Here is a 72,089-nt window from a genome sequence, read left to right as displayed (position 1 = left end):
TCATCTCAGATGCTAAAAAAGTTTTGGACAAAATCCAATACCCCTTCATGTTAAAAGTGTTGGAGAGATAAGGAATTCAATACCCTAACCTAAACATAATAAAAACAATATATAGCAAACCAAGAGCCAATGTCAAATTAAATGGAGAGAAACTTGAAGCAATCCCACTAAAATCAGAAACAAGACAAGGATGCCCACTTCTTATCTATTCAACATAGTACTCGAAGTTCTAGCTAGAGCAATAAGGCAACAAAAGGCAATCAGAGGGATGCAAATTGGAAAAGAAGAAATCAAGATATCACTATTTGTGGATGATATGACAATATACATAAGTGACCCCAAAAATTCTACCAGAGAACTTCTACAGCTAATAAACAACTTCAGCAAAGTTGTGGAATATAAAACTAACTCAAACAAATCAGTAACCTTCCTTTATACAAGTGATAAACTAGCTGAGAAATAAATTAGGAAAACAACACCCTTTACAATAGTCACAAATAATAAAAAATAACTTGGTGTAACTCTGACCAAACCAGGGACAGATCTGTATGACAAGAACTTCAAGTCTCTGAAGAAATCAAAAAAGACCTCAGAAGATGAAAAGATCTCAAATGCTCATGGATTGGTAGGATTAACAGTAAAAATGGCCATCCTATCAAAAGCAACCTACAAATTCAATGCAATCCCCATCAAAATTTCAACACAATTCTTCACAGACATGGAAAGAGCAATTCTCAACTTCATATGGGATAATCAGAAAGCCCAGGATAGCAAAAACAATTCTCAACAATACAAGAACTTCTGGGGGAATCACCATCCCTGACCTCAAGCTGCACTACAGAGCAATAGTGATAAAAAAAAAAAATTGCATGGTATTGATACAGAGACAGACAGGTCCATGGATGGAATAAAATTGAAGACCCAGAAATAAACCCACAGAACTATGGAAAGTTGATCTTTGACAAAGAAGCCAAAAACATACAGTGGAAAAAAGAAAGCGTCTTCAATAAATGGTGCTGGTCTTACTGGTGGTCTGTATGTAGAAAGATGAAAATAGATCTATATTTATCACCTTGTGCAAAGCTCAAGTCCAAGTGGATCAAGGACTTCAACCAGATACACTGATTCGAATAGAAGAGAAAGTGGGAAAGAGCCTGGAATTCATTGGCCCAGGGAGAAATATCCTGAACAAAACTCCAATGGCTCAGGCTCTAAAATCAGCAATTGATAAATGGGACTTCATGAAACTGACAAGCTTCTGTAAGGCAAAGGACATAGGTAATAGGACAAGTCAGCAGACTACAGATTGAGGGGAAAATCTTCACTAACCAAACATCTAGTAGAAGGCTAATATGCAAAATATGTAAGAACTCAAGAGGCTAACCTCCAAAAAAAAAAAACAAACAAACAAACAAACAACCCAATTCAAAGTGGGGTACAGAGTTAAACAGAGAATTCACAACAGAAGAATCTCGAATGAGAGAGAAGCATTTAAAGAAATGTTCAAAGTCCTTAGTCATCAGGGAAACGCAAATCAAAACAACCCTGAGGTTCCACATCACACCAGTCAGAATGGATCAAAAACTCAGGTGATAGCAGACGCAGCTGAGGATGTGGAGAAAGAGGAACACTCCTCCATTGCTGGTGGGATTGCAAGATGGTGCAACCCCTCTGGAAATCAATCTGGTGGTTCCTCAGATATTAGAAATATTTCTACCTGAAGGCCCAGCAATACCACTCCTGGGCATATACCCAAAAGATGCCCCACCATACCACAAGGACATGTGCTCCACCATGCTCATAGCAGCCTTATTAGTAATAGCCAGAAGCTGAAAACAACCCAGATGCCCCTCAACTGAAGGATGGATACAGAAAATGTGGTTCATTTACAGAATAGAATACCATTCAGTTACTATGAGTGAAGACATCATGAATCTGGCAGGCAAATGGATGGAACTAGAAAATATCATACTGAGTGAGGTAACCCAGACCTAACAGCACATACGTGCTATGTACTTACTGATAAGTGGATATTAACCAAAAGTACAGAATACCTAGGATACAACCCACAGACTGTAAGAAGTTTAACAAGCAGGAAGGCCCAAGTGAGGATCCTTCAGTCCCACTTAGAAGGGGGAAGGAAATAAGCACAGGAGGCAGAGGGAAGGAGGAACCTGGGTGGGAGGGGGGGGGAGGGAAAGGGGACCAGGCTCAGATATGGCGGTGGGGGGCTGGGGGACAGGAGAGAAGCCCAGAGAGCCAACAGCATGAATGGAAATATGCAGCCTCTGGGAATGGGAGGAGAAGAGACCCTCTAGAAAGTACCAGAGACCTGGGAGGTGAGAAACTGTCAGGACTCAATGGGGGTAACCTTGGCCAAAATGCCCAACAATTGGGAGAGGGAACTTGAAGAGTCTGCCTCCAGTAGACAGACAGGACCTCAAGTGGAGGGACAGGGTCACCAACTCACAGTCAGAATTTCTGACCCAGAAGTGTTCCTGTCTAAAAGAAGTGCAGGGATAAAAACGGAGAAGAGACTGAAGGAAGATGGTTCAATGACCAACCCATCTTGGAATCATCTTCTGGGGATGACAAGGCCTGACACTGTAACTGATGCTATGACGTGCTTACAGATGGGAGTCTGGCATGGCTGTCCTCTGAGAGGCCCTACCAGCAGCCGACTGAGACAGAAGCAGATACTTAAACACCCAACCATTGGACTGAAGTCGGAGACCCCTATGGTTGAATTAGGAGGAGGATTGAAGAAGCTAAAGGGGAGAGAGACAAAATTGGAAGACTAACAGTCTCAACTAACCTGGATCCCTGGGAGCTCTTAGACACTGAGCCACCAACTCAGCAGCATACACAAGCTGGTCTGAGGCCCCCAGCACATATATAGCAGAGGACTGCCTGGTCTGGCCTCAGTGGGAGATGTACCTAATCCTTAAGAGACTTGAGACCCCAGGGAAGGTGGAGGCCTGGTGGAGGAGGCGCATCCTCTCGGAGGCAAGGTGGAGGAGGAATGGGATGAGGAACTGTGAGAAGGGGGACTCGGGCCAGTGGCTGGATAGTAAATAAATAAAATCATTTAAAAAAGAAAAAACATAGAGAACTGTTGCTAACTTCCAAATATGTCTCTGAAAATGTCCAGAACCAGCCTTCCAAATGAAGACTGTTATTTCCAATATTGGATGGATTTCCTGACCTTAGTACTTGCATGTAATTAAAATGGTATAAAATCAAAAAAGGAGGAGGGGGGATGGGATAGGAGGTTTCTAGGGCAGGGAAATGGAGAAAGGGGATGGCATCTGAAATGTAAATAAATAAAATATCCAATAAAAAAAGAAAAAAAACATAAGCTATTGAAAGAAGTGCAGAGAGTAAGGACATCGTAAATTGCTGTTTCATTAACAGGGCATGTGGGAAAACTACACTTTTGTGTGAAACACCTACTGCAGTGTGGGCACCTATAAGGGACCCAAGAGACTCAGGTTATTACTATTGTGCCTTTTGTCATTGTTCAAATTATGGAGGTGTGTATATGTGTTCTGCGCGCCTCCCGTGTCCCTTTTCGCCCGCGAATAAGGACGCGTGAGGCAATATTCGGGTAATCACTACAGCAGACTTTACTTGTACGAGCAGAAGCGGAAAGACAGAAAGACAGGGAAAGGCACAGCTTAAATACACCCTAGAGTGACGTGTTCACTTCTGATTGGCTGTTCACTCATCACCCAATATTACGCCTCGGGATTGGCCAGTGACTTTGGCGGGCTTTCTGCCTTTGCACCTGCGCAGTTAATTGTTTACTAGTGGGAGGACATGATGTCCGCGCCATCTTGGAATGGTGGATACTGACATGCTCACTGCGGCTCCCAACATCTATGAATTGCAAAGACATCTCCAGTCATTGTGAACCTCGCCCAGACCGCTCAGACGGCTTACAACTGACCTCATGGCCCACAGACAAGCTGAGCTCTACAAAGCAGCTCTGTCTGTGTTAAGGATTTACAGGCTGGTGACCCTAAGTGTAGACTATTACGGTAGTGGAGGGCTGACATTTGTAGACCATCTTTTATCATCATCGTAGGCCACAGTGTGCCCTTCAGTGGTCAGTTACCTTCGAGATTGTATTTCACTGATATTGCTGTAACTACTAGCTAGATAAAGCTTCTCAGGCAGCAGACATCCCTCTTTTAGCCACCACAAAGCCAGGCGTGTTTTGCCATCTGACAGATACAGAACAAACTTCCCCACCTTGCTGTAGCCCTGACAATCGGACAGTGTAATTGGGAAGCATACTGATTTATTACTTCTGGTTTTCTGTGCAGGCTCATATAACCTCTTCCACACACAGTGAGGTGTCATTCAGGGCAATTTGAATCCATGTTCCTGGGTCATAATTGCTCTCGATTGGTTTTGATAAAATGACTTTGTTTTTTCTTAGTACTGTATTTTATATTGCTGCATATATGGAAAGTGGAATATTCATTATGTCCAATTATAGCTAATGCCATGCCCTCAAAGGAATATTACGATTATCTAAAATTAATTGGAACTTCACATTCCTGAATGTGGTTTTTTTTTTTACTTTTTATTGATTCTTTGTGAATTTCACATCACGTACCCCAATCCCACTCACCTCCCTGTCTCTTCTTAGCCACCCTCTGCCCTTACAACTTCCCTCAAAAGAAAACAAAAATATAAATAAATAGATATTAAAAAATAAACAACAAAAGTCTCATCATGAAACCTGTGGTGTGTCACAGTGTGTCACACGGTATTTACATTTTCGAACAGGCAGCTTTACTTGCAAATGTTCAGTGCAATGAGGCACTGGTCTGGTTCAAGGCCTCTGGCTTCTGTTACACTATCAATAACAGAACCCCACCAGGCCTCCTCTCCATTATCCTGCTGTTGCCCTGTGTCATGGAGGTCCTGCAGCTTTGGATCTTCAAGACCGGCCCTTTCATGTGCTCCAGCAGCCAATAGATGGGGTAGATGTTGGGTGGGCCAACCCAGGGTCCTGAATCTGGCCCTGAGTAGAAGGTGAGTTAGTCAGCCTGACAGCTCTCTTATACTGCAACAAATTGGGACAGCTCGTCCACCTTACCCAGACCAAGGGCCGCCCAGATCTTTTGTTCTCGTGTCCTATGGACTGGCTCTTTCGTGCCCCCATCACCAGGGTCAGCTCTACTGCGCTGCCCAGGTGAGGCAGTGGCTGCTCTCCTGTTCTGGTGCGTGATGTAGCCAGTGAGGAGTGGGGCCAGCTCTCCCACCTGCAGCAGGCAGTGAGGAGCAGGAAGGAGGAATTGAGGGAACATCTCTCCCGTGGCTATGCTTCCTCACTGTAAGAGGTGTAGGACCAGTTTTCTCATACTCATGTTTCTGGGCTGCCACGTGTGGGACAGCAAGTGTACAAGGGCTTGTCTCCCATACTGTATGCCTGATGAGGGATGGAACCCCGCTCAGCACAGTTCTAAGGCATCAACTAGGCCTCTGGCAACAGCCCAGACCAGAGACGTATCTGCATGGCCTTTGGGGGTAGCACAGGCCTCAAACATCAACACAGACCCTGGATGTGATAGGACCACAGACGCAGGCATGAGCTCCAGGGGCACCATGAGCCCAGATGTTGCCACAGCCTCAGATGGCAGCACAGGCCACTCAGATCACTTTGGACCCCAGCAGTAGCACCGTCCTCAGACATCCACATGGCCTCAAATGGCAACCAAGACCATTGACATCCAGGACATCCAGATGGCCTTTGGTGACAGCACATTAGCACAGACCTCAGCTGTGGTAGAGCCACAGATCCAGATATGGCCCTTGGCAGAAGCTTGGGCCAGGTAACACCATGGCCTTGGGAGATTGTGTAGGTTCATCTTATCAGCCTATTCTGCAACACTGTGGCGTCTCCAGTTCCGACTCCTTCCACAGTGCAGGAACCACTTGGCTTCGCTTTCTCTCTCACCTCTCCACTGTACTTCCGTCTTTCCCATCTCTCCATCACATGTTCGCCTCTCCTAGTGGTGCCCGCTGGGAGGTTGGGTGTCTTTCCTCCAGCTACCTTGGGCCCCTCCCTGAATGTACTTTTTAATTGTAGGAATTTCTTGTTGTAAATGTCTCTGACCTAGAGGATACCAGAATATACCTCCTCCCACCCCCGAATATGTCTCTTTTTGTTGTTGTTTATTTTTGAAAGACAGAGAGAAAGAGTGTGTAGTTGTGTGGGTAGAAAAGTGGGGACGATCAGGGAAGAGTTGGGAGAACAAAAAGGTGTGATGAGAATATATTGCCTGATTTTGTTCTCAGTTAAAATCATCGTTGTCATCATCATCATTGTCGTCGTCATCATCGTCGTCTCCATTGCAGATTTAGTGCCAGTGAGAAATCTTCATTCTTGCACCAGGAAAAAATAGCTGAACCTACAGAACTTCTTTTTTCTCTCTCTCTTTCTTTCTGTTTCTTCCATACAATACATCCTGACCGCAGCCTCTGCTCTCCCCTCTACCCAAGATCCACTGCTCTTCAATTTCCCTTCAGAAAAGAGCAGAGCTCCCAGAGGCATCAACCAGACTCGGTGCAAAAAGACACAGTAACTTCTTACAGATGGAAGAGGTTCCAATGTAAAATATAACTCACCTTTGCATTCTGATTCTGTGGAGAATTACAGCTAAGCATGAGTTCAAGGCCACATCTTTGAATTTCTGTGCGTATCCTCTTGCATACATAAGGTATTTTGTTGCTATGATACTAATATGCTGGCAGGCCAATATTATATTAAAGGTATACCCATATGCTATTAAGTTTCTGTGGTTTTCTGTGTCTTTTGTTTCAGGGATCTGACCAAGTCAAACACTCAAGTATAAAGGGGCACTTGGGGTTTTTACCTACACATTCCAACAACAAAATGTATCTGTTAATTTCCATCTTATTTACCATTGCATGAATATCAGATATACTGGGATTCTTTTGGGAAGAAAAGTACACTGAAAATATGAACGAGGAGGAACCGGCTCATCCGGCAGATGGTCTGTTGTACAAACATTCGGATTTGCCTGAGTTTAGATGGCAGCACCCACGTAGAAACGTGGGTCTGTCCACTTGCAGACGTGGAACCCCTGTCTTGCAGACATGGAACCCCTGTGCTGGGTTGAGGATTGCTGATGGCTGCTGACCGCCCTCCTAGCTTCTGGTTCAGTAAGAGACACTGTTCAGGAAGTTATGCAGAGAGTGATGGAGCAGATTGACTGATACCACGTGCACACTTGCACACGTGCATGCTTGCACACACACACACATGCATGCTTGCACGCGCACACACATGCACACATGCACACACACAAAGAAAATGGTTCTGTAGGTTCAAAACCAACTTGGTTTACACAGTGAGATGCTATCTCAGAAAAAAAGAAAAGTAAAAGATTTTCAAATTTACCAAATAATCAGTATGGGCTATGTAAAATTATTTACTCCTATGAGGATATTTGCAATCCTTTAAATATACAAATTGGGGGTGGAGAGACAGCTCAGTAGTTGCAGCCACAGTTCCTCTTCAAAAGAACCTGGATTAAATTCCTATCACCCACCTGGTGCCTCACAACTGACTGTGACTCTAGTTACAGGGAATTTGATGCCCTCTCTTGGCCTCTGCCACTACCAGGCACACAAGTAGCATATAGATACCCGTGAAGATGATGCACTCACTAACAAAAACTAAATAGAAATGTTTAAAAATTAAAAATAAACATATAAACAAATTAGGTAATTTGATTATAATGTAAACAATTTCTGTGTATAAATAAATACTGACATTTCACATCAGGAATACCCAAACTGTAGCCTGCAGGCCACATGTGTCCCAGGATAGATATGAATGTGGTCCAACAATTAGATGGCAACGTTATATCATAATGTCAGACTGGCAAGGTTCACTTGAGAAACATATTTCCTTTCTCTCCAAGGCTAAAGCATCCTCCTCCTTCCAAAGCCGTTGTGAAGTCACTATCAGAGATTCTGTCAGTTGGAGATGAGTGACTAAGGCTGTGGGGTAAAGAGCTATACCCTGCCATTGCTAAGAGCATTTTCTACACAAGTAAAGTAATAGGTACATTTCTAAGTGTCTGGGGGGGGGGGGGGGATAGGTGAGCCATGAGACCGCCTTGGAAAGGGGATTCAGAGGCTAGACTCCATCTAAAGGAAGCCAGTAACATCAGCCTGTCAATCACACAAGATTATTCAAAACAAAGCTCTATATTGTGAAAGCAAAAATAATAAAAGTCCATTTTGTTTCAAACATTACCATTACAGTTGCATTTTTTAAAACCACAGAAAAAGGAGTGATCCAGCAACTTTTCCCTAGGGAACAAGTTGCTAAAATGTTGAGCCTTTGTTTTTAAATTTAAATCTTATGTAATTGCATAACTTAACATTTTATAGCCATAATGTCATTCTAGTTATGGAATGTTTTATATGGCTGAAATAATTATACAGGAAGAACTTAATTAGCCCATTGATGTCAGTTATAACAAGAATTAAAACACATGTCTTTAAATGTGTGGTATTTCCGCCAAGAAAGACACCAACTTATAATTTTTTATGACTAGCTGATGATCCTAAATGACCATTATTTAGTGGCATAATTAGTGATTCTGGGAAATGTTGAATAGGAAGAAAACGATATTCTGTCGGCACATTCTGTGGAACACTTGATCAAAGATGGTGGAAATCTTTTGATAGTTAATTAGGATATAATATCATGTCTATTTTAATTCGTTATTAATTATAGATTATCAATGATTTAGTTGATTGTTAATATATTAATATTTCCTTTAAAATGCTTTTAAAAAATTGTGTGTGTGTGTATGTGTGTGTGTAAGAGAGAGAGAGAGACTTGTGTGCCTGACTTGTGTGTACGGATGCCTTTGTTGCTGGTGTTATAGAGATCCACAAGGCATCTGATATGAGCGCTGGGAACCAAACTCAGACCATCTAGGAGAGCAGCACGAATTCTTACCGTTGAGCCATCTCTCCTATCTGATATTTACTTACAAGTATCTTTCATACCGTGCCTGTTGCTAAGGTGATCAGAGAGTGAGATAATCCAGTCAACACTCCCCAGACATCTCCTTCCTACAAAGCCATCCTCTGTGGCTCTACACATCCTTCTTTCTGTTCCCAGTCTATCTGCCACAGTTCTCAATAAATGACATTATCTGAGACTACAAAAAAAAAAAAAAAAAAAAAACTGTAACATTTTGGGAGCAATGTAGATGTGTGGTCAAGCCATATTTGGATTCTAAAATAACTAATTGCAGTATTATAAATGCTTATTTTGAGGTATTATAAATAATTAATTCAAGACCACGAGTCTCAACAGGAAGTGCATTAAAAGGGTTATTGTGTTACCTTATAATGTATATATAATGGCATTATAATATTGTTGTGAAAGCCCAAAGTAAGACCATATTGACATCTGGGATATAATAAATGATCAATGAAGGTTATTTAACCATTTCCTGCCCTTTGAATCATCAGTGAACTTTTGTAATTATTGCATTATATTTTCTGTATACTTTTCACTGTGCGTGGCACGTGTTGTGTAAGGGTTCCACACAAGCATCCAGTGTGAGCGCATGCCTCATCATTATATATTTACTATAAAATGGGTAGGAGTGAAGTGCTGAGTCTCCTGACAGTTCAGCTCACTCACACTGTCACATCTTCATTGATTAAGCAGCCATTAGAATTCACTGTTTCCTCAACTTTGCTGTCTTGACACCAGTGTTTAAAAACACACACACACACACACACACACATACACACACACACAAAACATTGAGCAATTTATGAAGCTTGCAAAATGTTCCTGGTCTTTCCTGTTCGCTGTTTACAAAGACAGACTAATGTTCAAGCATAATTAGGTAAGGATAAACTATTTGCCCCGGGAGAAGGATCCCGTTCTGCCTGTCCATGAAGGGCAGGAAAGGGGCGGGGGCAGTTGTGTTCAGCCAGTCTCTGAACATGCTGTTCTGGGTGCTTGTCACACAGGGGTTTTTCTCCCAGAACTACCCTTCCTTACATTTCATCCTGGGATCTTTGCAAGTCTGTCTTTAGTGAGTCACCAACTTTCACCATTATCCCATCCTTCCCTGTAAAATAAATAAACAAATAAATAAATAAATAAAAGAACAGAAGTAATGTCTTACAGCCCATCTCCTTCCCTTTAGGAATGGTAAAAATATAGGTGGTGTGAATTCTAATAAACTGTAAATAATGTGTATAATGAGTCTGTCTCAAATGTTCCACGAGACAGTATGTACTTACTCAAATTTAACTTTAATTTGGCACTCTGTATTTTTATTTGCACAATCTAGCCTTGCTGTTGCCCTTCGCTGTGGCATGGTATTAGGCAATTTGTCTTGTGTGGCTTCATCCTTTGTAAATATTGTCGTACTGCGGGTGTCTCTGAGGCCAGGAACAGTGAGTGTCCAACTCTTATTTCGTCATTGCTTCTGTCTCACCCACCAAATTCTCACAATGCTGACTTCAGTGTTGTCGGGACCACAGGAATGGGATCTCATTCATCCTCTCACTCCTTCGAGTTGAGAAATATCTGCTGAAGTCTGACTGGCTGCCAGGCACTGGGTTGGTTCTGAAGATAAAACAAGACTGAGCGCTGCCGACAAGTTGCTCCCAGCTCGGTCAGGAATGCAGATAGGTCAGAGGGCTTCCATCACGGTATGAGCTTCTACACTTGATCTTAGCCAAAAGGCCAAGAAGCGATGAGAGCTTCTAAAACACAAGGCAACGAGGATGCAGGTGAAGGCCAGCAACTCTCGTCTTTCAGGGCGAAATATCAGGCTGAGACTTAATAATACACGGCCGTTTAACCAGAGATACGGCAGAGCGTACGGCAGGGATGAAAGCTCACCGTGAGACAAACGGGCATTGATTCGTCCAGCTTCCTCTCAGTTCAAGCTGGAGCTGACCCGGGACACCTCTGTCTTGGAGGTCTCGAGTTCTTGCCTCTTATTTTCTTCAAGTACTTCAAGAACGATAGCTGTTGTTTTTTACTGTATCTTCCTTCTCTGAGCACTGGGCAGCTTGATCGCTCTCTTCATGAAGCCCTGGCACCTTCATGGATGCAGACCTGGATAAAACCGGGTGTCTTTCCCCACCTTGCCTCTCTCTATTCTTCCCTCCACTGCCCTGCCGTACCCCCGGGTTCTTGCTTTTCTCTTCTCTCACCCCTCCTGTTGCCCAAGAGCTGAAGATGACCCCATTGCTACTCCCTGACCTTCTGATCATTATTCCCGTCTTGTTCTGTATTTCCTGCATCACCCACTGAACTGCACTTCCTAGGTAATATCCTTGGTATGAACCAGCCGTTCTTGCTGACTTTTGCCATACGGTCCTGTGCCCAGCACAAAGCCAGAACCTACCAAGCTTCCCGTGCAAGAATTTACATGTAATTAAACCTTCGTTTCTAATTAATTTTGATATAATCAATGCTTAGTTGTGGCCAAGTGATAGAATTAAACAAATAATGAACAGTGTCTGCTTTCTCTACTGTGCGTTGAGCAGAATTTTACAGGGTTTGGACGACTGTGGGCTCACACAGTACCCAGTCAAGTTGATCAATATAGAACCTAATTACAGCAACTAGACTTTATTTGGCTTCTAGAGGCCCTGTTGCCAATCAACTAATGAAGGTATAAACAATTAACTGGCTGGGCTGTAACCAATTGTGTGATTGGCTAAGCTGGAGCCAATCAAGTTGTTTCTATGACAGGCTTCTGTTTTCCTGTAACTGCTCTGAGATCACATGGTTGGGAGTGTACTCAGAACCTGCTATGACTATGACTGATGCTTTCCAATTTGTAAATCAGCTGACTTTTGTTTTCCTGTGCTGTGTTTAATTGGTCTAAGGTACTTTCCTTTTAACCTGTGAAGCCGGGAATATTGAGTGCTCAGAAGAATTTACAACAAGAGAGTTAATTTACAACAAGAGAGTGGTTAATTCTGTGTGTCAGCTTGATGTTCGAACAGTATTCTGGATGTCTCTAAGAGGGGTAGGGCTGCTTTCACATGAATTTTCTGGTGTTTAAATAGGCCGAGGAAAGCAGTGTTCTATGTCTAGGGTGGGTAGGCTATTTCAAAACAAAAATGCTGACTGTTCTCTGAGTATAATGAAGACAGTCCTCCTCCTTGCTGCCTCTGTAGGCTCCATCGGGATCCCCTGAGTCCAGAGCCTCCTGAACTGTGAACGGGATGACACACCTGGTACTCCTCAGACTCTAGCTCGCTGACTCACTCTAGATACTGCAGGGCTTGATCACGTTCATAATGTACAAGAGGAATCCTTTTCACAAGCTTAGCTATGTCACAAGCTTTAGCTATGATAGATATAGAAACATTGTAGCATCACACACACACACACACACACACACACACACACACACACACACACACGTGTCCTATTGATCTTCCTTCTGGAGAACTCTAATGCAGTCTCCCTGAAAGCAAAGCAATCGGTAGCCATTTGGATTAGAAGAATAATTTTTTATTTGGCCAACAAATCCTTTTTGATTCAGACATATCCATCCATCTTGGCTTCTCCCAGTGTTCACCTACAGTAAATGCAGATGTTTTTGTTCCTCTGAGTTATGTTTTTATTTCATATTCAATGTCAAGGGCTATTGAAGAATCTTCCAAATTAATTTAATTTTTAGCAATCCCCTAACAATCGGCAAGTAAACATTGACGAGTGTATACCTAAGTTGGGGGATAGAGGTGTATTTGAGGGAGTCAGAAGTCAGGGCAATACCTGTGGGCTCTGATATTCAAACAGCAAAAGGAAATAATCTAGGCAAAACTAACTGAGACTTTCTCATCAGACCCTCCCAGGGTCCGTGATAGTTTCTGTTTGTCTATTTATTTGTCCATTTCTTTGTGTGCTTGTTTGTCTGTTTTTGTCTGTCTGTTTTTCAGGAGTAAAGGCTTTGAAAAAGGAAGAATAACTGAAGACTTATAAGGAGGAATGAGGTGAGAGTTTGGTAAGGATTTCAAGTGTCTAGGTGCTAAGTGCATTTCACCGAGCGATATCACTCTGTAGGGGTGCGACAGTCAGACAGTCAGACTAGTCAAATGCTCTGCCATCGTATTGAGCTGCTGTATAATATTGTAAACACACGATCCAACTGTTTGTGTGTGTGCATGCATGTGTGCGTGCATGAGTGCGTGTGTGTGTGTGTGTGTTGCACTGGGCCCTGGAATCTTATTCAGCCTTCCATCTCAGAGTGAGTCTAATGACCTACTAATTGCAAAGCACCCTGAGGTCTCATAGTCTCCTCGCTCTTCCCATGGTAGGAGGAACAGCCAGCAAGCAGTAGGAAGTCACCAGCAATAGCTGTGTCCAGTTAGCCCGTGTGCAGACATGAGACTTGGAGTACCTATTTCCCCTTCTTACAGTAATAGCATAGAGGGCTGCTTCCCAACCCAAGGAATGGTATCCTCTGCCACCATCTAGAGAAATGCCTTCCAAATCTCCAGTCTAGGAACCGAGTGATCTGGTAACAATGTCATCCCTTTGTCATTCCTCACCTCGGACAAACGTCTACCAATGATGAAAGGAGACAGATGAGGATTTGGTCCTTATTACTTGATGCTCAAAGGCAGTCGCTCTTAATTCCATCTGAGGCTGAAGGCAGATCAAATAACATATTTCCACTCTACAGACAGTTGTGTCCGTGCATCAGTGACAATATTTTATGTTTGTAGTGATGTTTGCATTTTAAATGCCCTGGATTGTAAAACTGAGGGAGTCTGGGTCTGAATGATAGCTTCCTGAATGTTAATGATGGATCAGAGGGCGAGGCTGCCACCTGCTGTGACAGAGGTTCAGATTGCTGGGGTGGTTGCTTTAACCATCTCCTTATGTGAGAGAGGGTACTTGTATCAGAGCTGACTCATGAGTCTCCTCTCCCTCTCTCTCTCTTTCTCTCAGACTCCTACTTAAGAGTCCTACTTAAGCATCTGATCCCCTTGTAGCTCAGTGAAATTGACAAATCACATTAACTATCAAAACCATTCTCTTAGTTAGGGTTTCATTGCTGTGAAGAGACGCCATGACCATGGCAACTCGTAGAAAGGAAAGCATTTAATTGGGGCTGGCTTACAGTTTCAGAGGTTCAGTCCATTATCATCATGGAGGGAAGCACGGCAGCATCCAGGTGGTGCTGGAGAAGGAGCTGAGAGTTCTACATCTTGATCCACAGACAGCAGACGGTGACTGTGTGTCACACTGAGCACAGTTTGAGTGTAGGAGACCTCAAAGCCCATTCCCATGGTGACACACTTCCTCCAAAAAGACCACACCTCCTAACAATACCACTCACTGTAAGCCAAGCATTGGAACACATGACCATACATATTCAAACCACCACAGGTGACCCCCTGTGATGGTGTGTATATGCTCAGCTCAGGGAGTGGCACTACTAGAAAATATGGCCCTGTTGGAGTAGGTGTGTCACTGTGGGCGTGGGCTTTAAGACCCTCAATCTAGCTGCCTGGAAGCCAGTCTTCTGCTAGCAGCCTTCAGATGATTATGTAGAACTCTCAGCTCCTCCTGCACCATGCCTGCCTGGATGCTGCCATGTTCCTGCCTTGATGATAATGGACTGAACCTTTGAACCTGTAAGCCAGCCCCAATTAAATGTTGTCCTTATGAGAGTTGCCTTGGTCATGGTTTCTGTTCACAGCAGGAGAACCCTAACTAAAACACCCCCCCTAAAATCTTTGAGAGCCATACGTATTCAAGCCACCATTACCCTGTAACTGGAAGGGTCCTGCAGCAGCTGCCAAGATGGCTGGCCCACTTTCCTCTACCTTCTTCCTTTGCTGGCCGGAATCCTGTGTGCTTCCATTTTGGATGAAAAAAAAAAAAAGAAAGACTTGTATTCCTCTACAAAGGCAGAGGTATTTCAGGCCTTGAAGACTTCATGCAGCAGAACCTGCATATCGGTCAAAGACGTCCCATCTCTCATTTACATAGGAGAACAGAGAAATGTCACCTGTTCAGAACACTGTCCTCAGATGGGTTTCTGCCCTTCACAGTTAGCTCTCATCCCTTTCCAAAATTCCCACTGCCCACAAAACCGATTCATAGATTGGACAACAAATTAGAAAAAAATACAGAAGTTCAAGTTTCATTTCTGTGATAAAACATTCTAACAGCAAGCAACTCAAGGAAGGAAGAAAGGAAAGGCTCGTTTTATCTGAGAATTCCAGTTTACAGTCCACCGATGCAAGAAAGTCACGAGCAGAGAGAAACACTTAGTACTCAGCTTTCTCTCCTCTCACACAGCCCAAGGCCCCAGCCAGTGAGTGTACCACCCACTTCAGACTGTGTCTTCCTGTAATCAGAAGAGTCATGCAGAGACCGGATGTTGATTTAGATAATCCCTCATGAAGATAAGATATTTTTCCCAGGTTCTAGGTTGTATGAAGTTGACAATTTGAACTATCACAACTTGTGACCAAAGTACAGAGAAAAACAACCTGCCTGTTGAGGGAATAGTCCGTCCCTGTATAGCACAGCAATACCTACACAGCTTGTCAAGTCATGCTATATCCACACAAAAATGATCATGACAAGCAGAGGTGGCTGGTGGTATCATCATCATCATTGTTGTCATCATCATCATCTTTTCTTTCTGAACTGCAGACCATTGTCTCTGCTTTGACAATGATTTGGTTTGAATTGATTCCTCATATTAAGCTGAGCCAAGCTACCCCCATATCAAGCAAACAGTCTAATGTCTTATTAAATGGAAGGCTATGGCTTTGGGATCTCTTGTGGGGAGTCTTAAAAGCATCTTTAATGAATGTGCATGCGGCCTTAAGGCAAGATTAGGAGATGGAGACAAAATTCTACTTAACCATGATGGGCAGCAAAGCGACTACGTCCAATTCAGATTCTATTTCAGTGGAGACCCAGGGTCCCAGAAAGATAAGAACATAGAGGATTCCGTGTTTGCTGCAGTGGGTTTTTGCTGAGGTCGTTTTTGTTATGGTTTGCTGCTGGGAATGAAACCTAGTGCCTGGCTTGCTGTTGAGCTCCAGCAGCAGCCCCTGGGGTTTAAATAATGAAGAAATGTGATTTATATTCTGCTTCACGTTAATATTAAATGTCCCAGAAATCCTCTCACTGTAGGAACCGTTTTATTATGCCACAGTTTTATTTGACCATAAAACTGTGCTTGCTTGTTTCACTCTCCTTCTCGTCTTCCTCTTCCTTTCCCTCTTCCTCTCCTTCTCTTCCTCCTCCTGCTCCTCCTGCTCCTCCTCCTCCTAGATACATATCAACATTAAGGCAATGGTGTTGAAAATACACACTTTCAGAAATCCCTGCTTCCAAAGAGCTTTCCCCTCAGCGAGCATGCTTCAGCAGAGGGCCAGCATGAGAGTGCTGTGCTGTTGTGACAGGCTTGCTGAATCTTCTCCACACCAACTCCTAATTAGGATGCCTACATTTATTTAAAAAAACAAAAACAAAAAAACAAAACAAAACAAAACTCTATTGGTTAATCTCCCGGGTAGAGAATCAATCCACTATCACAATTTGGAGCCAAATCTGAAGCAACCTTTAATTAATATTGACCAGGAGGATGGGATCCGGCCAAGACCATTTTGGGGTTCCTAGGAAATGGCTATGAGTCCTGTTCTGCAGAGGCTTCAAAAAGCAAAGCCACAGGCAGGGACACCATATTTTTCATCAGGGCCAATCAGGCGCGAGCATATATCCTGACTCACTTCCTGCCTGTGTTCTTTCGGCCAACATCCAATCAGGGGCAAAGATACATCCGGCTGCAATTCCTCCCCTATACCTCCCGCCCACGCGCGCTGAGTCAAACACACATAGGAACACAAATAGGAACTTAGTCTTAATTGCAAACAGAGCTCTTAACATGAGGGTATATTTTTCCTATTTTGGTCTCTCAGAACACTGGCCAGTTAAAACTGGGTTTCAAATGAACAATGAGATCTTGAAGAAATATTCTAGGAAAGATTGGGGAGATAATGATACTAAAAGAATTACGCAATCATTGTCTACATGAATCCTGGGGTTCCACTTTCACCGAATAGCCCATATTTTCTCTGACAACCCTACCTCTTACTGTTCTTATGGAAAAGCAGGGCTTTTCTTCTTGGTTCAGACTTGTGTATTTAACAAAGCGCTACTACTAAGCTGGTCTCAGGAGCAAAACTGAGCCTGAGCTTCTTGTCTTTTTGTTTGTTTTGCTTTGCTTTTTACAACAGTGTCTCCTTCCCTTTCAGTCTTCCTAGCTCCGGCTCACTGGTGCAGGTATTAGAATGGGTATCGCCAAGCACAGCTTGATCCTGTTTGGCTTCCTTGCTCCTGAGGATCGTCCACTTCTAGGAGTTGTTCTGGACTAGAGATTCCCCGTGTCATCTGCAAACCTCTCCACCCTACGCAGTGCCTGACGGAGTAGTTGATGGGGTTACTGCAACCAGGCTTCTGGTCCTCTTGTTTCTAGCTGGGCTTGGTCCGTGGGGACCACAGGGAAAAGATGATAGAGGATAGGAGTGAGACAGATAATCATCTTCTCCTTTTCTCTGGGCAAAGCCCTGATAAGCCTTGGCTCCACCCGGGGTCACGTTCTGGAGGCGGATCATGGCCGTAGCTAACCTCTCCCATAGACATAGCCCCTCCTGTAGCTTCTTCCATTGTTCACTGTTGGAGGCCTAGGAGAAGAGTTTCCTGGTGGTAGGCAAGGCCCAGGGTTTGCACAGCCCTTCAGATCTCCCTGACTCTGCACCTTGCCCTGTTCTTTAAACAGTCCCACCCTGGGGTTGTCCTTGATCACCCTTTGGTGATTGTAAGTCCTCTCCCTATCAGGGCCCTGACTTTCCTGATATGACAGATGTACAGCTGAGATTCCTGCTCTCAACCTCAATCCTAAATCTCAAACTCGCTGCTGGTTTTGGCAGAAAGTCACACCCTGGGGGTTTGAACACCTGGCTAATAAAAAAAGGGCCTTTGTTTCGCGTTTCTGAATGAATCAGAATACCCTGTCCGTTTCATAGGCTGAATATAAACTATTGTTACTGTGCTTGCCGGTGTTATCGCCAGCATCCTCAGTACCACATTTAAATTGAATTGTTGGTATCAACTCGATGGGGCTGGGGAGAGAACAATGTTTTTAAATGCAGTGAATGAAAATCTCTAGAGAAAAGAATACTTGCCTGCAGGCCTCATGAAGGAGTGGAGGCAGAGGCCAGGGCAGGAAAATCAGCTTTGCCTCAAGCCTAGGATCTGAGATCTGGCCAGCAAACATTCAGTATTCCTTGTCAGAAAGGAAAAGCCCCTGTGATATGTTTGTGAAGCTGTATGTCCTTAGAGCACTTAGACGTGAAGCGATTTACATGAAAAAAAAAAAAAAACCAACAACAACAACAACAAAAACCTAAAACAAACAGAAGAAGCCAGCTGAAAACTCTCACCCTTACCCCCAGGCTCTTCCCCGCTCCGGCTATTTTTAAATAATCAAATCACTGTAGTATCTGTGGCGTTTTGGAGGTTTCAGGGATGGTGAGTCATATCCGTGTTTACAGGAATGATGGAGAAAGACAGCTTGTTCAGCACTTACTCCGTTTATGGGATGTGAATAGCAATTAAGAAACCGGGGCAGTGGGGAGAGCATCTCACATGCAATTGTACCTAGTCCTAAAGACTTTATCTTTCCCTTCTCAGGACTCTGACCTGAGAGCAGCCATGCCCAGACAGTGTTTGGCGACATAAAACACAGGGTAGTCGCCTGCCATCCTGAAATCTTGTCTTGGCTACAGAAACTTTGGTTCCTCAGTGGACACCCTGACTCACTCGTGTATGCTCAGGATGTCATTTGGGACCCACCTTGCCCATTGCACCCAGTGAAAGTCTGGCTCCTGGGAGACTCTGTGTTCCAGAGCATGTGAGACTCAGGTGATCACCTCATGGTCACAATCAGGGCCTCAGTAAAAGGGCCTTGTAAAAGCAGCCTTTTATCTGCCTGCCAGGGCTGCTGGGGCGGGACATGCAGGAGAGACCTGAGCACAATGTTTTTAACACCTCAGCAAAACCAAGGCATGAATGCCGGCTGGGCTTTATTTGAGCAGTCTCCTGAATAGAACCAACCCCCTCTCCCCCCAGCGACCTTGCACATACTGTGAGGGAAAAAAACAAAACAAACAACAACAACAAAAACAGAGGTTAGAATGGGAAGGGGCTCAGAGCAACCCAGGAACCCTGTGGTCAGCACCGGACATTATTTCTTCTCCGCCTGTGCACTTGCCCAGGTTCTTCCAATGCTCTGTGCTCCCTGCTGAGACAACCATCCCTCGCCTACTACAGAAAAGGTGATAGCTGGGTATAGGGAGGTACAAGCCTGGAATCTGGGAGGTGAGGCAGGAGGATTATCATGATTTTGAGGTCAGCCTGGGTCAGTGAATTCAAGCCTTCCTGGGATAAGGCAATAATCTATCTTTAAAAAAAAAAATCAAACTCTGAGGCTGGGGTGTTTCTCAGTGATAATGTGCTTACCACTTAGAGTCTGATTAAATCCCTTGACACCAAAGAGAAAAAAAGGAAAAGAGAAGAGGAAGGAGAGAACAGGAAAGAGAAGGAGTGGGAAAGGCTGGGTGTGCTGGTGCACAGATGTGCTGGTGAATGTGTGTGGCGGTGCATGTGTGTGCTCAGATGTGCCGGTGAGTGGGTGTGGTAGGGCACAGGTGTGGTGGTGCACATGTGGTGGTGCACGGGTGTGCTGGTGCACAGGTGTAATATTGCACACGTGTGGTGATGCACACGTGTGGTGGTAGTGCACACGCATGGTACTGGCACTTGAGACAGTGAGATTGCCTTGCATTGAAGGTTACCCAGAGAGAAAGAAAAAGGCCCTGTCTCAACCAATGAAAATAAACAGTAATCAAGGTGAAAGATAAGAAAGGCGGGCCAAAGAAAGGATGTTCTAGTTATCCGAGAAAAGTCTGCTGGGAACTTGGCGACCTTGAAAGTTAAAATTAGAAAACAGGTACAGGGCAAGCATTTTTTAAACAGCAGGATTGTGGGTATCTCCACATGGAGCGTGCTAACGGGAATAACAGAGACAAACTCAAGACTATTCTGCCGAGCAGTGTAATACTGCTAAGGGCTTGTTTATTCTCTAAGAATTATAGCCTTCCAACTTCATGTGCTCTCTTAAAAAATGAAATCAAATGAGTTAGAGAGATGGCTAAGAGGGTTAGGATTCTGGTCCTGAGTTCGATTCCCAGCAACCACATGGTGGCTCACAACCATCTATACTGGGATCTGATGCCCTGTTCTGGCATGCAGGCATACAGACAGACAGAATGCTAGATACATAATAAATCTTTTTAAAAAACAAAAAAGGCATATAGTTTATTTACTGTTGCCTGTATACACATATACTGGGGCCTGGTAGCCTCTTGGGGACCACATCTGGGAGGGAAGCTGACTCCTTAGCATCTTGTCGGGTAGTGGCTCCTACAGATATGTTTCTTATAGCAACCTTCTTGCTCCTACCTTAATCTCTAACTTCAGCATAAACCTGTTCACTCATAACCACACTGGCCTTACCCACAAGTCTTTAAATGGGGCCTGTGTGTGTGTGTGCGCGCGCGTGAGTTCCTGTGTGTGCTCGTGCACGCGCATATGTGTGTGTGTGTGTGTGTGTGTGTGTGTGTGTGTGTTTGTGGTCTAGAGCATGTTCACCACCTTCCTTCTCTGCCTCTGTAGCTCTGACTCATCGTCAGATCTTATCTCACTGCTCATTACCAAGCCATCCAAGATTCCTCATCTCATCCCTATTCCCTTTTTATACGCACTCATAAATGATATCTGTTTCCTGTTTGGCTCTTACCCCATTTGGCATCTTCCTTATCTTTCATCGCTTAACCGATCACTGCAAAATTCAATGGCTCAAAGCAACAAGCTTTTATCATCTCGGAATTCCCAGGAACCAGGAGCTGGAAGCAGCTTACCAGGGTGGTTCTGCTCTGCCTCCGGTGAGTCTCTGGCAGCCCACAGCCATCTGAAGTCTTGCCTAGGGCTGGGGGCTGTGCCTGGCTCATTACTTGGCCATTGTCAAAGACATCAGTGGCCTTCCCAGCTCCCAGCTTGACTCTTCACAGCCCAGTGGTATACTTACCCTAGAGAGAGAGACAAGTGGGGTACACCTTCCATGTTTTGTTTTCAAGTCTGGCTATTCCCCTGTTTGCTTATTAAAAAACACATTTTTAAGTCAGACTCATATGATCAAGAAGAAGTATTGGTTTCCACCTTTTGAGGGAGTTTTTAAAAAATATTGTAAGCTGAACCCATGTGATTACTTAAGTAAACGTGTATCTTTCCTCCTAGACTAAGAATCTCTTGGACTAGGACACCTCTACCACTTCCACAGTTCTGTGCCAGAAGCCAGAAGGTACACAGGCATGCATACATGGAATATATTACATGCATAGAAGGAAAGGGGGGCCGGGCTGTGGTGGCGCACGCCTTTAATCCCAGCACTTGGGAGGCAGAGGCAGGCGGATTTCTGAGTTCGAGGCCAGCCTGATCTACAGAGTGAGTTCCAGGACAGCCAGGACTACACAGAGAAACCCTGTCTCGAAAAAAACAAAAAAACAAAAAAACAAAAAAAAAAAAAACAAAAAAAAAAACAAAAAAAAAAACAAAAAAAAAAAAGAAGGAAAGGGGGTTGAGGAAGAAGGTCTGGAGATAAGGATAGAGAGATAGGGGGAGAGAGCATCATGAGTCAGGGGTAGGGTATCTTTGTTACTCAGTCTCAGATGTAGAGATTTCAGTTTGGGGGAAAGTAGTATAAATATAGTCAGTAGGTAGGGACATATGCAAATGACATGATGCATGTGATGCAGCAGACATAATCTATATGCATGTAGCATGAAAGAGCAGGGAACTCTAGAGGAGTAGTTAGAGGAGAAAAGACTGAAGACCTAATTTCTCTGCATGGCACAATCTAGTGATGTAGACACACAGCTATAATGCGTGTATGTGGGGGTGGGGGTAATTGTGCTTCATCAATTGAAAACATAAGGGGAGTCATTTGTAGGTAGGAAGTGGACCAAGTTGGCCAGAGGGGACCGGGAAGAATGAGGGGGCACAGCAGGAAAGCACTATATATGAGTAGAACACAATGAATGCGTCGTCTATTTTATATGAAAATATCGCAATAAATCTCATTGTTCTGTGTGCTGATTGAAAATTATTTCAAAGGTGGCTCTGCTGTGCAATGGACAGCATATTGAACCTGTAAATGTTCTTCAAGAACTAGAGGACACTGTACATAGAGCGTCTCATAGAATCTGACACAAAGGGGGTCCGCTGAATCTTGCTCTGTGTTTAAGTCATTTATACTGTCTATTTGATGTGAGCTCCACTTCCTGTGTGTTCCCCATGCCCTCCCCCTGTTGGTAAGTCCCCATGGCTATTACTCCAAGATCCTTGTGCACTCCTATGAGGCTCTTTCAGTCCCTTCCTACGCCTCTCTTTCCTTGGCACAATAAACACACTACAACCAGACGAGTCATTTTTTAAATTCTTTACGCTGTTTGCTTTTGCAGTCTCTGCTGCTGCTGCATTTGTTAAGTGTATAATGGAGCTGGGGGTGGGGGTTGAGCTGTGTTTGAATTTCAAGTCCATTCTGCTCCTTGTTTGTACCGAGCTGATAATACACCCAGACAATACACCCAAGCCCTCTGTGACTTAGAGAAACAAGCCCTGCCAGTTCATATACATTTGGCCGCTAGCCACATCCGATCACATTCTTCTCATGTCTGCACAAACCAAATGGCCCACGAATAGCAGGTCTTTTAGTAGAGCGACTGCAAAATGTAATGAGATTTTCATTATTTTTTAATTCTAGCTCCGAGGCGAGCACCGTCACACTCATACTAAGACAGCTGTGTTGATTTTTAACGTTCTGTAATGTTAACAATATTGCTATATCAGGAGTGCTTTAATTCTGTTTTTCCGTCTTTGTGTTACTAGGGGTTGACCCCGGGGTCTCAGTCATGCCAGTCGAGTACTCTACCATGGCTTTATAATGTGAAGATGGCAAATTCTTAGCGATCTGTAATAGATAAGGTGTGCAGTAGTAAGTAAAGTTTGTGGGAAGTTGTCAAATGAGTGACAAATTCTGCCATCTTGTTTTTCTGACTTGCAATAAAACAGATGATATTTCATGTTTTAATAAACAGGAATCGACTGAGAACACACATACCTGGGTCAAAGTTTGTTTCTGATGGAACAAATATGTATGTTTTGGAAACACTGGGTATATTTTCTCATTGAGACAAGCAGGGTTACACGTGTTATTCATACAGTTATTCTGGGGCACAACCCCAGTGGCATCCAGTGCAGTTTGAATTGGAATGTTCCTCATAGGCTTCTGTAGTTGAATGCTTGGTCGTTAGGGAGTGGCACTACCTGACATGGATTGGGAGGTGTGACCTTGTTGAGCAGGTGTGGTCTTGTTGGAGGAAGTTGTCGGTACACTCTGTTTTCACATGCTGAAGTCGGGCCCAGTGTCTTTTTCTTCCTGTTGCCTGCACTGTAGCTGGAAGTAGAACTCTCAGCTCCCCTCCAGCACCGCGTCCGTCTGCCTTCGTGCCACCTCGCTTCCCATCATGGCGGCAAACGGACTGAACTGTAAGCCAGCCCCGATTAAATGCTTTTCTTTTGTCAGAGTTGTCATGATGGCGTCTCTTCACAGCAACAGAACATTGATTAAGATGCATCCCAACAGTGTTACCGTCTCCAATGTTCATCCTGCCAGAGTACAGGTCTTTCCTGCCCTTAGTTTCTTCAAAAGACCATAACTCCTTCATTCTCCAGATATCAAACCCTGTGTCTACAGCTTATGAATCATTCTTCTTCCTGCTGCTCCATTAGCCCCAGGATTGGGTAAGTTTGGGGAATAAAATCTCCTGTTAGTATTTCTAAGCTTTACGATTACCAAAACACAAACAACTAAAAACAAAACAAAACAAAACAAAACAAAAACAAAAAACAACTAGTAATGGTGTCTAGCCAAGATCATGCAATTTTTTTTTTTTGCCTTGGATCAAAAATTAAAGCAACAAGAGGTGTCAGACAGGCAGGCTTCACAGTGTTGAAGACTTTGAGACCCACAGGAAAGCTTCATCTCTATAATGGGGAGGCCTCACAACCTCTACACCATGTATGAAACACTCTCCCCTCCACCACCAGCCCCCTGCTTCCTAATCTGTGCCCCAAATCCCCAGTGGTTGGTTCACCATGAGGGAACATCACTCTTTGTCCTGTTGACATGCCATTGAATGGGATGGTTTGTTTTAGGGAAGCCTGCCCTGTATGTGGTATCATTTTTGGACTCAGGCCTCTATACCAGTAATGTCCTCTATCCTAGTTGTGGTAACCAAAGAAAAGGATGAGCAAGATGGCTCTGTGGGGGCTTGCTGCCAAGCCTGAGGCCTGGCTTCAATCCCAAAGTTCTACAAGGTAAAAGATGAGAGCTGACCCTGGAAGTCCTCTGACAATCGGACGGGTACCATGGCACACACGTGCATGTATGTTCACACACATGTATGTAAACGCAAATACACAAATGATAAATATTCTTTTTTTTTTTTTTTTTAGAGTCAGGGTTTCTCTGTGTAGTCCTGGCTGTCCTGGAACTCACTCTGTAGACCAGGCTGGCCTCAAACTCAGAAATCCACCTGTCTCTGCCTCCCAAGTGCTGGGATTAAAGGCGTGCGCCACCACCGCCCGGCTGATAAATACTCTTTTAAAGGAAAGAAAATGTTTCTAGACCCTGAGGTGACATCATGCCTGGTTTGGAACCACTGTCTCGGTCTAAGGTCATCATACCTCATTATCAGTTTAGTGCTCTGGGTATTTTAGATGAGAAGCCTAAGTTTCCCCCTGGAAAAGGACTTCACTTCTTTTCCAGGACGTACTACTGAGAATAAACTCTAACCAGGGCAACTCCTAGTACAAAGGGATTAAGAAGAAAGCAAGACACAGGACTGCACTTTGGATCCGTGTTTAATGAAAAAGAAGTCACGTGAATGGAAACGGACACAAAACAAAGACAGGCAGGAAAGTGTAGGAGGCGGAACGAAGGAAGATCACTCTCTAATTCTGCATTCAAGCACACATTCCTGTCAGCCTTACTGATCTACCCTATCTCCTGAGATGCCAAGCACTAGCTATGTCCTCTCACTGGTCTTATAGGTGCTCAACTGCATGTAGTGTCTGAATGATAGCTTTCCAGTTTCCCCACACCCAGATCCCAAAGACACGCTCGGCCAAGGCAAACATGTCCACTGTGTGTTAACAGAGGGAAGAAAGCCAGCCAGCCAGCCTTGATTCTTCATTACACAAATGAGCACTGGCCAGTGAGCTTTGGGCATATGCCTGCTGATGTTTTCATGAGAAAGCATTTAGCCTATGCAAACGTTTGTTCTTAGGACGATCAGCCACTGAACAGTTACATCTGACTCTACAGAGCACCGCTGGTCTCCATGGTTTGTAGCTGAGTGGACTTGAAATATGAAAAGGCATAAAGTTTTAAAATGCACAGATGTGAAACTACAGTGAACACTCGACTGGCTTGTTTTACGGCTCATGATTTTCAGTGGGGCCAGTCAACATTCTATCTTTTATTATTTTCTACTCTAATGTATAGTATGATCATATCTAACTATGAAATATATATATGTATATCTTTGGGAAAAAAAAGAACTCTGATCTCTGAAAATATATACTGGTGATAGCTTTGCATTAATGACCTCACTTAAAATAAAATATCTTTCTCTCAAGCTAGAGGCGAGGCAACACTAAACTCATTCTAGACATTTGCCATATGGGTAATAAAGAGAAGCAATACATTTTACTCTCTCTTTCTTAAGATGCAAATCCTTTGGGCCAGCGCATAGCGCTCAGCAACCTCGCTCACATTTCATCGGCTGATGTTAGGAGGAGCCCTGCCTCTTCTGATACTGGATTCTGAGTTTTTCCAGTTGTTCTACACACTGAGACTGGGCCATCTTCAGCGTCCGGTTCTCCTCCGTCAGAGCCTCAAATTCCCGAACCAGCTGAGCAGCATCCAGCTTCTCCTTTTCTGCCTGGTCCAGCTTGGCGATGAGCTCCTTCCTGAAATGCAGGGCACAGGGCAAGGAGAACCACAGGCTTTACTGCAAACGCATCCAAGGCTCGCTCGTTCGGTGCTTCTCCCCGCTGCGCATCTACCTGCTTACCCTTCCAGCCACCAAGGACGGATCTTTATTTTTCCCTTTTTAGTTTAAGTATTTGTATTAAGTTTATTGTTTTATTAGCTTACAAAGCAACAGGTTTCCTTCTGCATGGGATTCCATACATTTCTCACCTCATGCCCCCTAACCTCTCTCCCCGACTGTACCCTCTGGCCCCGACTGTACCCTCTGGCTCCTCTTCCACGAGCTGGCTTCCCCCCCTCCCCCGCCCCCCCCCCCCCCCCCCCCGCCACACACACACACCCCGTACCTTACCCTTTGGCCGCTCTTTCACGCAATACCCTCTCTCCCTCACTGTACCCTCTGGCCCTCTTCCACATCATTCTCTTTTCTCCACACTTCACTTCAAGCCTCTCTTCTTCCACTCTTATAGGCCACTTCCCTCGTTCCTCCCTTTACCCACGTCCTTCCTCCTGGATATGCATATTTAACAACTGAAGCTAAGGATCCACATACAGTGTGTGTCTTCCTAAACCTGGGTTACATCACTTTCTACGTTTTCCAAACCCAGCCATTTTCCTGAAAGTTTCGTAATTTCATTTTTCTTTACAGCTGAATAAACCTCCACTGTGTGCATTTTCATTTTCTGTTCATCTACTGATGGGCATCTAGGCTGATTCTATCTCCTTGCTATTGTAGAAAGAGAGCAATGTGGACAGCCAAGGGTCTATAGCAAGACTCAGAGTCTTTTGAGAGTGTGCCTAGGAGAGGCAATGAGGTCATAGGCTGGATCTATTTTTAGTTTTTTGAAAAGCTTCCACGCTGGCTTCTGTGGTGGCTGCAACAGTTTACACTCACATCAATCGTGGATGGGACAGGGTCTCACTCTGCAGACCCAGGTTGGCCTGGAACTTACTATGTAGCCCAGGGTGGACTTAAAGGTGCAACAATTCTCCTGCCTCAGATTCCCAAGTACTGGAGTTACAGCTGTGAACCACAATGCCTAAGCGCTGGTCTTCTGGTTTTAATTTCTCCTAAATTACAAGTTTTGGGACCTTTTGGCACCTCGACTAGACCTATCCAGTATGCTAGACACATTCCAAAGACACATAGGTCAATCATTCAAAACAATGGTCTTTCAAACTATATATTATTTGTGTGTATGCAGTGTGTGTGTGTGTGTGTGTGTGTGTGTGTGTGTGTGTGTGTGTGCCTGAAGTGGAATCAGCTCTTTCCTTCCACTCTGACTTCTGGAGATCCAACTCAGGTGGTCCAGCTTCTGGGGCAATGCTTTTACCTGCTAAGGCATCTCACTGGCCTGTGATCTTTTTCTTTTCTTTTTCTTTTTTCTTTTTAAATGTAACAAACTAAGTGCTGACTGCTTAAAAGACAAAACAGCCATACATTTCTGTTTCTGAGAAAGCAAATACCAATGTAAAAAAAAAGCTGCAATGAGTTATTGATATTATTACTTTACAGAGGAATGAAAAGACTACCAGTTGCTCATGCGGTATATACATCAGGGCCCTGCCTACTGTCCTGTGGGGAGAAAGCTCCTCTGTCTCTTACTGAATCTTTGTCCTTAAAACACAGTGTTTAGCTTCTTTTGTTTCTTATGTTTCGGGTTTAACAAATCTTCGTGAGGGGTTGGAGCTGGAGTTCAGTGACAGAACATTTACTAGCCAGGAGCTCACAGTCCTGGGTTTGATCTTGAGGACATTATTTTCCATGTCTTTCTCTAGTAGTCACACATACACAGTTTCCCTTAGTCCATCAGGCACTGGATACAGGACCCTCATGGATCTGCTGATGCTCAAATAAAATAGCATAATATTTTTAGGCAATGTGCACGCATCCTCCTGTATATTTAACTCCAGATCATTTACACTGCCTGACACAACATGCATGATTTGTGAAAATAAATAAATAAATAAATAAATGCTATTCTGTTTGGAAAATGGGACAAGAAACATGCCCTAACTACTCTGCATCCTGACACATGTTTGCTTGGATCGTGATGTTGACCCTTGCATAGGAAAGACTACAGTCCTAAAAGTTTTCTCTTTATATCCGCAAAAAAAGAAGCAGCCTCATTTCAAAGTAACATCTAATTGAGGGGCAAAGTGACAAATCAGAGAAAGATTTGACAGAATGAGTCAGAGATAGGATACGCCCAACTCTCACAAGAACAGAGAGGAAAGAGAGGCTACTTAAAACCAGTGCAAGGAGAGAGAAGGAGCTGGACAGAGGTGGTGGTGGAGTGTGTGTGTGTGTGTGTGTGTGTGTGTGTGTGTGTGTCAGTTTTATCAGGACAGTTTTACTGAGTAAGGTTTCAAAGAGAACAATCTAGGCACAGGTGAAGACATAACGAGACAAAGAATGAGAAGAAGCAGAAGATTAGAACAGATTGTTAAAGTTAGTATGAGGCCAGGAAGAACAATTCAGAATCTCAGAACGAGAGAAGCCAGACTGAATAAGTCAGCTTGGAAGATTGGATTGTACAGAAGCTGGAAGCCCTAGGCCTAGGAATAGTTGGAACAGAGAAGGAAACACTCTGGGCTCAACCCAAGCCATGTATTCACAAGGCTTGGGTGCTGATCTATCTCATGCCTTCATCTGAGGAAATAAAAGCAACATTCACATTCTTATACTAAGCCTGATACTACATAAGATAAGAGGAAGAACAGAAAGCATATGCTTGCACAAAATAATAATATTCACATTCATATTGGAAGTAAGTCCAAGGCTACTGGAGCAAGGGAACTTTTCTGACCCCCAAACCCTATCTGTAATGTTCTAATAATCTATAAATAGACAGGGACATGGCTATCCTATTCATTTAGATCTCCTGAGCCATTTGGGCGTTTAAGACCATTAGTTAAAAATTAAGACGTGATGAGTGCATGCCTGTTATCCTGGACCTTGGCAACCTGAGGCAGGAACTTGTAGCCAGCCTAGGTTACACAGAGAGATGATATCTTAAGAAATAAAAAGAAAAAAATGTTATTGGTTAAAAAAAACACACACACACACAAAACTGTGGACAGGAATCCAGACTAATTCATGAATTATACTTGTGTTAGTTTATATTATAAAGCATACCCAAATATGACTATGAGGTGAGAGAGCATTGGGTGTTAGAACAGGTGGGTGAGGAACAGCACATTCAACACACAGTTCACAAAGAATATTCCCGCAAAATCTGAGGATCTGCAAAAAGTAGAGGAAAAGAGAGGCCAGGATGACCAAGTCAAGAGTACTGCTGTCACTTCTGCAGACATAAATGAGTGCTGTATGCCCCGTGAGAAGCATACATCGTGTCTGAGGTATGTTCTCAACCCAAAACAAGCACGTTATGTGTCAGCATGAGGAATGTTAGACAATACAAGAAAAAAGAATGCCCTCGTGGTTGAGGAAGAGCACGGCACATTTGGGGAAATGTTTAATAATTAGTAAATCCAGTAGAAGACATGTGAGCATTGTAACATTTCCTTTGGAGTTTTCTGGACATTTGAAACCATCAAAATAAAAGTCACCTCCAAGAAAGGCAAATATTACATCAGAATAGAAATTCTAGTATGTTCTTCCTATGTCTGACAGACTCCCCTGTTCACTGAATTTGGTATCTGCTGAGCAAAACCAAGCCTCATAAAAGAAGGACCCAGCAGGAGGGCAGGGGAGGGTGTGGAACACACGTAGGCACACAACACTAGGTTCTTGCGCTCCAGCTGATCTCTGGATCTCCCAAGATGTTTAAAATAGAACAGGCTCCCTAGAAATACTTGACAAATGAGTAATTGAAGAAAAAGGTACTTCAGGGAAAGATCATTTGTATCTTAAAAGAAAGAAACTCTAACTCAAGGTGCTCCATTTAATTTAAAAAGCCACACAGCTAATAGGAAAGGACAGAAATCAAGCCCGTCCTGATTAAATGCTCAGTACTCTGTGTCCCTGAGCACAGTTAAGGCGGAAAATGTCGATAATTAAATATTGATTAGTAAAAGTTCTCTTGTAACTATCTTGAAGAAATTAATGAGCAAAAAACCTACATGGGTTTGAACAAGGAAGTGTTGCAAATCCTCAGACAGGTCGCTCTGGTCTACTAGTCCACCTCCCACCCTCATGGCATCCTTGTCACACAGAGCATTTAGGTTGACAGAGCTCTGCCTTCATTGCGAGTCTAACGATGGCTAATTTCCCAACTCCTTATCTGGCTTACATTGATCCCCTGATGCCATCTGTCTGCCATCTTTGATTTGTAGAGATGACCAACCACAAAATCACTGATTTCATAACCGCAAGGAAAGGCTGAGACAGTCTCCTTCCATCTCTCAGTACTGGAGAATGTCAATAATAATCTCTTCTTTACTACAGTCAAGAAGCCTTGGCTGATAGCTTTCTAAATTAGCTTCATGTAAGTAATTATATACATAGCCAATAAAAAAAAAAAAACTGTCAAAATTCTGCTGCGTCCTGTTTAGGACTTATTTATTTAGGCATATTTATGTTCATTCATTAGCAAGTCATGAGGAAGCCCCAGCACATCAAACTAGATGATTCCAAGAAGAATTCACGATTCACACGGCGGTAAAATGTAGTCCTACTTTTGATTTTTCTGGGCTCTCATGGTATCCCTCACTCGGTGTCATGTGATGCGGGGGGAAGGCCACAGCTACAGCAGTCTTAAGAACTTGTAGCATAGCACTTTCCTGACTATATCTCAGCAGCCTGAAGGCTGTACCCTCAGCATCTACCAGGAACCACCAGAGGTCCTCATCCAAAGCCACATACCTGGAAAAGCTTTACTTGGAAAGGAAAAAAGAGAGAGAGAGAGAGAGAGAGAGAGAGAGAGAGAGAGAGAGAGAGGGAGAGGGAGAGGGAGAGGGAGAGGGAGAGGGAGAGGGAGAGGGAGAGGGAGAGGGAGAGGGAGAGGGAGAGGGAGAGGGAGAGGGAGAGGGAGAGGGAGAGGGAGAGGGAGAGGGAGAGGGAGAGGGAGAGGGAGAGGGAGAGGGAGAGAGAGGTGAAAGTGTTAGTAAAGAAGAAATTAAAATGTTGTGGAAATTAATTTCAAAATGTAGAAAAATCTTCAGGTTCCAAGAGCTGACTCACTGATGGTACATTTTTTTTTTTTTTTGATCTAGAAATATGGGGTGGGAGAAGTAAAAATCAAGGTGCTTCCTTGTTCGGCAACCTAGGGATGGCACTGCTGCCTCCTCTTCAGTAATGGACATCTACTTAAAGATATAGTCATTACGGGAACATATATGCCATGTCCCTTTTAACAAGGTTTCAGGCAGGCGGATGGGAATGAGATTCTACTCAAGGGACTGGAGAGCACTGGGATAGAAGAAAAGTGTGGTCTAACAGCTTGATGGTGTCTAGAGTACTAATATCTCACACAAAGCTAGCTATTTAAATGAAAGAAAAATCCTTTGGCCCTTCCTCTGCCTCCAGAAACAAAGTCATCCATCAGCAATCAATTGCAACTTTAATTTTCAGGGTCTTTTCATCGCTTGCTCAACAGGTGTTACATCCAAGCACAAACCAGGCAGTGTGTCTATTCTCACTAGTGTCTTAGTCTCAGGAAATACACCTTCACCGCTGGAAAATAAACTCCAATCCCATACTATACCAGGAGGCAATGTGTACGCATAAGACACCATGGGAAAGAGAAGACAGGAGGTTTGTACCATATGCCTATTCACTATTGGAAATACCCGTGGAATAATACCTCTCTTACTGTTTCTTTATGACAATGAAAACCCAATTTCTATACTGAGTAAATGTTTAAGTCCCATGTCCATGGAGTATGAGAAAGAGGTTTGTTTCTCTGTGTGTTCACACCATACAATCTTTTTCAAAGCTCACCCGCCCCCATGAGTGGAAAAGTGCAGATAAAACTGGCATTTCTCTGTTGACTCTAGGACAGTGGCCCACTGACATCCTCTCCATCTCCAAAGTTTGAGAGAGAATTTGGCTTAAACATCTGTCTTTGAAAATAATCTAAGGCAGGGATGGGGAGATGACCCAACAGTTAAGTGTACTGACTGCTTTTCCAGAGGTCCTAAGTTCAATTCCCAGAAACCACATGGTGGCTCACAACCATCTGTGATGGGATCTGATGCCCTCTTCTGGTGTGTCTGAAGACTCATACACATAAAATAAATAAATCTTACAAAAGAAAAAGAGAGAAAGAAAAGTATCTAAGGCAACAAACGTTTCTATGTAGACATAGAAGACTGTTGACAATTTCAGAATGAGTTAAGAGGGCTATTGTTACAGTAAAATTTTACAAGTAACATAAGTACCCTTTCCCACATTCAATGTTCCCTGGATAAGCTACTGTTTCCATCATCGCTGTGTATCTGAATAAGATACATAGACATAGACATGTGGGTCTTATGGTGTTTGTGGCTTTCCCCTTCTCGTGCTTCACCTGAACCCACAAACAGTATAGGTTCCTTCTACTCAGCGACAAAAAGAAAACCTCTTAAAACTGGGCAATATATCTAAATAAATATTTCTCCAAGAAAACATAGAACTGGCCCAGAAGTGCATGCAAAGTTGTGCAACATCACAGCCATCAGGAAAATGTAAACCAAAACCACAATGACACATCACTTCGTCCACTAGTGTGGTTTACTCATCAGATGGGCAGGGCAAGCACCAGCAGAGACATGTGACAACAGAGCACAGCTGCTCACACATGTCTACAGTGACATTCTTCAAATACTAATGGACATTATCCAATGAAAGGCAAATAAGATGTGTACAATGGGATAGTATCCACAAATTAAAAGAAGGAAGTACTGAGGTGTGATGCTTGGGTGGACCCTGAAACATTAGGTAGCAATAGTCTGAATCACATCAAAATCGTATTGTACAAGTACATCCATTTAAAAAATATGTCCAGCAATAAGCTGGTAGAGATAGGAAATAGGTTTGTTTGCTACAATGCCTAGGAAAGGGGACCAATTAGAAGGACTCCTCAGGACCACAAGATTTCCTTCTGGGCCGATGAAAATAATCTACATCCATGATGACAGCTACTCAGCCCTGCAAGCATTGCAGAGCCCTGAATTGTCAAACAGTAAATTTTCAGTAAGAAGTATCTTTTAATCTTTTGTAACTCTATCCTTTTCCTGATGCTGTCAGTCTCCTCAGCCTGGTTCATATAAAGACTGGTGAAATGTTTTCTCTACCAGACAAGATATAATCATGTCTGGAACTCAGCAACCTTTACAGCTGGTTGTAATTGAATCATATATTTTAAATTATCCCTGTCTGGCAACTAATGCTTGATTTCAAAAGCTATATGATGTACAAAAGGAGCTATGTATAGGGATGAGAATTCTTATAAGATGTATCAAAAAGACATGGTGTGTTATAATATATGCAATTACAAGGGGTATGATCACAGGCAATCAGGCCAGGACGGTCCACCTGATGTAGAAACTGATTCTATCTAACATTAGTCATAAGCCAGAAAGAAATGTAAATGAATAAGATTTATCCCATGGTGGGAAGGCTTGACTATCTTGTCCACCCAACAGCCAAGACCAGGAACACTTCTACAGGATCTTCTCCTGTGATTGTAAGTTCTTCCAAACCTGACCCAGGGAGACCTCCTCTGGAGAGACAAGAAAAGTGCAGCCTCAAGTTCAAACATCAGGCTGTGCTTGAGCAACTCCAAAAAGAAAACCTTTTTATAAACACTTCAGCGTCTGTGCGTCCCACTTGCACGAGCCAGTTGCCAAAGGCATGAAAAGTCAATCACAGTTTATGAAGTGTTGGGAGACAAATTCTCATCAGAATCACTTTTAAAATGGAATGCTAATTGCTTGGGTCAGATCCACATGGCCTGATTTATTTTACTTGAAAAACAAAGACTGTTCAGAAAAATCTGTTATAAAATGAACTACTGGTTCACTACAGTGTGATGAAAACCAATACAGTGGTTAGAGATGGATGTCATACTTCGATGACACCAACCACAGTTGGTGATTTGACAGCTCGTCTTAGTGACCCTTACTGACATCAACTGTGTGTTTTTAAAGACAAGACCATAGCAATACAGAATATGTGCATGCAGAGTCTGTTACTGCAACCTATAACGGGCTAACTTAGGTCAACCTAATTCGTATTTGACTTCTATGATCAGCTCCATGGTGGGTGATAAGGATACAGAGAGATGCTTTTAAAAAAAGTGTGTATGTGTGATGTGTGATGTGTGTGTGTCGGCGGGCAGTGGTGGCGCACACCTTTAATTTAATCACAGCACTTGGGAGGCAGAGGCAGGCAGATTTCTGAGTTTGAGGCCAGCCTGGTCTACAGAGTGAGTTCCAGGACAGCCAGGGCTACACAGAGAAACCCTGTCTCAAAAAACAAAAACAAAAAAAGAAAGTGTGTGTCTGTAAGAGCGACAAAGAGTCATAAAGGCGGGAAGAAATTTAAACATGACTACTGATAGCACTGGAATACTGAAAGTTCAAAGGACCATTCCAGTGGCTCCTTCACTGCTAAAGAAAAGTTCTGATCACCGTGGGTGAGGACATAGGATAGGCCCTCCTTGAGGAACTACTGCCTGTGGAGCAGACACAGACAGGGTCCTGGGAACGTTAATGAGTCAGTGCAGTTGAGGCAGAGGGTCAAGATTGGAAGTTCTATAGAGGTTGCCAGGTTGTGGGATCCAGGCCAGAACTGGCTGTTGGGACTGGAAGTGTAGCTCAGTTGGGAGAGTGCTTGCCTAGCATGCCAAAGGTTCTGGGTTTGATTCACAGCACTTCCCTAACACATGTCTATGATGATCTCAACATTAGGAGGTTGAAGCAGGATGACCAGGAGTTTTAGGTCATCCTTGGCGACATAGTACATTTCACTCCAACCTGGAAGCCATGAGACTCTATCTCCAGAGAGAGAAGGATCAGGAGGGAGAGGAAGAGGCAGGAGCTGTTGTTAATTTTAAATACATTTAAAAAAAAAAAAAACAGGAAGGAAAACAATTATAATATTCCACCAACCAAGATTTGAAGCAAAAAATCTTCAACCTAGACAGAAGAACTAGGAAAAGGAAAAAAGGGGGGCTTGAGAAACTATATGAAATAGGAAAATATAGTAAAATAGTTTGTTCCTACATTACAAGTAGCAATTGTTTAGAGTACGCAGTTACATGTGATGAAGGGATAAGATGACTTATACAGAAACACACATAAGCCTGTGAGTCCCTTGGGTGTGTGTGTGTGTGTGTGTGTGTGTGTGTGTGTGTGTGTGTGTGTGTGTGTTGGGGGTAGGGAACTTCTTTGTGGTCCTGGAAGGTTATATAAAGTTTCTCCCAAACCAGCTAGCTGCTTCTTTCTGAAGCCAATGTAGCCTTTTCTTATTCCGATGCTGTGGTGGTGCCCACAAGTTATCATTTTTCTCAACACAAAGAAAGGACAAGTATCAGAGCACAGACATTAGTCATCCTTATGTCACCATCCTGCCATATTTCAAAATGTACCACACAAAAATATAAACTTTTAGGACATATAATTTAGTGGGTGATCTTACATTCCCATAAAAATGCCATATATGAGGTTAAATTAAATAACAAAATCCTCCAGAAGATATGACCTGGAGCCACCATATCAATTAAATGAAGCTATTTCCCTAGGCTTTTCCCCATTGTACCTACTTACTTCAAGTGTGCACACACACAAGTAAACACAGCCCAGAAAATACAGTTGCAGGCTGCTGCTGATCCTAAATCCTCCCTTCCCTGCAACGTCGGGCACTCTCAGACGTCCCTGCTGCACTCACAAATGCAATCCAAATATTTTGGACAGCTTATCAAGATTCTCCAACCCAAAAGAAAGCCATAGTTTTATAAAGTTGTTCTTCTGATTTCCTAACAGTTTTTAGTCCCTTACAGCCAAGAGTCCAAGAGAAGTGTTATGTGTGACGTGAAGCAAAGCAGGGAATTTAGAGGAGGCTGAGTCTGTTTGGTAAATGTGGGTAGGCTGCTACCCAAATCTACAAATGTAGAGGTGTCCAACCACTATATTTAAGGGTCTCAAAAGAGTCCTAAGATTCCCCAAAACAAAACACATTCCCCTTCTTTCATTTGGAAATTAACTAATAAATATACTGTGTCACTCCAGGAAGCTGAAGGTGAAGAAACAGAAGGGTTTAGAACGGCCATGCCTCTGAGTTCTGTCTCACACCCTGGCAAGAACATGCTTAGCATGCAGGTATAGACAATACAGACAAGGCTTCAGGAACTCAACCCTGGGAAACGCCTCTCTAGCTATGTTTTCATGGACTCACTTCTTAGTCAGAGGTGTAAAGACTACCAACAGATCTCCCTGATATGGAAGAACAAACTGGCCAGCAGATGTTGGCATGGTGTCTAATGATGCTTTTCAGGAACAAAAAGGGACAGATATTGGAAAAACCAAGCGCAACTGAGGTGAGTTCTGTGAAATGAAGAGCCAGTAAAATTAAAATGCTCTAATGAATTGAATTGCATAACTAATTATTTGAATTGTATAACTTTCCATAGCAGACCTCTAATATAAAATGCAGTTAGTCAACTAATACATTTATATAACTCTAAAAAGGGTTTCCATTTAAATGTGGGACCTGTACTGCTTAAACATAAATTAAAATTCACACCAAGCCAAAGTATCCTGCCAACTCTGTTAGGACCATGAAGAATATGGCATGGCCCGAGGTGGCATTATAGCAATTTGAATTTCTTTAACTAAAATTTCTTATTTAAAAAATAAATGAGCTTTGAGTGGCTGCACACCCACAGCTCTTCTTCTAGTGCACAGGTAAAAGCACTTGGTCCGCCCAAGGTCTGTTGCTCATTCCTAAAACCCCTCCTTTCTGGCATCCCCACGTCCCCAAACTTTCACTCCCCCACACCCTCACACCCTCTATCACCCTCACCCTATCCCCCCACACCCTGCAACCCCCACCTCCACACACCTCCACTCCCACCCGGCTCCTCCCCCATCTCTGCTCTGGAGAGTAGGCGGGAAGGTACTTACTTCCTTTCCTCGAGCAAGGCGATCTCTTTTTTGACTTCATGGTACTCTTCTGCTATTTGGCAGTGCTGTTTAAACACCTGCATGGACTCTACGGAGTCGTGACAAGGTGGCAGAGGCTGCATGAAGAAAAAGAAGCAATCAGTCGGTCCCATTGTCAGAAAGCAATGTTGTCAGTCAACGTGGCACAGAGCCGGGCTACTTCTGTTTGTGGAACACAGAGCGATGATGTGGAACACAGATGCTCCTGCAGACACTGACTGTCCTGTGACTTTCATGGGCACCTCACCCCTGAGATGTACTACGCGTCAGTTACCTGTCACGTGTGGATGAAAGATACATTTCCCATTAATTTTGCTTCTCCTTGGAAATTGTAAACTGCTTTAGAAAAGGTCAGCGGGAATACTCCCGGTTGTCTGTTTTTATTTCCCCTTTTGTCTGTTTCGTGGTAAGAAGCCCAAGCATGTGAGAGCCGTGCAGACAAAGGCTCCCTTCCGAGAGGTGTGCTCCATGCGAGAGAACAGGGTGCGAGGCTGGAGACCAGGCTGGCAGAATTAACAAACCGGTAAGGAAGACCAGCCCCCTACACCCTGCTTGTGACACATGAGGTTGAACAGAGGACAGATTTGAGTTTCTTCTTTCCTCCCATCGAGGAGGAAAACAGGTCCACTTGGAGAAGTTTTCTAAATATAACATGAAAAAAAATTCCTACTTCCAGAAATCATTTTTAAAGAACTAGTTTTCTATGAGTTTTTAATTCTTATTTCTATATCAGCAATGTGTGGTCTAAAACGCTATGGCTCAGAATCGAAGTTAATTGTCTTTTAATGAGTTTTCAAATCACTCCCTAATTAATTATGGGGGGGGGACATGTAAAATCCGAGAACCATGAAAGATTGTCGTTGAACAAGTTCTTTGGTCTTATAATCTCCGTAGTAAGTAAACAGTATGTCTGACTAGGCAGCATCTTCACTAATTTATATTAGTAAACTGTGAACTAAAGGATTTCTTACTCTTTGTTTCCATATTCTTCAAACACACAGATTACTTTGGATGGGCATTGTATTTGCTCAGTAATTAACAGAAATTCAATAAAGTGCATACTCTGGCTGATAGCTAAGAGGACCCTGCTCACTCAAAAGAAATAAAATTCTAAATAGATGTACATACGATTGACATGTCACACAGAAATTCGTTAACATGTGCCATGAATGCATACTAGTAAGTTCCACTATATTTTCAAATTCTCATTAGGACAAATTTTACATTCGTGTGAATCCTCATCGTTACTTAACTCACATAGAGTCTAACGATAATCACTTTACAGGGCATCTTTCTCTGGATCCCTGTGAGCACATTTACAACGTCAACCCAGCAGGCTGCAACCATGATCCTTTGCAATACAGAAAAAAAAAAAAAATGGGAAACTAGGGCACAGTAGTGTGACAATATAATTCACCCCGGGAGACGAAGCCCTTGCCAAAGGAATTCGGAACTCCTGGCTCCTCCAGCCTGTGTCCCAGAAATCTCAACCCACTCACCAATTTTCACCTGTTACGCTGGCAAGTCACCAAGCTTAACAGTCGGTGGAATGAAGGCGACATACCCCGCGCTCCAGAGCCAATCTCTTAAATCATCGGTGCCCTGTCAAAGGATTTGCCTACTGGCAGCCATAAGATCACACATTTCATCCGATCCTAGTAAACAGCGCATAAACCACACTCGATTCAAGCGGAATTCAGCACATCACTCGCCACCTGCAAGTACCTGGACTGTGAATTCGGTGGCTGTTTAATGTCATAGTCAAAGGAATTCGTCAAAGGAATTCGTCCTGCACAAAGGCTCTGCAACTCTAGGAGAATAAAGTTGCTACCCACTGGTCACGGTGGGAGCATCCTTTCTGCTGTGGTTTAAAAGGGAAACTGAGAATCCCAGGCACACTTCCTCCAGGTGAGGTGGGAGGGTCCTCCCTCCTCTGCCCCTTGCTTGCCACCTTACAGCTTTTTTCAATAAGTGGGATTTTCCCTGTGACTTTGCGCTTTTGTTTTGTAATTTTATGGGTATGGGTGTTTCTTTTTTGTGTGTATTTGTGCACCACATGCACGCAGTGCCCTCAGAAACCAGAAGGGGTCAGACCCTCTAGAACCAGAACTACCGACTGTTCCTCTTGGATGACAGGAATAGAGCCCTCATCCTCTAGAAGAGCGCCTCCCGTTGTTCTTAAGTGGTGAGTCATCGCTTCAGCCTCTTTACCTCTGTTTTTATCTGCACCTTAGCATGCTACCACCGAGTGACATCTCTAGGCCTTTTACAGTTTTAGTTTGGGACAGGATCTTGCCAAGTTGCACGAACTTTCATTGAATTCACTGTGTAGTCCAGGTGACACTCAAATCTATCTCCTCAAGTGACAACCCTCCCACCCCACACCCCCCGCAGCTGGAATTACAGATGTACACCAGTGTGTCTGGCTAACTGGCAGCTCTTCATTGAAGAGACTTCAATAAATAAAATACTGTATTTTAGAAGAGGAAGAAACCCTCTGGGGGTGGGGAAGGCCAGGAGGGGTGAATACAATCAGAGCACATTATGTACACAGATGGAAATGCCAAAATGAATCCTATTGATGTATAATTAATACCAGCTATTTGGAAGGACACTTTTTACATAAGCAACATGGTCATACTACAAAGGGCATGTGATTAGTTAAGCAGCTGAACTGTGCCCTCGGAAGTGTCTAAGATGGCACGCTGTATTTATTGTAAACCATAGTACATGTTGATGCAAAGGTGGTTTTTCCTGCTTCCCCAGCCCATCTAAGATGTTTTCTTTCCGGGGTCTAATTTCTATTAGAGAGATTTTCCACTGATGTCCCATGCTGGTCGTGAGGGAGCAGTAAATCAGCATCATGTTTGTGTCCCCCCACCCTTCCCCGACATCAGGAGACACCTCCCTTGTTATCCTCTCCTCAGGCTGCACTTCCTACACTTTGATGCCTTTAGTCCACACTCTCTTCAAAGGAGTAGGGCAGACTCCAAAGAGACTGAGCCCTCACCGGAGTCCTAACCAAGCATTCGCCCTGGGTTCAGTCTCTGGTAGTCCATCCCCTACCCCCAACACCAAAAGCAATTGTTCAAGATTCTAGAACACAAGAGTTAGTGTTTTCACAGAATCTGCTTTTCAGTCCCATGAGTGAAGGTATCTCACTGGAGTTCAAAGGGAATAAATGAAGATGTTCTTGCAGCTTCACTTCAAGCCAACTTTGAGATACAGTTTCCCAAGGCACAGACTGGGACTTGGATGAGGTCAGTGACTTCCTCTTCACCCCCTTTCCTGAGAGGATAGAACTTGTGAAGGCTTTAAGTTACACCACAGAGTGAGAGAGCCTGTTACAGCCTCTGGTCTCCTGCCCAATCACCAGGACTAATTTAACTCGGTGAAGTAAGAGAGAAACCAAACCGCAAGCTCCGGTTCCAAGAATGTGGCTTGAACCACAGCGCGCCATCTCAGTCACCGGTTCACAGCCTCCAGAAGTGTATCCCCCATCTTTTGGAAAGGAGCCCATGAGAAAGCCCGCTGCCAAGCACCCCTCCGCAAGGAACAAAGCCGGCTTAAGCATTTCCTTTTTCTGCTTGGCTACTTCAGAAACTACTGGCCCTGTCCACTTCAAAAAACACAAGAATTAAATTCTCCTACCCCAGCTTCCCACACAGAAGATATATTTAGGAAAGCAAACATTCTACAGTGGTTGAGAAGAGTTTGTATTTGTTCCTTGATTCTCAGGATTGCCTACTTGGTAGGGGAACAGAGGTTACACTGCATTTTAATGTCTCTCAAAATTAACGAGCACAGTCTACCAAAACAAAGAGGAGAAAACTAGTCTAGATTGACAAAAGGAAGATTTAGAGTGCATTCAATTATGACCATTCAATTTTTTCTATTTTAGGACTTTAAGAACTTGACAATATAAAGTAACTGACACTTCTATAATGCATACAGTATAGTGCCAGTAAGTGCTGGGGTTTACACTGTGTAACTTACATATTATACAGATTGGAGTAAAACACGTTTTTTTTTTTTTTTTTTTTCCTGTTGCTCCAGAAACTATAAAAGAGCAATAGAATTCAAGAATCCTCAGACTCTTCCCACAGTTGTTCCTGACTGTGCTGTTGTGTATATCCTAACAACCACTGACTGGACTTTTAAAAAATATCTTTGCAGGGCTAGAGAGATGGCTCAGTGGTTAAGAGCACGGGCTGTCCTTCCAGAGGGCCTGAGTTCAATTCCCAGCAACCATATGATGGCTCACAACCATCTACAGTGCAGCCTGACGCCCTCTTCTGGCAGGCAGCTGTACATGCAGATAGAGCACTCAAATAAATATTACTTTTGCAAAGTTCCAAAATCTCTCAATCTCCCCCTTCTCTGTATATATTGTATATATTATATTTTATATATGTAATATATATTATAATATGTTATATATTAGTGGCCATTCAAAATTTTATATATACATATGTGTGTATGTATGTGTGCGTGTGTGTAATATATATATATATATATATATATATATATATATATATATTTTTTTTTTTTTTTTTCTGAATGGCCACCAAGACACTTTTAGCAGTGTGTGGACAAGAGAGAAATGTTGGCCATTTTGAGCACCCCTCAGCCTTTTCTGACCACAGTTCCAGGAAGGTATTGAAGATGTCATGTCCCAGATGCCAAACGACATACTGAGGCAAGCACTAAAAGAAATTTCTGGAGAGGCTGCCCGGATAACGATACATTATGATACTCAGGGGAAACTGTGAAATTGTCTATTTGTAGAAGTGACATCAGATTCGGGACTGACAGGACTCTGTCTGAGAAAAGGCAAGTTCAGTGTGTACCACAGAGACACCTGTCACTGTCATCTCCCGTCAGATGAGAGGGCTTTAGAAGGCTTTGAAGCTATTGCTCAATTTATTATTTTCTTTTAAGCAATCATCGTTCTCCAAGTGCCTCGGCTTGATGGACAGAGTATCCAAACCTCTGTGTGTACCTCAGAATCTCCAGGCGTGACACTTTGCTTTTCGCTTTACAGGCTTAGAAATAAATCTCTTAGTGTTAAATATTTTGTTCAAGCAAGAATTTCACCAAGGAAGACTATTTGCATTGATCGAGCACATTTTTTTCCACATACTTTGTTAGGTTTCCTCATTAGCAGACTTCATTCCTCCCCTTACCCCAGTGTGAGACAGCTATCGGCTGAAGAGGATGAGGCTTAGAGAAGGCAAGCTTTGAGTCAAGCCTCAAGGACTAAAACATAACTCTTCACCTCAGGCTGTAACATGGATTTGGCTTTGCACTAGACCTGGAAAGAAGTTGGTTGTCTTTCTGAACAGAGAAAAGACAGAGGTTTGTCAACACCTTTCCAACCAGAAGAAAACCTCTTGTCTTTAAAGAAAAGTAGTAATGTTTCATTTGCTCTTAAAGTGGTGGACATCAGATAGCAGCTTCCTTTTCCCTAATTAAATAATCTAAACCTAACGTACCAAATATTGCTCCTCATGCCCACAAGGGATTTGGAAACTTCGTCCCAAGAAAGAAATGTAAAATTAACCTGCCACCTGCCTTGTGCAGAGGCTGAAGACCTAGAAATGAACAAATAGAGCAATGTTCACGTCACTCTACCTCACCCCAAGGTCTCTGACCCAGAGCCTTGCGTTAATAGAGACATCAAATGAAAGGTTTGTCATAGCTATTCTTGCCCAAGGCTTTTTTTGGCTTCTGTGAAAATAGAAGCACCATGAATTGCATGTTCAAACATGTCCACATTCTTGGCTTGCAGCAACAGAAAAAATCTCAGGGGTCAAATTGGTGATGGAGTATCCACCAAATAGATATTTTATAGCTACGCTCTATAAATCACCAAGGAATGTGCGAGGATATCAGAAAGTCCCAACGAGTTTTACAAGGGCATCTGAGAACCACGTCACTGGTAACCTTGCCAACCTTGAAGCAAAACAAGTCTCAATTTATCAAACTAATTTAAACGGCCCCCGTGTGTTCCACAAGTAGTAAGAGAAAGAGATCAGCGAATTGATTTAGACAAAACTTTGACCTCAGATCACTCATGTACAAAGTAGAGACGGAACAGTTAGCATCTATAGTTTTTGCAAGAACCTAAGGAGATCACATGTAGGGAAATGGCCTTGCCTACTATGGAGCCAGTGTGCAAGGGGGTGGGGGAGGAGCTCATTTCCAGGGTAGTAAGAGCTGGTATGATGTAAGTCTCCTGGGTAGACTCCCACAGTGTTCTTCTTTCTAATTGTCATATAGTTTCCCATAATGGATCATGACACTGAGACCATTACAGAATAGAAGAGCTCACATCTCACTGTAAGGAAGGCTTGATCCAGGTAAACATGGTTCCTTTTGTCCATAAAGCAGTTTCCTTGTTTTTAGTACAGGACTCTCTGATGTAGCATGGCTTAAATGTGTGTGCTGTGCCAAAGATGGGAACAGGAATGTGCTCCCTCACTGCCTTGTGTTTGGGGGTTTTGTTTGTCTGTTTGATTTTTTTTTTTTTTTTTTTTTTTTTTTTTGGTGCTCACGTCCTGGAGGATAGCTCTAGACAGAGGCATTCCTAGACGAAAGTCTAGTCAACTGGTAAGTGTTAATAACAAACTCAGTCTCATCTCTCACCCCAGAAACACAAATTGACTTGAGCATGTCCTGCTGTGCAGCTAGCAACATCTTCTCTGTTCAGGAAGCGGTAATGTCATGACCACACTGAAGGAGAAAACTCAAACCATGGGGCCGACCTCATTAAGGATCAATAAAAGTGAAAATCTCTCATTGAAGTGGAATAATTAAGTAGACTTAATTTCGAATATGTTTGAAATAGAGTTATAAACTGTAATTGAAGTTATAAGATTTAAAGGGACTCTAACAGGAAATTATCCGGATAATCATCTGGATATCTGGATAATCATCTGGATATCTGGATAATCACCTGGATATCTGGATAATGCTGACTCCTCTACAGACAGAGCCATAAGCTAAGAAAGATAATTGATATTCCAATTAGGAGAAAAAAATGATTTTTTTCTGACATACACACACACACACACACAGAGAGAGAGAGAGAGAGAGAGAGAGAGAGAGAGAGACAGACAGACAGACAGACAGACAGACAGACAGAATTCATTATTTATAATTTCATGGGGGAACAAAAACTTGAATTGACTTCCTGATTTATCTTCAGAACATGTTGAACCCTGTTTTCATCTTATTTCCATGATAATAAAATAGCTTAGAGGAGACAGCATCAGATAGGGGATCATGGTCCTTTCCCAGTCCCTGCTCCACTTAGGTAGTACATATATAGACAACCCCCGGAAGGCTGTACTCAAGGACTGTTATGTGTGATGTGAGCAAAACAGAAAGAAAGGATGCTGGTCCAGTATGGGAGTAAGGGAAGTGTGATTAGGTATCAGCAGCTGGAGATCCAGGCTGACAAGCCACATGGGGCTGGGGGGGTGGAGCACACAGAAGCAGCTGGAGAGGACATCTTCAGGATCACAGCACCACCTCATGATGGCTGTGTGTTAATCATTGCACTCTCCTACCTGCTAGGCATTCTTTACTCAAACCTACATACATGATCCTGACCTGTTGAACAACCTCCTGCGCTGGTTCTGGGGTGCTACACCTGCAGCCAAGAGAACTGGCTGCTCTTCAAGGACCCAGGTTCAATGACCCGCAACCGAGTGGCTTCTCACAACCATCTGTAACTGCTGTTCCAAGGGATCTGATAATACCAGACTCAAAAGTGGTACAGAGAGACGTGTAGGCAGAAACCCCATACACACAAAATCAACACTTAAAACCTCCTTGCCTAAAGCCAGAATATACCATCTAAAAAATTAAAGGTAAATTAGCATCTTTAAAAAAAATTCTGATGTGTTCAGCTGGAATATCTTTCCACAGGTCATCTAGAAGTGATATGTGCCAAATATTTTCTCGTAGGTAGAACCAACAATTTTCTGAAGGTCTTAACCCCCACTTGCTATGTTCCACAAACAGTGGTTCTTGGCCTTCCTAATGCTGTGACCCTTTAATACAGTCCCTCATGTTATTGTACCCTCCAACCATGAAATTATTTCATTGCTACTTGATAACGTTGTTATTGTTGTAAACTGTAATGTAACCATCTGATATGCAAGAGATCTGATATGTGAGCCACAAAGAGGTCACAGCCCACAAGTTAAGAACTATTGCCCTAGAAGTTGTCAGAAAACAGGGAAAGAGGCAGTTGGCAGGAAAAAAAATTATTCCAAAGCCTTGGAAATATGACAGTTTTTCTCTGCAGGGTTTAATACTAAATGAAGCAGAAGTCCAATGGCCTGGAGACATCGTAGTAAGGAAAAGTGGGATCACATTCTCAGCTACAGCTACTTGACTGAGCATTTGGAGTCCAGGTGTCACAGCTGGATAACCACAGGCATTTCATAACTGCTTCTGTCTGACCTTGGAGGTCTAAAAAATGCAAATGCTTAGGACTTAAAAGACACCCACCCTGTGTATCCGTTCGTATTTCCCTACTTAGCCATTTCCTGGCTCACCATATTTGCAGCACGGCAGGGAAGCAGGCAATGCCTTAGCAGAATCCTTACCTGGAGCTGCTGCTCTAGCTCTGGGAAGACCAAAGGAAGGGCATCTTCAGATGGTGTATCATCTAAAAGACAAAAATACAGCGGTTACTCACCATGCTGTGTCTCATGAGAGCCAGCCATCCTTTTATGTGTGCGTGGAGGCACACGAACAAAGCTTTTCAGTAAGAGTGCGTGTGTGTGTGTGTGTGTGTGTGTGTGTGTGTGTGTGTGTGTGATCAAATGTCCACTCTAATAACTCTCCAGTTGAAAAGGGCTACTTTATACTGTCACATTAGGCCAGACCAAAAAATCTGATCTGCATAAAAGTGCTTTAACAAGGTGCTAATGGGGTAGGCAGAACAACGTCAACGGGGCAGAAGGATATGTGTGAACAACAGTAGCTTCTTCACTGGGATAATTTTGCCCTTTATCCTGTCATAAACCGCATTTACAAGCACCTCTCCAGAACTCGGTCTGGATTACTATGGGCAACAGCCAGCAGCCCAAACACAGAATCTCTCCTTATAGAGTCAGGCAACACTGCCAACCTGGGCAGACTCCACAGCCGCAGTTCCAAAGGACTGTGAGCCCATACTACTGACACAAGCAGCTTGGTTAACTGTAGGCAGCTCTTACCCCTTCAAATATTCTTGAAAGTCTGTGAGGAAACCTGGCAGAAATGTTGTCTCAGATACTCAAGTTACCCCTAAATTTCTTCAAGAACGGGCTTGCTATACCAGCCTTGATGCCTTGGTAACAGGATCTGTCTCTCTAGAGATCTTTGACTCCACAGGGACATCAGTTATTCATTCCTTCCCCCAGTACATGCCAGAGAATACAACACACACACACACACACACACACACACACACACACACACCTCACAAAACCAAAGCCATTTCAAGACATAACAAAGCAAGGAAATACATTAGTTTTTATGTTCTCACTAGCATAATCAAACTCACTGATAAAACTAATTGATATTCATCTTTAATTATGCATGTCACACACAACAAAGGGAAGAACAGTCATGATTAGTATCCATGGAGATTAAGTTCCATGACCCCTCATGGATAAAAATCTGAGAATGCTCAACTCAAATCCTTCATCTGAAATGGAGCACTTACATATAACTTAGATGTCTCCTCACACATACTTTCATCCCTAGGTAACCCTAACAACACAATGTGGTTGTCATGGCAATAATTGCACTGTGTAGGTTAAGAAAAACAACAAAAAGGAATCCGTACCGGTTCAGTACACTCCAGTGTTTCCTACTCTTGGTTGAATCCAGATACAGAAGTCACAAATATGCAAGGGCAACTCCCAACTCCCTGAGAGCATGGTCCAAAATAAAGTAGTAAATAACTCAGGGCATTTGTGGATTCTGAGAGATGCTCTTTGGTGACATAAAACAAACGCCAAAGAGATGATTTAAACACGGACCAAACACCTCAAGGATCTGGTCACTCAGTAGCAGTTGGTATATTTTGGTCAAGAGCCTTGGGATAACATTCCCACTTAAAAGTGGCCTAAAATAATGGCAATATATCATCAAAATGAAACTCGTTTTGTAACTGCCGTTGTGCTGGTCAGTGGATGCCTATGGTTCACTAATAATCCTAAACACAGGCTTCACGGAAGGTGAAAGCCTGTGATGTTCCCTTCCCATCAGAGTAACAGCAAATTCTAGTCAGCTACTGTGGCTTCCTCGACCCGCAGCATCGTTGGTAAAGAGACTGGTGAAATTATCGCTACTGACACATTGCAGAGATACCTTCCATTATAAAGTTTATAAGATTGATTTGGGTCTTCAGTCCACTTAGTTTACTTCAGTACAGTTTCAAAAGCCTAGACATTGCAGTCATTTGAGTTCATCGGGGCTAACACCAGAACGATTTGGCACAGAAAATAGAAACACATTCTGCTTCGGCATCCTAACCCTGATGACCACAGATGAGGAGGCACTTGGAAGGAGAAACCACTTCCGTGAAGTACAAACACTGACAGGGCATGATAGGATTTTAGGAGCTATCTAGAATGAAGCTCAGGGCTTCCTGACTTTTAAGCCATCCTGCCCACCGTGTGAACACACTCCTTGCTTCATTTTAAGACAAGTGAAGGGTAGTTATCTGTTAGCTGCTCCATACTGTGAACAGCAAACGCCTGCTACAACCCAGAACGAATGAAGCAATGTGGATCAATGCTTTTATATATGCCACGCTGAGACACATGGGACTATGATTTGCGGATAAATGAAGGCTTGCGATTGGACCACTTTGACTAAAAGGAAAGTCTAATGGACATAATGGATGTTTTACAGACAAGCAGAAAGCACAAGACTTTTGTTTCAGAGTGGATCAAGCTGGATTAACCCGAGCAGGAAATAGCAGCGGAAACAAGAAAACCGAAGACAGATGCGAGGAGTCTACCAGCTCTGAAAGCCAACCGGCATCTCCCGCTCCGTGCCATCTGCTTTAGTTGGCAGCCGTGCCTGCCAGAAATTTCAGCGTTTGAGAAACTGCTTACAAAGCTACCCCGTGTTGGTGTGAGGGGTGTTTACTTTTAAACAGTGGCTGCCTTCTTTGACTGGTTTTTAAAATAGGCAAATATTCTAAAAGCAGAATGATGAATCACAGGATTGTGCCGAGAGGGAAGAAGGAAAATGACTCAGGCAGGCCACTAGACAGCTGCTCCACAAACATTTGGCCAAATCTTTGTAACACTTCCACCATCGTAATGGATCAGAGCCCCTGAGAGTGGTCAAGTTTATTATGACAATTCAGAAGCACACAGCAAACTGTACAGTAGCTATACCAAGAAATCCCTAGGCATATTTGTTAATTTTTTTCCTAATAGAAGCAGTTACTAGATACATTTATAATGGGACAAGAATAACTGCATTTTTATTATGATTTAACTGCCAGATATTTACTGTCTATCATGGGCACGGTAAGGACTCAGACTCCATGCTGAAGTGGAAAAATCACTTTATCCTGGGCTTTAATATGTTGAGAAAATAAAATGAATGCTCTGTGAGCTTCATAGACCAGACAAAGGCAGGGCTAAATCCCAGTGGTATAAGACTCATCTAACACGCATAAGAGCCTGGGGTTATCTCCAGCACAACCTAACAGAAAGACCAACTAAAATGCATCCTAAGGAATTGCTTTTTTATTTAAAAAGATTTTAGACACTTTTGCCTATTTCGTGTATGGATATTTTACCTGCATGTCTGTTTCTGTACCATATACATGTATGATGCCCACAGAAGCCAGAAGAGGCCATCTGATTCCCCTGAGACAGGCATTATAGATGGCTGTGAACCAGCGTGTGGATACTAAGAATTGAACCCAGGTCCTCTGGAAGAGGAGACAGTGCTCTTAACCACTGAGGCAAGGATAAAATACACAAAGGAAAGAGTTAGAAAGGAGAGGGAAAAACATTAATAAACAGATGTTCACTACCTGTTTGGCAGCTGTGGTGTGAATAAGCCACAGTGGTCCTTAAGATAAAAGTTTCCTGTTGGTATTTCAGCCACATGGATGTTCCATGTGCACAGCACATTTTATGATGGGTTCCTTTCAGCATCTATAGAGCCGATGTTGGTTGGTTTTTAAGGGCATTGTGTTTTCAGACTTCTTTAAACCATCTTGTCTATGTTTTTTCCATGAAACAGATTGACAAGATTCACCAAGGCTGGAAGCTAACCTCTCACTGGTATCTAGGAATTACTTGTTCCATCTGAGTCACGACAGGATGCTGAATGAGAGGAGATGGGTGAGCATTTAGCCCAGGCCATTGAGAGCAGAATAAGGACCAAGTTATAAGAAGCAGAAGGAGCTCTCTAAAATGCCATGACTAACGGATGGCCTTGTGAGATGAGGTATCTCCCGGCCCAGGGCTCACCTTCCAGCCAATCATTTTCCCAATGTGCTGTTCACCTTCCAGCCAATCATTTTCCAGAGTTGCATTTCACAAACCAGAACAAATTTTGGAATAGTGGAAATCATACCTTAGATTGTATGCAAGTTTTATCTTAGTCTATGAACAGGATTCAGAAACAATTACCGCACATTCTCAGTTTCCCTGTGCATCAGAGAGAGTGTTTTAGAATAAAAAATTAGATGAAACTTAAAATGAAAAGGCAGACATTATATCGCATGATTTCTGCTTTGTACCTTAAAGCCACATGATCTAAAACTCCATGGTTACACCTGCTTTTTGTTTCAAGTGAGAAAGAAGGAAACTCTGTCAAACAGTTCTAACAAAACAACATTTGAGAATTGCTATCCTAAACAGTCTCTTCCTTGGGCAACATTTCTGCTGGACTTTGGGGTCCAAAGATACTGTTTCCATCATAGATATAACGGGTAGGTAGAATGGCAGGCACTAAATCCATGCTTATAAAGACCTTGGGTTTTGGTACGGGGAGCCCAGAAGAAGAGCAGCCACATTTAGCAGACACTCCCAAGCCCATTCCACTCTGCCATACAAAACGCAACAGTTATCCTCTGAATAACTGTGTTTTGTAAGCTGGGGAGATGGCACAGTTGGTACAGCACTTGCTATGCAGACCCAAGGGTCTAAGTTTGATATCCAGAACCCAGGTAAAGGGCTACGCAGTGTGACTCATGCCTATAACCTTGGAGCTAACGTGCAGCCAGAGGTGGATAGGCTTGGAATATTAATGCGGTGAGGAGAGAAAGCCAGTAGGACAGGCATTCACCGATGGTTCTGTATCATTAACAAACACCCATGGCTTTGATTGGTGCCACCTCTCGTGAATATGTTAGTGCTCTTTCTCTGCAGAGAAGGACTTGCTGCAGCTTACAGCAAATTTTGTTTTTTTTTTTTTTAGGAGTACTCTTCAACACCCTGTTATTGCCGCTGTCATCTTGCTGGTTCCATCACTCATCCTTTCTCTCTCAGAACGTTTTAACTTACTCGGCTCATTGGTACTCTGTCTTCCAAAGGCATCGAGCACAGCATGTCAGACACAGCTGGCCCTCTACACCTGTACGTTCAGCCAGTCATAGACTGAAAATGTTGGATGAATGTAATTATGTCTGCAGTGGCATGCATCAGCTGCTTTCCTTGTTATTTCTGAAATAGCACAAGGTGGCAGATATTTACACAGCCTTCATTCTGTATTCGGTTAAGTTATCTAGATACTAGACACAGGAGGGTGTGCACAGGCCATGCAAACATCATGCCATTTTATAGAGAGGGCTTGAGCATCTGCAGAATTTGATGTTGGAGGGTGGGGTCTGGAATCAAGAACCTCAGAAACCTCCGGAAAAGGACACTTCCTGCTCAACACCCCACCAAATAAATTTTCCCTTTATCTCTAACAGCATACTAGAAATAACCTCTCGTTCTCCCACTGACTACTAGGATGCTATTTGCTGTCAGGAACATTCAAGTTTAAAAAAAAAAAAGTTATGGTCTTTATTATACAGTGTAAGCTTTCCTGGAACTAGTGGGAATCCTCCTGCTTCTGTCCCTTGAGTTCCATAGGTCTGCACCACCATGCACCGGCTCATGAGTTCCTCTCACTGACTGAGCCTTACCTCTGGCTGGTACACAAATACCCAGGACCTGGCTTTGAAGCCGTCCTGTTTACTAATCACTTATTTGAAGCAGGCTATTTAGTTCCCTTAGGGAAACATTTGCAGAAATGGTTACGACATCTTCCTGCGGGGTTATTAGTAGTATGAAACCGAAGTGGGATAACACAATTATAAATGTCCACGTACTCCATAAACATTTACTTCCTGTATAGCCTTTCTTTGAAAACTTAAGCAACAGATTCTAAACAAAATAAAGAAAACTGACTGCATCCCAGAAAGAATTTTTACTATTAATAATGAACGCCGAAAGGCTGTAGTATTGTTGTATCATTGATTTCATAAATGTGTTGTGCATCTCTGAAGTTGAAAATGGCCGCATGGTGCTCCTTTTCTTGCTGGGTCTGTCAGGCATCCAGAATTCTAGTAGGACTTTAACTTTTACTTTCTACTAAATAGATAGGTAAATCGATCGGACCACAGATCAGACTAGGGATTAAAAAGTAATCCTTGCATTCGCTTATGGTTAGACATAGTAAGACTTCTGAGCATCTTCCTGGAGAAAAAAAAAAAAAGATTAAAAGTCTAGAGAGAAGAGAGTACTAGAAACACCTAGGCCCTGGAGAGAGACGGAGAGATAATACTCAAAGTAGGAAAAGTTGATAGGAGAGAGTGGCAAGGGACACGTCACCTAAGACATGTCTGATAGCCATGTGCACTGGGACAGAAAGGCCACTGTGCTGTTCAAGCACACGCACTTGAAGCTGCTTCAGCTACTGTACAGAATTCCCACTGTCACACAGAACACGTGGATTTTTTTTTTTTAGATAAAAATAAAACACATTAACGACTCTGATAGAACAGCGTCTGGATTTTTAGACTAAATCCTGTGTAACCACACAGGTTGTGCCCCAATGTGAAAATTCCAACAACTTAATTTTTTAAAATAAAATGTTAACAGCTTCTAACCTAGGCTGATGCTAGCTTAGTATCCTTGGAGTGAGAGTGGAGTGGAGGGAATGAATACAAAGTCTGTATTTATATGAGCATATGCCACCCTTGTAACCCAGTTGAAGGTAAAGAAAATTCTCGGGTAGTTAAAAGGAATCCTAACATCTGTCCAATTCTAAATTCTCTCCCACTAGAATGAAGCCTGTGCTTCATCATAATTCAAAGTAGGGGGTTCTTACTTCTTCTCAGCATACTTATTATTGTGGAAGCTAATTCAGTGAAAGACCTTGTTTAGGAAGTTAACATTTGGGAATTCCTGATTTGGAAATAATATTTAGCACCTGTGTTGGGGACTTAATTTAATGGATTCCCAAATTACATGGGTATTCCCACGATTGCTTGTAAGACACTGCAGTTCCCTGCCCACAATTGATTTTGATTGGGAAATAAAGATCCCAACATCCAATGGCTGGGCAGGTAGACTGAGGCAGGACCTTCAGATTTGTGGGGGGCTAGGAACTGGGAAAGAAAAAGCAGGCAGAAATCTCCATGAGAGGAAAGAAAAAAGATTGGACCCAAAGGCCTGCTGACATGTGTGAATCAGGGTAAGTGGCCATGGGCCACTTCTCCGATTGGACCTGGGGGTAGCAGAGATGAAATATAGATTTTAAAAGATGTTAACTCAGGAGTTCTGGAGGGGAGTGTTTGCTAGCAGGGGAAGGTTTAGGAGTGCCCAACTATTAAGCTAGTCACCGCATATCAAAATTAACTGGTGTGTATGTAGTGTGTGTGTGTGTGTGTGTGTGTGTGTGTGTGTGTGTGTGTGTGTGTGTGTTACATTCAGGAATCCAGAGAGCTCCTGGGTGGGCAGAGCTCACATGAGACCCGTGGGGAGCTGAAGCATTAGTTACACTCACTGATACAGTATTGAAGGCAGGCACAGCTGCCTCCAGGAATTACAATTACCTGAGTACCAATTATGAAGGACAGAGGTCTGGAAAAGATGACTGTACCTTATAGGACTCCATATATTTCTCTTCAAAGCCTGCCTTATATGGAAGCCGCCTGAGGTCCACAGAGATTCAGAAGGTCTGTTCTTCATTTTCTATCAATGAACAATCACCAGGCTTCACTCTCAAAAGCCAAACTGTCACCCAGTTGTTCCAATCCTTCCTTCAAAATCTTTTTCAAACTCCATTATTTCATCCTAAGCCAGACTCACATCACTTCGTGTTGGTACAGAGCACCTCTTCCATTCTCTCTTCTCTCTACAGTCTAGACTCTTCCACCAAATTTCCACCCTTTTGTTATATCAGCATCTGGGAGAACAGACCACGGTTTAGTGTTTTCTGAACATACCACACTCTTCCTGGCTCTTAGGTTTTGCTCACAATTTCTGTTTGGAAGCAATAGGAAGAGAAGTTGCTAAAAGATATATTTCTCACATACATACTTTATACCTAGAGCTGACACTTTTCTTTTCCTTAATCTACCTCTCAGCCCAGTTTTATTGGCAGCTCCTTTCAAGGGCTTTGCCAGTTTCTCTAGATAACATGGAATAATGAGCAAATATCAGACTTTTAAGGGTGTGTGTGTGTGTGTGTGTGTGTGTGTGTGTGTGTGTGGTTTTGTGTCTTTCTTCACTGTGTGCATCATGTCTTCACCCCACCCCAAGTACATTGTAATAGCCTTGTTAAAATACTGGAGGCATAGGAGATAAGAAACGTCAGCTTCTGAGAGAGACGATAGTGGTAGTCACTCACTGGATTTCTTATCCTCAAACAACAGCAGGCAGCTATACACTGTGAAGTATATCTTGCCATCAAGAGGCAGTGTGGAATGTCCATGGGGCACATGTGCCCTAGTCATTTATATTTGTCTTAATACTCCCCAATCAGTTACCATAATTAGGGGGACAACTTGTCTACTTTTAGTCTCAGGTTAGCACATACACATGTAAATACACAAAATAATAGAAATAAGTAGATATTATCAAGATAAATTTTATACATGTATAAAATTGCCAAAGAATAAATGATCCACAAAAAGAGAAACAAATATATCAGCATTCACAAGATGCCTTTCTTTCCTTTTCACTCTGCATATTCATCCATAGTATATCTAACAGTGTGGAATTAATAACACCTCCAAAGGTCGTGTTTCTTTACCCACTTGCTATGAAAGTGTAGAATATTTCCCTTTGTTCTTTTTTTTTCTTCCTAAATATATGGTCCACAGGATGGACACCCTGGAATTCGAAAGGCATGTACAGCTTGTGTGATGGCAAATGTTACTCTGTGTGCCTGTGGAACGCCCCGCACACTCCTTATTCAAGAATTCTGAGGGAGTGTCCCGAATAGCTGCAAAGCATCTTTTAGTGAACTAACAACTTTGTGTGCATGGAAAATTTCCAAGTCCTCGGTTCTGACCCGTCCTTGAAATGTTGCACATTTACTGTGTATAAACATGTAAGGACTTCCTTTGTCCTCATAGAAAAGTAGCAAGTCTGTAAGATCAAGATAGACAGATAGATAGATAGATAGATAGATAGATAGATAGATAGATAGATAGATAGATAGATGAATGGATAGATGAATGGATAGATAGATAGATAGATAGATAGATAGATAGATGATAGATAGATAGAGACAGACAGACAGACAGACAGACAGACAGATACATATATATGTATATATAGATATATTATATATGGGGCCTTTATACATATGTTCATTGTTCTTAACATGTTTATTTATGCTTTGATAAATTTACACATCTACACAGGGTATTTAGAGCATATCCACCCCCCATTACTTCCCTCTGGTCCCTCTAGTGCCCCAACCCATCTTCCTCACAAGTTCAGGTCCTCGGCTTTTGTTTTTCTAAGCATGTGTTCTTGATGGATGCTGTCAAGGGATAAACTCGGGCTAGATTGAGAAACAATGAGAACTACCCACTGCCTTAGATTCTATAGGCAGACAACCTTCCTGGACAAACTGAGACACATCGATCTTAAAGCTAAAATAGTTCATCATGGTAGATTCTTTATAAGACTTCCTATGCATCCTTTTGTGGAAGTAGGGGGGTAAGGATTACTTCCAGTGTAGCCTGTTTTAAACACATCTGTTAAGAAACACACATAATAATAATAATAATTTTGTAATAATTGAGTAAACCAAGTAAACCAAGCTTTATAGACTGAAAATTTCTTTGTAACACTGTTTATTATAATGGGACATGTCCTGTGCCTATGGGACAGGAGTATAAGAAGACATCTTCTTACTTCTTCTTACTTCTTGGATTATGAACTTGTGTGTGTGTGTCTTGAGGTCTACTTGTTGCATCCAGGCCATTTCTTGACATTTTGGAGCTATGAAGTGTCCTAAAACCTGAAAGGAGTTTTCTTGTACTTTTTAGGGAAGTAACAAGACATAATGAAGGGATTTGGACTTCTAAGGACCTGGGGGGTTGGATCATAATTCCATTGTTTACCTGACAATGTGGTCTCTGGCCTCAGAATTCCACCCTGTAGGTGTGGAATGTTCGTGCCTACGTTATATGGTCATTTAAACGACTAGCACAGAGCATAAATAAGTTCCTACTGCAAAGAGAATCAGAATGACAGTGTTTGTTTCTATGTTGGTGTGGGTCTTCCTAGTGCAGATGTTTCTCCTCACCAGTGTCTTACAGAATAATCCTAGAGTGGGAGACCCAGTATATTAAAAGGGATCATGGGATTAGTGTCAAAAAATATATAATAAAGAGTCAAGGTTTCACCTCTCCATGCTCCAGTACATTCTGCACTGTGACCACCGTCTGGTCTGGGAGACTTCTGGGTAGACGAACAACTATATAATCACACAGCATGTAGCATGTGGGTGTGTCATACCAGAATTTCTAGAGCCAAATTCCTTACTTTACATTCTTTTGGAATGATTCTGCCACTTTTCACACATTAATCGTGTGTGTGTGTGTGTGTGTGTGTGTGTGTGTGTGTGTGTGTGTGTGCATGTAGAGACCAGAAGACAACCTTGGTGGCACTATTCAAGTGCCACCCACCTTGTTCTTTGAGACAAGGTCTCTTACTATCCTGGGACCCACGGGGTAGGCAGGGACAGAGAGTCCGAGGATCCTTCTGCTTCTACTCCCCAATACTGGATTTACAAGTGCGCACCAACACGCCCAGTTTGCCTGAGGCTTCTAGGGAACTGAGTTAGGATCCTTGCGTTTACGTGGCCAGCACTTTACTGGCTAAGCTATCAACCCAGCCCTGAAGCTTTAATTTTTAAAACATCATTCCTGTGTGGACTCTACAGGGAGAGCGAGTGAGAGAATAGCAGAGAAAATGAGGCTCCGTTCTCAAAAGACCTGAGGTTTAAATGGTAACGCGCGAGCAGGTAATTTTAACAGGCGCCATTAGACTGAGCAGCGGCCACTGCCGGTACTTGACTAGCAGACCTTCCTTTTCATAGTCACGGTGACCTCCCACTACTTGGGCCCCTTGATCAAGGGTGGTGCAATTCCATATTCGTGTTAAGAGGTCACCGAGGGGAGCTATGACAAAAGGCTCTAAATATGGCAGGCTCACCTCAGACCTTACTATTTCTAGAGGCCCCTCCTCACCTGCCCCATTCATCATTCCTGGTGAAGTCTGTTTGTTTAGCTGGAAGTGTGGGAACACCAGTAAGACACCAGCCTCGCACTCCTGTGGCTGGAATGGGGACAGTGATATTTTTATATTTTCTAACCAACTGCCAGCTCGTAATAAGCATTTCCTTGGGCCATTTTAACAATGACATCGTCTGCTATCCTTAGAAGTTGTAGCTCTGTGAATCTTATCCTGAAGGAAAGGTAGAATGGGGAAATGAGGGGGGAGGAGTTACAACAACCAAACTAGTGGTGGTCGTAAGGGGGAAGAAACTTCTAGAAGCACTTCTGGAATACCTAACAGTGTGTGTTGGGGTATCACATGCCTTCTCATCAGGTCATGCAAGCATGCAGCTTTCAACATTCTCTGTGGTTGAAAATTTTCCAAGTGTAGGAGGCAGCCCGCTCCCCTGAAGCCAAGTGTACCTGGAGCATCATTGAGGCTAAATGCGATGCGTACTGGCTTATCTGCAGGTACCCTGGCTGTGCTGACCATGTGGGCACCTGAGGCCCGGCCTTCTCCTGGGTCTTCCAGCTGCAAGAACAAGAGATAGCCAATGTCAGTTTACCTAGCATTGTACTCCAACTTTCCAGAGACCCTCGGAAATTAAGAAGGGAGATTTAGTAAGTTGCCTTTTCCCACCCTAGGGCACACAGCTAGAATTACCAGCACTTGTAGAAGCAAGAGGATCAGCTGATCCAAAGTAATATGTACTAAATTGTGAGTTCAAAGCCAGCTTGGGCTACATGAAGCCCTCTCTTAAACAAAACAGTCAAAAGCATCCCATGAGTGTTTGACTCTATTTATTAAATTATTATTTAGTTAATAAACTTAGAGATAATTTGTGGAAAACATCCTATATTCATGTTTCTATTTTTTTATTGTAAGTATGTACCTGGGCCATTTTAATTTTTTTTCTCTCTTCTACAAAAAAAATTACTTCGGTAATAGACATCCAGAATGAATGAAACAAAGTTTAAAAATTCCTATCTCATAGTTCCAATATTGATTTTCATTGATCAGTTGAATTTTGGTTTTGAGGGTCGCCTATTATTTTTAATTGGGGACACTATTTTTAAAAAAGATACAGTCTTAATAGACTGTCAGATGGCTTCAGACTAAACTACTTTTCCAGGCTTATGGGGCCTGGGAGAGATCTCAGATTGTAAAAATGCTTGCCATGCATGCAGAAGGATCTGAGTTCAACTCTCCTGGAAAAGACAGAGGTCATGGTGGTACAAACGTGTGACCTCAACAATAAAAAGACACAGACAAGCAGATCTCTGAGACTCCTGGGACAACTAGCCTAGCCTAATTGGCAGCAAGTCCCATGTGCTAGTGAAAGACCAGGCCTCAAAGAACAAGGAAGACCAAACTGGGAATAACCCCAAAGGTTGACCTGTGGCCTCCACATACATGTGCACACCTGCACAGCCATGCACACACACACACACACACACACACACACACACACACACACACACACAAAGCCTAAATTAAACATAATGTTTTTGTTTGGGAGGTAGTAAAAGATGAAAATCATTTAAAGTAAGCCCAAACCATTTTATACCACCTGACAGTTGTAGTATAAAAACTACATTCTTAACTATCTGATGACCTAGAGATCTATCAAACACTTGTGTCTAAGGCTTCACCTCTTAACAGCAGGGTACAACCCAAAACAAAACTTAGATGTAGGGCACAGGGCTAGAATTACCAGCACTTGTAGAAGCAAGAGGATCAGCTGACCCAAGGCAATATGTACTAAACTGTGAGTTCAAAGCCAGCTTGGGCTACATGAAGCCCTCTCTTAAACAAAACACCCCAAAGCATTCCATGAGTGTTTGGCCCTATTTATTAAATTATTATTTAGTTAATAAACTTAGAGACAATGCATGGAAAACATCCTATATTAGCATTTCTGTTTTTTTGATCACGCCTCTCCTTAACTCTCTCCTCTTCATCTCGTGTAGGCAGAAACTCAAAAAACCCTGCATGATATTTTGAGGAAAATGTCTCCAAAAATGGCAAAATATAAACAAGATCTTTAGCCATCCTTGACAGGATCCTGGGAACCGCAGTAGCAGAATATTTTCTCATGGTCAGGTTTTTTTTTTCTCTCTCTCTCTCTTTTTTCCCATAGCTTTTCTGTGTCTAAAAATAGTATCCAGAGCACTGGGGTTTGTTTTTACAATTACTTATGTGGGCCAGTCCAAGGCATACACTTTGTAAACTGTCTTAGGTACCATACTGAAAGAAAACAAGCTTACGTTAGCCATCCAGTAAAGCTAAAAACCACAGCAAATGCTTACAAGCCACTTAGAATTCTGTTGAGCCCACTAAGTTAGTCCTCAGAGTTAATAGCTCTGAGCACTGGACATTCTCCACACCATAGCACATAACTTTATGTTACAAAAGGATGGTATCCTGAAACGACTATGACTTAACACGGGACTTCTTGTTATTACAAATAAATAAGTAAACAAACAAACAACCTCCTGGCATGTTTCTGTGTAGTTTCTTCTGCTTGGTATCAGTGTTCTCTTAACCACCTGTTTCTGAAGAAATAGCACAGACAGTCTCAAACTGAACAAACCAAACAGAAGCTCTGAGAGTTGTAGCGGAAAGGGAAAGTCTTGCCTCTCTCTGGGCATCCTACAGCGCCCAGTCCGCCTGAGTGTGATTTCTAGGGATGGAAAGATCACTCCTCTTCAGGTACATCCCTTTCCACTTTCCTGTGTCAACAAATGAAGCACGAGAGACGGAAAGCTGCCTCTTGGGTTTGCTAAAGAGACCTCTGCTCTGGTTTCAAGCTAGAGGAAAGAAATTGATCAACACAGCTAAGGGCAATACAACAGAAAATATCTGTCTGCCTCTGAGAGGGTAACATCTAGATCCGGTAGATTTTGAGTTCCACACAGCAGCCACACTTGCCTTTCCATCGCACCTCCTGGGGGAAACGGCTGCTGGGTCCTTCTCGGGCCACTGTAACGGAGCCTTAGTTAAGTTGCCGGTTCTCAGAGCAGTTAGCCGAGGTTCACACCTGTTGCCTTACCTCACTTAGTTGAGAGTCTGCCCTTGTGTAATCCAGGGCCAGCCACTGCCTTGGCCAGTCGTTGAGTTTGTGGAGTCAAGACTCAGCGAGAGAGCAGTCTGCACCTGCTGCATAGCAGACACCGACACTCTGAGGAGCAGAGACAGCTGCCCAGGCTGCACACTACCTGCTCTGCCCCGGACCCTAGCGTCCCATCCCACGGGACCTCCCTGTTCCGCTTCCTCGCATAGCCCCTCTCTCCTTTCCTTGCCACTCCAACAGCCAGGATGTTGTCATGTTTCTAGAAAAAGCAAGAGCAAAAGAAAAACCCTCCTCCTGTCAGAAGCATTGGTAAACGGCAAGTTGTCGAGCGTCCAAATGTTTTAATTCATTAGTCCTGGCAAACCTAAAATACAAACAGCCTTGCTTCACAAGACAGGAATGTCTTCGTGGTGACCCAATCCATGTCTGTGTCTATTCCAGCGAACTGGCAAAGATAGCATGACTCTCGTCAGCAAAAATGTCAGCTCAGCTAGACCCAGCCAACTTGGACAGGCCACTGGCTGACTCTTGGATCGTAGCAGGGATGATCCCATTAAGAAGGTGAGCTTTGAGGTTGAGCTGGGGTCTCAGCTTGATGATTCGATCCATTCTACAGAGGCAGACTTTCACAAAAAGGGGTCAGGGGTCAACCAGGAACATCGGGATCCTTCCAAGTCCTCTTTACAGTTGTAAACTTGGATGCCTTGGGGTATTTAAAAATAACTGAACCATGATGTGAAGGTTAAATGGTTAAATATAAATAACGTGAAGAGAATGCAAAGACAAGCCACACACTGAAAGAAAGTATTCGAAAAATGCACAGGGGAATCCAAAATATGGGAAGAAAACTTACAACTGGACAGAGGGGAAACAATCCAGTCGGGGAGAGGGAGCAGGGGGAGAGGGGACCGGTGGAGAGTTCTGAACAGACACTTTTCCAGCAAAGATAAACAAGTAACAAGTAAACCTACGGAAAGATGATGGGCTTTCGTGTCATTAGAGAGCCCCAGACTGAAATAATGGAGAGTTGCTAGGCACCCGCTCCCACGGCCCACATCCCAAAGCCATCGGATGAAGTACCTATGGAGAAGAATGCTAGTTCTCCCTCACTTCTAGTGGGAATACAAAATGATAAAGGAACTCTCGAATACAATTTGATCATTTCTTACTAAACGAAACACATTCTTATCGTGCGATCCATCCGTCGCAGGCTGTTCCATGGTCTAGCATCCAGGTTCACCTGACAATTATATGTGATACATTCAGCCTCAAAGAAGTCAAAGTTGTCCATCTTTTATGTGCTGGATGCCAGTAAATAATTATGTCTTGCATTTTAAATGCCATCCAAAGGATTCGTGAAGGCCACTGCATAACTTTGGAATGATGGAAACTTTTGGGGGGTGTGGTCTCACTGTAGAATTTAGGTGACTGGAAGTGTGCCCTTAAAGATATTGGTGTTCCAGCCCCTCCTCTTACTTTCTCTTTGCTCTCCTTGATGTATTAACAGGGGCAGTTTTTTTTTATATCACATGTTCCGTGATAAATTGCCTCTCCACAGGCCCAACAGCAACAGAACCAAGTAACTATGGGCTACTTTGAAACCATGAGACCAAATAAATCTTTCAGACTTACAAGTTGGCTTTCTTAGGTCCTTTGCCAAACCAATGAAAGCGAATGCAATGTCATCTCTCTAGTAACTATCACATCAGACCCCTAGGTCTGTGTCTAAAAGAGCTGATAGTGATACTGATGTTGCTGCAGTCATCAGTAGCTGCTAGCATCTACTGATAACAGAGTCCAGAGACACTGATAGTTAGGGATAGAAAACAGACCTTTCTTTTTTATTTTACTTTTTTATTCCATATTTTATTTATTTACATTTCAGATGCCATCCCCCTTCCCCATTCCCCCACCCATTAATCCCGTATCCCACTCCTCCTCCTCCTTTTTTGCCTTTAAACTGTTTAAATTACATGAAAGTATTAAGGTCAGTTCTAGGTTGAGGAACTAGCAATACAATAGATGCAAATAGTCAAGGAACAAGGAAGACAAAGAACTTGCACAGCAATAAACAGAGTCCTGTGGTCACTTCTGTGATCACTGTTTCTAAGGGCTTTTCGGGATAATCAAAGTATCTGAGCACACTTCCCTGTCCTAGTCCAAAGTCATTTTCATGTCCGACACCTCCTTCTTTGTTCTAGACTAAGATTTAGATTCCTGTCTGAAATTATTTCTTTGTTCTAGCCCAATGTCAGATTCCTGCCTGCAGTCCATTTCCTTGGCCTTGGCCTATGTTGGATTCCTTCCAGGCAACCCCAAAATTTCTCTACATCTCCCCCTTTTTATTGCACAAACCAGACTGAGACTGTCTTAGGTTGTTTTGACAAGAAAGCCTTCCTTCTTCATCATGGAATATGCATTATCATAAGCAATGCACTTCTGTCTTAGGTTGGTAAGGCTCTCTGCAGATTCTTGGCTTGCCAGCCAAAAGAGACCTTTCTTAAAATGACAGTTCATATTAAATACATGGGAATCATATCCTTCTGTGATCATGTACATGAGAGAGTCATGAAAGTAATCCTGGAGGCTTCTCAGTGCATGGACTATAACATTCATGGGTGCATCTTCTAACATCAAAGATGACTTCAAGAGAGAGAGGACTGCCAGATGCTACAAAAAAAATATTTCAACAAAAGATAATCTGACAACAGTGAGTAAAGAATAAATAAAAGATTTTTTTACTTAGACTATTTAGATACTCTAAGTATGCTCTATCCAAACCTGATAATATAAATTGAAACTTTTCCAACCATAATATCTACTAACTCTTCTGTCACCTGAGGAATGATGGTGCACATCTGAATTCATTACCCAAAACATATTCAAGCAACAAATAGGAAACACAAATGAAATCAAGTCCCACTATTGAAACCCAAACTAACACAGATAGCACTTTAGGAATGCAAAAAATATATATAGAAATTCAATCCAGAAAGGGAGGATATATGTGCACATGAAAATATTAACACATCAACCATATGTTTCTGAGTGGTACCAATACCCACTTTTTTTTTTGTTTTATTCTTTTCAGCAATATTTTCACTGTTTCTGTTAGTCAGATTTTCATTCAAGACATTTGAGACAAATCAAGTGAAAGGGGGAAGGGCTTAATTTGTGTCATGATCTCAGGAGCTTCCGTCCACGGTCACTTGGGCCCATTGGTTGGTGCCTGTGGCAGAACAGTATTCAATGGCAGGAGAACTTGGTGGAAAAGACTGTTCTCCCTCATGGAATGAATAAGAGAGAAAATTCAACCATCTCCCAAGTGCCCAGTTGGGGATCAAGCCTAGAATACATGGGCCTTGGAAACACTACAGATGCAAATTAGAGCATTGTTATGGGGGAGGGAGTTATTTTTTAATAAAAATGGGACTTTCCGCTGGGCATTATGTACATACCTTTAATCCCAGCACTTATGAAGCAAAGGCTGGAAGATCCACGTGAGCTCAGGACCAGTCTTGTCTACACAAAAGGTTCCAGACCAGCCAGAACTAAGGGGCCATAATCTGTTCACATACAAGTTTGTTTCTGGTTAGGATCTAGGATACGCTCATAGTATCGACTGTTATCATCATTTTGTGATATAAATTTCTCAATACAAACATTTTGTGAAGACTTTGTATTTTTCAGAGCAGTGTTTCCTCTAACTTCCTTGGTTGCTTAGGAAACATGGTCACTACATGGTTAGGTCATCCTCGGGCCAGCCTCTCCTCCTAATGCTGACCACAGTCAAGCCTCAAGTCCCCAGAGCCTCTTCCTGCTTCTCTTTGGTTTGTCACAGTAACACAACAAAAATTCCACACAAGCTTCAAAGATCAAAAGCAATCACAAGACACTGACCCATTGGCTTTCCTGTTATCCTTTTAGATGGTGTGCAAGATCTTATAGATTCTTGAAATTTTATTTTATGTGCATGTGTGTGTGTGTGTGTGTGCCCCCAGGTAAACACTAAACACCCTCCTCCAGATTGAATAGATTTTTTTTTATTTCTTTAAGATTATATCTTGTCACCAACTTTCACTCTGAAGGAGACTATGGATTGCTTTTAGGAATCCAAGTTCACTTGAGGTTTCAGTTAGCAGAATGACCAACTTTAGATGGTTGTTTTTCCTGAAGCTCAAGATTAGAATGAGGGTGAGAACCACTGAACTTTCCTTTTCAGTGGTTTCTCCTTTATGAACCTTTCTAAAGAAGATGGTGATGTCCACTCAATGTTCTGACACGGGGAAAGAAAGATGGGAGGTGTAAAACTGTGACCTATGAGTCCAACCCAGGCTGCTCTCTGTGTATACAAAACTCCACTGGAACACAGCCATAACTGCCATCACTCAGTCCCTGTTTTTCTCACTGAAGTCAGAGCCAACACACACCACTTAAGAAGCTAAGAATCTGGCTGTCTAGGTCCCAGCCTGGTTCTTCTCCTAGAGCTTCAGTTAACCCAATCAAATAATCTATGCTTCGATTTCCCCAGCTACAAAGTGGGGGGTACTTTATCATTATTAAGATTACAGGAGTTGACTTCCCTTCCTACAATCTCTTGCGCCCTTCCTTTCCAACTTGGGCCCGGTAGAATGACTCCCGCAAAGAAGGGTGGCGAGAAGAAGGGCTGTACTGCCATCAAAGAGGTGGTGACCCAAAGAGGTGGTGACCTGAGAATACACCATCAACATTTACAAGTGCACCCATGAAGTGGGCTTCAAGAAGTGTGCTCCTCAGGCACTCAAAGAAATTTAGAAATTTGCCATAAAGGAAATGGGGACTCTAGATGTGTGCATTGACACTCAATAAAGCTGTCTGGGCCAAGGGAATAAGGAATGTTGCATATCCCATCCGAGTACATTTGTCCAGAAAATGTAATGAGGATGAGGATTCACCAAACAAGTTCTACACATTGGTAACTTATGCGCCTATTACCACGTTCAAAAATCTACAGATGGCCAATGTGGATGAGAACTAGCCTGCTGAACATCAAATAAAGTTGCAGAACTACCAAAAAAAATTACAGGAGTTAATATAAATGTATACAAGAATGCCAGAAATCATCACTATTCTAAGGGGAAAAAATTGGAAAAATTTACAAAAAGAACATTTACACTACCTGTTTTAAGCTCAGGGAACACTGAAGACAAGGGGTCAGAAAGAAATGTAAGAGTAATTGAAACAAATGGTACATCTCATGCTCATAGATACACAAGCTTAGGGACTATCCCTGAAGATGGGACAGAAAGATTGTAAGACCCAGAGGTTTGGGAAGATAAGATCAAAACACTGTCTTCAGGACATGATGAGACCAGTGCATTCCTGAACTCAGAGCAGGTATGGTTGCCTGCCCAAGACCAACATAAGAATAAATCTGCCAACAGATCAGCGTGGTACTCCTAACTGAGGAGCTGTGAACAGCTAGTGGTTTCTAGGGGAAGGAGATTCAGTTCTTATTAAGGGTGTGACTGCTGGCAGTCCAACAATAGTCCAGTAGATGGCTCCAAGCCCAGAAATACATGGAAAGCACAAACTGGACTCAACTGGTCCTTTAAAAGAGAGGAGAAAGTTGGTGTGGTGGCACACACCTTTAATCTCAGTACTTGAGGGGCAGAGGCAGGCAGGTCTCTGTGAGTTTGAAGCCAGCCTGATCTACATAGTGAATTTCAAGACAGTGAGACCCTGTGCCAGAGAGAGAGAGGCAGGGGAGGGGCATGGAGAGAGGGTCATGATGTTGGAAGAGGGACATGGGGAGGTATTGGATCTGGGAATTCTCAGAGAATTAATAAAAATATTTTTAAGATGAAAAGAACAACCAAAAAAAGGAGACAAAGACTATACAGGGCAAAAGACTGGGGAAAGAGCTGTTACATACTGTTTTCTAGGCATGACATATCATGATCTCATAGCCACTAGAGTTGCCGTTAGTGAGCCTGGGTAAGACGTGACATATTTATAGTCAGTCATATATGGATCAGGGAAAGATTCACTGGGAATCCTATCCTCTTTGCTGAACACAGCCTAATGGCTGTGGTGAATTCTGGGGGAGGAGTGGCTATTTCGTCTCCACTGATGGGCACATGGTCAAAGAGATGGCCCTGACAAAATTCAATAGATAACAGGACAAAAATATATTCATGTAGGAAAGAAACTTAAAGTGGGGAGAGTGATAAAGGGAGAAAGGGAAATAGAAGAGAACTGAGAGAAATCAGAATGCGTTATGTATATGTGTGCAACTACCAAAGAACAAACAAAATTAAAGCTTCTGTTTATTTTATTTTTATTAATCATTTTATTCATTTACATTTCAAATGATATCCCCCTTCCTGGTTACCCCACCGCAATCCCCCCATCCTATCCCCCTTTTCCCCTTCCCTTTGCCTCTATGAAGGTGCTCCTCCACCCACTCACCCACTCCTGCCTCACCCCTCTAGCATTCCCCTTTGCTGGGGCATCAAACCTCCAGAGGACCAAGGGCCTCCCCTCCCATTGATGCCAGATAAGGCCATCCTCTGCTACTTGTGCAGCTGGAGCCATGGGTCCCTCCATGTGTACTTTTTGGCTGGTGGATTAGTCCCTGGGAGTTCTAGGAGGGTCCAGTTAGTTGACATTGTTTTTCCTATGAGGTGGCAATCCCCTTCAACTCCTTCAGTCTTTCCCTTAGCTCTTCTATTGGGGTCCCTGAGCTCAGTCTGATAATTGGCTGTGAATACCTGCATCTGTGTTGGTCAGGTGCTGGTAGAACCTCTCAGGGTAAAGCTACTTTTTTAAAGCAAAGAATAAAGGACACACACACAAAATATTGACATATTTATAGTCAATCATATGGATCAGGGAACAGTTCACTGGGAACCCTATCCTTTTTTCTGAACTATTGGCTGTGGTGAATTCTGGGGGAGGAGTGGCTATTGTGTCCCCCTGTTGGGCACATGGTCAAAGAGATGGCCCTGATTAACCTGTGATGGCCCTGGATAACCAAAGAGTACACATGGAGGGATCCATGGCTCCAGCTGCACAGGTAGCAGAGGGTGGCCTTATGTGAGGGTAAGTGAGACACGTCACATCTCCACGACCTAGTTTGCTCAACTAGGCCAGCAAACTTGCTGTAAAGAAACAGAGAATGAATACTTCAAATGAATAAAGAAATGTTCGCCACCCTTAGTCATCAGGGAAATGCAAACCAAAAAGACTCTGAGATTCCATCTTGCACTTGTCAGAATGGCTAAGGTCACTAACATAAGTGACAGCTCATGCTGGCAAGAATGTAGAGCAAGGGGAACACTCCTCCATTATTGGTGGGACTGCAAACTTGTCCAGCCAGTGTGGAAATCAATATGACGGGTTCCTTGGAAAATTAGGAATCAATTTACCTCAGGATCCAGCTATTCCACTTGGGGATATACCCAAAGGATGCTCCATCCTAGTCCAAGGACACTTGCTCAAATATGTTTGTTGTGGCTTTATTTATAATAGCCAGAAACTGAAAATCAACCTAGATGTTCCAGGATATTGGATAAAGAAGATGTGGTACATTTACACAGTGGAGTATTACTCGGCTGCTTTCTAAAAAATGACGTCATGAAATCTGTAGGCAAATAGACAGAACTAGCACAAAGAAAAAATTATCCTTAGTGAGGTAACTCAGACCCAGAAAGATAAATATGGTATGTATTCACTTGGAAGTGGATATCAGCCATTTAATTAAATGATAACCAAGCTATAATTTGTAGAACCAGAGAGGGGTCTACAGGGAACACAAGGATCTCCATGTGGGGGGGGGATAGAATAGATTTTATAGGCAGACTCGGGACATGTGGAGATTGAACTAGAGAGATCAGGTAAGGGGAGAGAGGGTGGAGGAAGAGAGTGTGTAAGAAATTGTTGGAATTGAGGGGCATTGGGGGAATATGGAAACCTAGTTCAGAGGAAACATCCTGGAACCCATAAAGGTATCCTAATGAAGACTCATAGGAATAGGGGATACTTAGTCTCAGCTAGCATCTGAACGAACATAAAGCTAGGCGAGGCTCTCAGAAGCTTGCTCTTTTCTAACGAGAGGCAGAAAGGAGTGGATCTGGAGGGGAGGAGAAGCGGGGAGGAACAGAGAGGATGAGAGGAAGGGAAATGATGATAAAAAGAATCTATTTTCATTGAAAGAAAAAAAATACAAAGAACGAATATTCTGGGTAAGTTTTTCAAGGCACATGACCTTGGTTGTAACTACTCACCCTCTTAGTCTTAGATGAGCAGACACAGACAACAGACAAATTGGAAGGACGCCAATAGAATTTTATTTGGAAAAATAGTAAATAAATTTGTCCAGAAAAATTCCAGGAAAACTGCATACTAGACAATAAAATTACCATTTATTACTATTTTCAAATGTCCCAAATTTTATTCCTCCTTTGACTTTTTTTTCAGTATTTAAAAATGTAAGAACCATTCATAAGTGTTGGACCCCACAGGCAGATGGTGAAGCAAGTCTTCATCTGAGGCCTTTGATCTAGGAGGAGTCAGCCATCAAGCCTACATTGGACACATCAGGATTTTCCTAACTGGAATACTGTGGTGTTTTGTCTCTGGCTTTTAAAACTGGTTTATCTAAAAATTAAAAGGCTTTTATACTCTCCGAGTTTTCTAGTTGCCGTTGATTAAACTTGACATCTGTGTTCCTGCTTTGAGGGCGGCTTAGATATCAGGCTCTTGGAGAGAAAATGAAATTTCCTTTCTTAGCTGATAAGAAAATCGTGTTTATCTTATATAACCCAACAATCCACATATTTCCCAATAATACAACCTAAAAGGTCTCACATTTTGTCTTTTATTACAATATAAGTAGAGTTACTTTTCTAAATGCTATCCTAAGTACAGCCTAGATTTCTTATCATCTGTAAATATTCCAGTTTGCTCCTCCAAAAGACAACAGTACCGCTTTTCTTAACATAACCAAAGTACTATCACGTCAAGCAACTACCATGAAAAGAGTTCTCTGAAATCATTAATTTTGTGATTAATTTATTTTCCAGCTGTTCAAACTTCTACTTTTCTTACACCTTTTTCTTCTCAATTCATGTTTATTTTTTAATCTAAAATCCAAGTGTAGTAAGTTGTTATGTTTCTTACCTTTTTAAAAAGTCTGTAATTACCCACTGCCTACTTTTTTACAGTTTCAAATCTGTTAAATAAGTAAATATCCCTACAGTTTCTCACATGTACCCATGTATTATTATTATTATTATTATTATTATTATTATTATTATTATTACTATTACTACTTTTATGTTTTGCAGCCCAATTGTTGCCTCCGTCCTGGTCCACCCTCCCACAGTTCCTTGTCACCAAGAGGATGTGCCCCTCCCCAACCTCTGCCAGGCCTCCCCGCTCACTGGGGCCTCAAGTCCATCAAGAGTTAGGTGCATCTTCTCCTACTGAAGCCAGACCAGGCAGTCCTCTGCTATATATGTGCCAGGGGCTTCAGATCAGCTCCTGTGCACTGCCTGGTTGGTGGCTCTGTGCCTGAGAGATCTCAGGAGTCTGGGTTAGTCGAGACTGCTGGTCTTCCTATGGGGTCCTCCTTCTCCTCAGCTTCTTCCAGCCTTTCCCTGATTCAACCACAGGAGTCCCTGACTACAGTCCATTGGTTGGGTGTAAGTATCTGCATCTGACTCTTTCAGCTGCTTGTTGGGCCTCTCAAAGGACAACCATGCTAGGCTCCTGTCTAAGTACACCATAGCATCAGTAATAGTGTCAGGTCTTTGAGCCTCCCCTTGAGATGGATCTGAGTTGGGCCAGACACTAGACCACCTTTCCTTCAGTCTCTTCTCCATTTTTGTTCCTGCAGTTCTTTTAGACAGGAATAATTCTGAGTCAGAATTTTTGACTGTGTTAGTAACCCTTTCTCTCTACTTGATGCCCTGTTTTTCTACTTGAGGTGGACTCTACAAGTTCCCTCTCCCCACTGTAGGGCATTCATCTAAGGTCTCTCTCTTTGAGTCCTGAGAGTCTCTCACCTCCCAGGTCTCTGGTACTTTCTAGAAGGTCCCTTCACCTCCCACCCCACGAGGTTACATATTTCTATTCATTCTCCTGGCTCTCTGGGCTTTTCTCCTGTCTCCCTTCCCCATACCAGATCATGCTTTTCTTCCCCCTCCCCTCTCCACCCAGGTCCTCTGCCTCATGTGATTGCTTTCTTCTCTCTCCCAAATGGGATTGAAGCATCCTCACTTGGGCCTTTCTGCTTGTTAACCTTCTTGGGTTTTGTGGATTGTATCCTGAATATTCTGTACTTTTTAGCTACTATCCACTTATTAATGAGTACATGCCATGAACATCCTTTTGGATCTGAGATACCTCACTCAGGGGGATATTTTCTAGTTCCATCCATTTGCCTGCAAAACTCATGATGTCCTTGTTATTAATAGCTGAATAGTATTCCATTCTGTAAATGAACCACATTTTTTTTTTATCCATTCTTCCATTGTGGGACATCTGGGTTGTTTCCAACTTCTGGCTATCACAGATAAGGCCACTATGAACACAGTGGAGCAAGTGCTACTGTGGTGTGGTGGGGCAGCCTCTTCCCCATGCCTTTTAATATACTTCTTTCTACATCTTCTCTAAAAATTGACAATTGAACACAGAAAGTTGGGTACATTTTGGCCTGAGTTTATTTGCTTTATGTGCATGGGTGTTTCTGCTTGCATGTATATCTGTGTATCAAATTCACAAATGTATGACCGGTGCCTGCAGAAGCAAGCAGAGATCATCAGATACCCTGATACTGGAATTACAGACAGTTAAAAGCAGCCACGTGGGTGCTGGGGATTGAGTCTAGGTCTTCAGGAAGACCATTGGTGTTCTTAACCTTTCCAGACCCCTGGATGTTTTTAAAGAGTACTTCACAGATTGTGAGCACTATTGAGGTCTCCAATTTTGATCTAGATTCTAATTCTGATTATGTGTATTAAGCATTAAGTGTAATGCTGCACATAATCTTTCAGAACTCTTATAAAATCGAGACTGTTATTTAAACACAAACGAGGCACTTTTGAAATACAATTTAACTGAGCACAGTGTGCTCTTGAGATGAAACAAATGCACAAACAAAGCTTAAACACAGACTACATTCTGAAATGCGTAGTCCCTGAGCTTCCTCCTGCCAACAGGACATCATACTCAATGACGGCATCCTTCTACAGCTTTATCTATGGCCTTTGCAGTCCGTATTGGGTTGGTGGCTGTGGCATCCCTGGCAGAACAACACATCACATGGACAGCAATAAGCACCTGCTATTCCTGATTTTTTTCTAACCACATCTAAAGCTTAGCAACAAACATAAGGGTCTTAGAATTGAGCTTTAAACGGCTACATTCTCTGTGACTTGAGACATTTCATTTTTAAGGTCTTATTGTTACTGAGAATTATTAAGGAAATCCATTGAACGTTCCTAAAAACCCCAAATTGACTGGATCTTGGAACTACTGTTTCCAAAGTGAATCTAGAGCTTGTCAAGTTGACAATAAATAGAAGTGGTGGTTACATTAGCCTGCTGCCTTTGAGTTGTGTGTCTTTGTATATAAGCCCTTCTTTTTTTTTTTTTTTTTTTTTTTTTTTTGTTGTTGTTGTTGTTGTTTTTCCAGACAGGGTTTCTCTGTATAGTCTTGGCCGTCCTGGAACTCACTCTGTAGACCAGGCTGGCCTCGAACACAGAAATCCGCCTGCCTCTGCCTCCCAAGTGCTGGGATTAAAGGCGTGCACCACCACTGCCTGGCAAGCCCTTCTATTTAAAAAAAAAAAAAAAAAAAAAAAAAAAAAACTCCCAAATGAATGATGGG

At 42.8% G+C, this 72,089-nt stretch overlaps 1 protein-coding gene, 1 long non-coding RNA gene and 1 pseudogene across 3 annotated transcripts; 2 read left to right on the top strand and 1 right to left on the bottom strand.

Moving 5' to 3' along the window:
* Positions 1–11,337: 11,337 nt before the first annotated feature.
* Positions 11,338–18,095, top strand: LOC143444087 (uncharacterized). Its single transcript, XR_013113638.1, has 3 exons — positions 11,338–11,470; positions 12,994–13,047; positions 17,341–18,095. It is a non-coding gene; the product is annotated as an uncharacterized LOC143444087 (long non-coding RNA).
* A 7,016-nt stretch (positions 18,096–25,111) lies between these two features.
* Map3k7cl (MAP3K7 C-terminal like) lies at positions 25,112–60,641 on the bottom strand. Of its 2 annotated transcripts, XM_034515232.2 has the most exons (5): positions 60,195–60,641; positions 57,565–57,673; positions 45,992–46,053; positions 37,332–37,447; positions 25,112–26,239 (listed from the first exon to the last, which is right to left on the bottom strand). In XM_034515232.2, the coding sequence occupies exons 2-5, from the start codon at positions 57,632–57,634 to the stop codon at positions 26,059–26,061; spliced, it is 429 nt and encodes a 142-aa protein (XP_034371123.1). In that variant the 5' UTR covers positions 57,635–57,673; positions 60,195–60,641; the 3' UTR covers positions 25,112–26,058. The 2 variants fall into 2 exon arrangements, with proteins under 2 accessions (XP_034371123.1, XP_034371124.1); XM_034515233.2 differs by lacking the exons at positions 45,992–46,053; positions 57,565–57,673; positions 60,195–60,641 and adding an exon at positions 37,645–37,894.
* A 4,181-nt stretch (positions 60,642–64,822) lies between these two features.
* Positions 64,823–65,232, top strand: LOC117717818 (large ribosomal subunit protein eL31 pseudogene; annotated as a pseudogene).
* Positions 65,233–72,089: the final 6,857 nt, after the last annotated feature.

Source organism: Arvicanthis niloticus, chromosome 12 (assembly GCF_011762505.2).
Source record: "Arvicanthis niloticus isolate mArvNil1 chromosome 12, mArvNil1.pat.X, whole genome shotgun sequence".
NCBI classification, from domain to species: Eukaryota; Metazoa; Chordata; class Mammalia; order Rodentia; family Muridae; genus Arvicanthis; species Arvicanthis niloticus.
The sequence above is the reverse complement of the archived record's forward strand: the minus strand, read 5'-3'. Positions and strand labels throughout refer to the sequence as shown.

Bases quoted from the DNA above. Each gene is read 5' to 3' on its own strand.
- Map3k7cl (XM_034515232.2), bottom strand. From the start codon at position 57,634: ATGGTCAGCACAGCCAGGGTACCTGCAGATAAGCCAGTACGCATCGCA. The intron at 46,054-57,564 runs GTACACTTGGCT...TTTGTCTTTTAG, and splicing joins TAGCCTCAATGATGCTCCAG to ATGATACACCATCTGAAGAT. The intron at 26,240-37,331 runs GTAAGTACCTTC...CCTGCATTTCAG, and splicing joins GCCTTGCTCGAGGAAAGGAA to GAAGGAGCTCATCGCCAAGC.